We start from the raw sequence: 54,294 nt of genomic DNA, 5'->3' as shown, positions 1-54,294 counted from the left end.
AACGTAACAACAAACAATGGAGTCAAACAAGCTGAAATTTTGGGTCGGATATAGCATATTGTTAATATTTTAATCAATGGCATTTCCATGGGATGCTCATTAGTCTTTCAGTTGTTAATCTTTTGTTTTTTATCCTCTTATGTTGTGTACTAAATATATCTGTTTATTTTCATAGTTTTTTTCCTGTGAAACCATTGTGTTGCATCCATGTCTGAAATGTGCTGCATAAATAAAGCTTCATTTGAATATATTGCAAAACAAATGAACCCAATGTCTGACCAATCAGACTCTTGCAAAACCAATTAACAGAATAAAAAAAAGCAACACATATCTTGGTCCATCTTAGTATGAAAAACAGTATGTATTCAGTATATCTTCCGCAATGTCAAAATAGTGCTGGTATGTACGTTTAGTATCATTTTTCACCCAACCCAGCTAATTTGTTGAAATCAACAATACGTCAAAGGATTCAACTACTGAAAACTGAAACAAACAATTGGATTAAACAGATCAATCCCACTTTTCCAGCCTGCTGAAGGTGTGGTGGAGTGGTAAACACCACCCCCGGCTCTACCAGGGGATTGAGGTGGTCTCCCACAGCTCTGCTGGTGGAGTGGTAAACACCACCCCCGGCTCTACCAGGGGCTTGAGGTGGTCTCCCACAGCTCTGCTGGTGGAGTGGTAAACACCACCCCCGGGTCTACCGGGGGCTTGAGGTGGTCTCCCACAGCTCTGCTGGTGGAGTGGTAATCACCACCCCCGGCTCTACCAGGGGCTTGAGGTGGTCTCCCACAGCTCTGCTTATGTCATGTTCTGTGGCCTTGCTGTTCCATTTCTTGACTGCCCCTGCAACACAGAAAGAAACACATTTAGTCATATTATATAAAACACTCAAAGTAATGGATATGGAGCATCTATGGCCTCAGTTACACCTGGCACCTAAATGTGACTTCTGTCATCTGATCACTCCAAGCTGCATTAGGTTCAGATCTACCAGGATGGGCCTTTGACATAGTCTGGATGCAGTCAGGCCACTGAATATAAATAAGCAATGTAAAGAGATGGGGTGAATGAGTGGGGAAAAGTACATTTGATACAAATTACCTTCATAATATCAAAGAACAAATGTGTGTGCCTGAGGGGAAATTAACTTTCATACAGCCAAAATGGTTGAGAAATTACACCAATATCAGTGGACAATTTGCACTAATGTAAATAAACATAGATGATGGAACATATTCCCTTTTGCTGACGTGATGAACCACTAAGGGGACATAAATATTTACCATCTAAACCATGTGTGACCTCTCACCTCTCTGGCTGTAGAAGTGTTCTTCCTAACCAGTCCCTCAACAGCTCTCTGACTGAGCTTCACCCTCACTGGGTCTTCAGAGGAGAGGAAGGCTGAGGAGGAATGGAAGGATGAATGGATCAGTCAGTCAATAAAGTGTAGAGCTGCTGTCTGACAAAATCACTATTTTAGTAGTTCATTAAAGTAAATAAGGCTTTATGACTGCTGAGGTAGATTTTCAGGTAGAGATACATCCTTGGGACGTCCCTAGCCCGTTGAAGTTGACATTTAAAAGGGTTAAGGTAGGGGTTAAGGTTAGGGTTTAGGTAGGGATGTTCCAAGGATCCCGGATAGCATTGACCATTGTGCCTTCTTCTGTCTCTTTTACATAGCAGGTGATGGGTTCTGACTTCTGAACTTTTAAATATGAAAAATCCTTATTATGTGAAATTGAATGAAACAATAATGTATGTTGATGCTAATATGATGTACAATATTCCATGATGTTTCTATATGATAACAATAGAGTAATATATTTAATATGATGTACAATATTCCATGATGTTTCTATATGATAACAATAGCGTAATATATTTAATTTGCCATATACTATTTAACAGTTTCACTAATACATTTTTATTAACTTAATTATGATTCAACATCAGTTCACCGTCTCACCTCATACTGTATTGGAGCAGCAGCAGCTGACTGCCCTGTTCAACATCAGTTCACCGTCTCACCTCATACTGTATTGGAGCAGCAGCAGCTGACTGCCCGGTTCAACATCAGTTCACCGTCTCACCTCATACTGTATTGGAGCAGCAGCAGCTGACTGCCCGGTTCAACATCAGTTCACCATCTCACCTCATACTGTATTGGAGCAGCAGCAGCTGACTTGATCGTTGATGCTAATCATCATGTACTAGGACTGGAGACCACAGCAGCGATTCTGTTCTACCTCTTCAATGAGGCAGGGGTGAGGACATCATCCTGCTATTTTGACAGTCCCTGAAGGACAATACAGAAGAGGTATTTTCTCTTATTCCTTCCCTTTCTCTAATGTATTTTGTAATAAAATGATCAAGTGTAGTAAGATCATTGCTTTACTTTACTAGGACTGGAGACCACAGCCGTGATTCTGCTCTTGCCCTACCTCTTCAATGAGGACCCGAGTGGCCTTTATGTTCGTGACAAGGTATGCCTATGCACCAATCACCCGTTTCTTCATGAACAAGAAAGAAGCACTATACAAAGTAAATGGATTATTTATTATTGGCTGACATGTCTGCAGAAATGTTGCAATTTTGTAATGTGTTTTTTTTTGTGTAAATTGTTTTGTAAATATTAGTTCACATTTGTGGTGTCACTAAATAAACAATTAATTATTTAAATCAATATTGGTATTATTATTCCCCAAAAAATAGAATGGAGGACAGAAAAAAACTTGTTATTAAAATATGTTTTTGTAATGCAGGGAGGGTGGACAGGGAGTTCAAAAATGAACCCCAAAAGATTCTTTGAGGAACCATTATAAGGGGTTCTTCAAATAACTTATAGGGGTTTCCCACAAAAGGTTCTTCAAATAACTTTTAGGGGTTCCCCCACAGCTTCAATTTGAAGAACCCCTACTTTTTATAGTGTATATTGATAAAACTCACCTTGTCCGAGAGACATTTACATAGTTACACACTGCCCAATTTGGGATGACTATTTTAGGGCAAAATAGCGGCCACAACAGACAGACCTGATATGGCCCATAATTCAACGTCCTTGGACGTCACGTGCTGACTGGGTATGACCAAAGTTATTCTATTTAGCTACACTTTGTAGTTCATTTTAACACTATAATAAATGTTTCTGACTCCACACCGCCTGTTTTCAAAAAGAGTCGTTGGTTTTTAGATGCAGTCGCTTTTTAGCTTTTTGTCTGAAAGTATTTTCTCAACTGCGATACCAACTCCAGTCAGCAGGTGGCGATGTGTGTCTTTCAGGTGATTCTGCCACTGTGACGTATAATCTTACACAATCACAACTCTCATATTGCAGTCACACAATGCTCTTCCCAAACATAGCTAATCAATTAGTTGTTTTTCAACAATATTTTAACCTACAGGAATATTTTCTCATTTCTGTCTCATGGTTAGTTCCTAGGATAATTTAACTGTAACTAACTTTTTAAATGTAACTAATACATTTACATTTTTCAATACTTCTAAAATGGGGTCCAGGTTTAAAATAATTACAGGTGCACCTTACTAGCTTATACTATATCATACATGGTCTTACTAAACACAGATTCTAGTTTTCATCCAGTTCACACAGATAGCTGACTCGGCCCTGTTTACACCTCCACACAGGAATACACACTCAGAGCCTCCTGACTGGGCCCTGTTTACACCTCCACACAGGAATACACACTCAGAGCCTCCTGACTGGGCCCTGTTTACACCTCCACACAGGAATACACACTCAGAGCCTCCTGACTGGGCCCTGTTTACACCTCCACACAGGAATACACACTCAGAGCCTCCTGACTCGGCCCTGTTTACACCTCCAAGGAGCCCCCCTCACACAGGAATACACACTCAGAGCCTACGAAGCTTTTCTAAAAACTCCACTTGTTTTGCTCACCTCGTTCTTTTTTTAAACTAGGTTCGAGATGTATCCACTCGGCTCGCTGCCTCTCAGATCAAAGGTGGGTCCATCTGCTCCGTTCCCGAAGTGTGGTTTCCCTGAGATCCCAAGTGCACGATTTACCCAGGTCGTCAGAAGCGGTCACCAAGTGAAGATTCACATCCCCATCGCCAAATGTGGTTGTTAATTTCTTTAATATCAAATGAGGAGAGAAACTTATCACACAAGTCAGAATTATTCTTAAACTAAACCTTTATTCACTTATTAATAAGGGAGCAGGTCAATACAATGCACACATATAAAGTGAATCAATTGAGTGCTCTACGATAATGATGGCTGGTCGACAAATCACCCCCAGATGATTCATTGAGAGCCACGAGACAAAAGTACAAAGGTCTTTTATAGCCAAGATACACCCCTATCAACCTACATGACGAACAACAGATGTATAGAACGGGTCACAAGGTTAAGATTTGTGTGAAAGATACTTATAATTCTCAGCAGACAGTATCTGCTGTAAAAACAGTACTCTTTGTGTAGAGACCAGGGTCTGGCCCTGGGGTCATCTCTCCCTGGTACCATATAGAACAGAAACATTAACTCATGCTCTGGAATGCGGTCTCTTAAAGTTTTATCACCCAAAAGACATTGTAAATCTCCTGTCAGTGTTTCCTCCCGGAGGCCCATCCTCAGTAGAACACACAGACACAATAGTTCTAAGAACCCTCTATTCTGTTGCATAAAACAACCATTTGATCCAATAAAAGTATTATAACATAATGTTGCAGTTTTGCTCACAGTGTCCACTGAAAGTTGACTAGTAACAACAACTGGGACATAAGACACCCACCATGAGACCCACTAAATCTAACCAAGAAAAGGCAAACAAAAGAAAAACCCACAACAAACTTAAAGACAGGAAGAACCAGTCGCCAATGTCATGCTCTAGTATACTGACTAACGAGGTGACACCAATCAGTGTGTCCTACGTGCTAATGAGCTATACGTTCTAAAGTCCATCCTCAAAACATAAATGGAAAAACCAAAGACTAACTAACACCTTAAGAGAATGCTCACCAACAACAGAAAACAACTTCCATTTCACATTATAATCAACTACAATGCTTCACCGTCACCAATATAAACACGGTGTCTGTCTACTGGCAACAACAATTAAAAACAATATTTTTTAATTTTTATTATTCCCACAAAGACTTTTCTTTCTATAGCTTCCCACTAGCTTCTAGAACTCTCGTCATCCTAAAACCCACTAGCGTCTAGAACTCTCCTCTTCCTAAAACTGACTAGCTTCTAGAACTCTCGTCCCCTTGGAACGAGCCCAAACAAAACTCATCTCCAATACGGAAAAACGTGCAGTAAAAATAAACTGTGATCCATGGCAATGCACTGGCTAAACGCAAAACATTTTGACTGCCAGCTACATTTTGACAATCAGCAACCAGGTTGTTCTCACCACGGACATGTCTGATTTCAAGAGGAAACTCCTGCAATATCCGTAGTAACTTTCCACCTCACTGCGGAGCTTCTCTCTCTTTTCAGGGTTCACTTAATAGGCATGTTGTTGGATCGGGGCCCAGTCCCCAATGTCATGCTCTAGTACATTTGGTTTGGCACATGAGAGAATTAACCCTGATATTCTAAAAACAGGGCAACAATGTCAATATAATTGTACCCAAAAAACTGTCAGTTGGTTGCATGAATAATTTTCATTAAATGTTACATGAAATGTAAATATGAAATATTTGGTTGCATAGTTGCTAGGTGGGATAGCCCCAATGTCAAAACACAGTTTTAACATGTCCAAATCAATAACCAATATGCAGAAACAGTTTGGGATCAATTGAAAACCTAACATGTGGTATATACACAAACATCTGCCACAATAATTGTATTTTTTAAAACAAGCTCCTTATAAACTGCACAAGCACCAGAAACGCTGTTGTTTTGACAAGTAGCAATAAATCACTGATATCGATTAGGGGGGAAATCAGGTTGTACGTGCTGTTGAAACTAACACAACTAAAAAAACACATGGAAATGGGAGATATCGTTCACCTCACTGGTTAGAGGACATCCTGCAGAAAACAGTCAGCTACATTTTGGAGTGATGCATTTAAATGTAGGGGTCGCTAAACAAACGAACACAACCCTTATTTGTCATCACTCATCGATATCATGTCAAAATTAATTGTGTGACAGAAGGGAGATGAGGTTACGCGTCCTGTTAAAACTAACAGCTCAAAAACCACACAGAATATGGGAATAATGTGTACATCCCTGATTAGAGGACAACTTGTAGAAAACAGCTAGCTACATTTTGAAGTGTTGCATTTTGATTCCAGTGGGTCACCAACGTGGTAAGTGTAACACAGCTCTATTTGTGTTAGTAACTTTTTGTTAAATCACATAAATAATACTCTTCCAATTCAGAGCCTGGATTTTCCCCCTGGGGCTAATATCCATATCATGTTGAAATCAATAGAACAGGGGACAAACATTTAGGCTTCTACATTGTGACATCATTTAAATACTCCTACTACAATGTTAAAACATTCTACATTGTGACATCATTAAAATACTCCTACTACAATGTTAAAACATTCTACATTATGACATCATTAAAATACTCCTACTACAATGTTAAAACATTCTACATTGTGACATTATTTCAATGATATCATGAAACAACTCCTTCATGTATTTTATGTTTAATCAGAGATCTGAGACACAGGGGAAGGGAAGTATCCCTTCCCCTGTGTGAGTCCGCTTGTGTATATTCAGGCTGTTTGGCTGAGTAAAACTCTTCCCACATCGATCACAGCTATAAGATTTCTCTCCTGTGTGTGTTCTAAGGTGTATAGTTAGATAGCCAGAAGTAGTAAAACTCTTCCCACATTGATCACATAACGGATTCTCTCCTGTGTGTGTTCTCTGGTGTACTGTCAGATAGTTAGAAGTACTAAAACTCCTCCCACATTGATCACAGCTATATGGTTTCTCTCCTGTGTGTGTTCTTTGGTGCACTGTCAGTTGGCCAGATTGACAATAACTCTTCCCACATTGATCACAGCTATAAGGTTTCTCTCCTGTGTGTGCTCTTTGGTGTGCAGTCAGATTGCAAGAATTAACAAAACTCTTCCCACATTGATCACAGCTATATGGTTTCTCTCCTGTGTGTATTCTATGGTGTGCAGTCAGATGGCTAGATGTAAAATAACTCTTCCCACATTGAGCACAGCCATATTGTTTCTCTCCTGTGTGTGTTCTTTGGTGTGCAGTCAGATTGCAAGAATTAACAAAACTCTTCCCACATTGAGCACAGCCATATGGTTTCTCTCTTGTGTGAATTCTCTGATGAATTTTAATGCATGATGAGGAGGTAAATCTCTTCCCACATTGACCACAGCAATAAGGTTTCTCTCCTGTGTGGAATCTCTGATGAATTTTAATGCCTGATGAGGAGGTGAATCTCTTCCCACAGTCAGAGCAGCGGTGAGGTTTCTTTCCTGTCGATCTCTGCTGGTGTTTCTTGAGGAGTTCTGACGTGGAGAGACTCTTCTCTGCCCTGTCAGCATCATGGGGCTGTTGAGGCTCCCCAGAGGATCCACGATAGTCCCGTCTCTCTCCTGTGTGAACAACAAAGTCAGACGGTTAAAGGGCCACAACAGCAGAAATCCACTGTTTATTTGAGGTAAAAGGTGAAGCCCAGAGGTCTGTTAAATTATTTTACAATTGTCTTAAGACAGTCAAACTCTAAGCAGTGTACCAGACGACCTTTGATCTCCAAAAAGGTCCCTTTCTGTGTTTGCTAAAGTTGCAGCACGAGGGCGATGCACACACAATTTGATTGCAGAAACACTTCCCTGCTAATGAGGAAACCACTAGTTATGGATGTAGTATATCTGGTAATGAGGAAACCGATAGTTATGGATGTAGTATATCTGCTAATGAGGAAACCACTAGATATGGATGTAGTATATCTGGTAATGAGGAAACCACTAGATATGGATGTAGTATATCTGGTAATGAGGAAACCGATAGTTATGGATGTAGTATATCTGGTAATGACGAAACCACTAGTTATGGATGTAGTATATCTGCTAATGAGGAAACCACTAGTTATGGATGTAGTATATCTGCTAATGAGGAGACTACTAGTTATGGATGTAGTATATCTGGTAATGAGGAAACCACTAGTTATGGATGTAGTATATCTGCTAATGAGGAAACCACTAGTTATGGATGTAGTATATCTGGTAATGAGGAAACCACTAGTTATCTGGTAATGAGGAAACCGCTAGTTATGGATGTAGTATATCTGCCTGGAACAAAAATGGTGAGCAAAGATTTTAGTTTTCCACAATGTATTCTGAATATTACAGCGCAAGATCAGGAGTGCTACTGAAGGAAACTCACATTAAGCTCTGTGTCGCTAGTTACTAATTCACCACCATGGGGGAAAACTCAGGGGAGTTCTCATAGGCTGACAGCAAAAATAGCCTCCATTTCCAGGTTGCTTATGAGTGCATTTCACATTACTTTGGATTATAACTGTAACGCTCGTTTGAATCTCCTGCTTAATATGTTTGTGTTATTGTCGCAAACTCAACTGCTTTATACTTTTAAAACACTTCAACCAGTAAAATGCTCTTTAGCTAGCTTTGCCATCAGCCTGAATCTGAGGGTTTGTACATTAAGTGTTTAACAAATTGGCCCATAACTTAACTTAATTGGCCCACCTAACAACAACATAGACCTACTGTAGGACCCATAACTTCACCTAACAACAACAGATCTACTGTAGGACCCATAACTCCACCTAACAACAACACAGACCTACTGTAGGACCCATAACTTCACCTAACAACAACATAGACCTACTGTAGGACCCATAACTCCACCTAACAACAACACAGACCTACTGTAGGACCCATAATTTCACCTAACAACAACATTGACCTACTGTAGGACCCATAACTTCACCTAACAACAACATAGACCTAGGACTATAAATCATTTAATATTTCAGGTGAAACATGGAATCTAAAAGGTCTGTCATGACATTTCATAACCTGATCACTAGATAATTTTGTGAAAAATTCCACTAGGCTACTCTGTAATGTGTTGTCATTCTAAATGTCCTGAATAAAGGAAAATAGCTCTGTGTGTTGTACAATAGCCTATCCATCAAGGAACAGTTCTCTACACATTATGAGCTAAGTATCTCTGTGTGCAAACAGACTAACGAGACCCAACTGTAAATCAAGCAGACAATAACACATTATAAACATCAATTTGTTAGGGATGTTAGATCCAACGTGGAGCACGGCATAACTGTCTTTACCAGAGTAATGAATGAAGAAGGACTTTAGTTGTTTTTTGCATGTCGTGATGTTTGTCATTTGACTGTCATTCAGAAAATGATTTCCTGGATCAGCTGATGATAGTTCAACATGTGACTAACTAAACAGCTACAGTATTAAGAATGATGTGTAATTATTGAAAAACCACATTAATGACAGTATCCATTTGGGTGTTGTCAATAAAGTTAAGGGGACTTTCGGTTAGAACCATTGGATTTAGCAAACTCTGAAAAGATTGAAAACTGTTTTCCCAGCATAACATAAGGAGACACTAAATGTGACATAGTTAGAGAGCATTTCAGAGATCTGAATACAAAAAACTGTCCCACTGCAAGATCCAGTATTTAAGTTGAAGTTCATCATATGACAAGCGTAACGTTATGACTATAACCAATGTTCCCTGGAGGAGGGAAACTAGGTACAACATACTATCAAATCCACGCCTTCCTGGAATCCCTGTCTTCCACAGGTGATGAGCGTGAGGCTTGGATTTATTCCTTCAATTTAATACCGCTCTTCACCGACCCAGGAAACACTCATCCACCCATTCCTCTGGGTAACCCCGCTGTCTGTAACACTCATCCAGCCATTCCTCTGGGTAACCCCACTGTCTGAAACACTCATCCAGACATTCCTCTGGGTAACCCCGCTGTCTGAAACACTCATCCAGCCATTCCTCTGGGTAACCCCACTGTCTGAAACACTCATCCAGCCATTCCTCTGGGTAACCCCGCTGTCTGAAACACTCATCCAGCCATTCCTCTGGGTAACCCCGCTGTCTGAAACACTCATCCAGCCATTCCTCTGGGTAACCCCGCTGTCTGAAACACTCATCCAGACATTCCTCTGGGTAACCCCGCTGTCTGAAACTCTCATCCAGCCATTCCTCTGGGTAACCCCGCTGTCTGAAACACTCATCCAGACATTCCTCTGGGTAACCCCGCTGTCTGTAACACTCATCCAGCCATTCCTCTGGGTAACCCCGCTGTCTGAAACACTCATCCAGACATTCCTCTGGGTAACCCCGCTGTCTGTAACACTCATCCAGCCATTCCTCTGGGTAACCCCGCTGTCTGAAACACTCATCCAGACATTCCTCTGGGTAACCCCGCTGTCTGTAACTGTCATCCAGACATTCCTCTGGGTAACCCCGCTGTCTGAAACACTCCTCCAGACATTCCTCTGGGTAACCCCGCTGTCTGTAACACTCATCCAGCCATTCCTCTGGGTAACCCCGCTGTCTGAAACACTCATCCAGACATTCCTCTGGGTAACCCCGCTGTCTGAAACTCTCATCCAGCCATTCCTCTGGGTAACCCCGCTGTCTGTAACACTCATCCAGCCATTCCTCTGGGTAACCCCGCTGTCTGAAACACTCATCCATTCCTCTGGGTAACCCCGCTGTCTGTAACACTCATCCAGCCATTCCTCTGGGTAACCCCGCTGTCTGAAACACTCATCCAGTCATTCCTCTGGGTAACCCCGCTGTCTGAAACGCTCATCCAGCCATTCCTCTGGGTAACCCCGCTGTCTGAAACACTCATCCATTCCTCTGGGTAACCCCGCTGTCTGTAACACTCATCCAGCCATTCCTCTGGGTAACCCCGCTGTCTGAAACACTCATCCAGACATTCCTCTGGGTAACCCCGCTGTCTGTAACACTCATCCAGCCATTCCTCTGGGTAACCCCGCTGTCTGAAACACTCATCCAGACATTCCTCTGGGTAACCCCGCTGTCTGAAACACTCATCCATTCCTCTGGGTAACCCCGCTGTCTGAAACACTCATCCAACCATTCCTCTGGGTAACCCCGCTGTCTGAAACTCTCATCCAGACATTCCCCTGGGTAACCCCGCTGTCTGAAACACTCATCCAGACATTCCTCTGGGTAACCCCGCTGTCTGAAACACTCCTCCAGCCATTCCTCTGGGTAACCCTGCTGTCTGAAACACTCATCCAGACATTCCTCTGGGTAACCCCGCTGTCTGAAACTCTCATCCAGACATTCCTCTGTAATACTCATCCAGCCATTCCTCTGGGTAACCCCGCTGTCTGAAACACTCATCCAGACATTCCTCTGGGTAACCCCACTGTCTGAAACACTCATCCAGCCATTCCTCTGGGTAACCCCGCTGTCTGAAACACTCATCCAGACATTCCTCTGGGTAACCCCGCTGTCTGAAACACTCATCCAGCCATTCCTCTGGGTAACCCCGCTGTCTGAAACTCTCATCCAGACATTCCTCTGGGTAACCCCGCTGTCTGTAACACTCATCCAGACAGTCGGCTTGTTTGTCATAGTCACTCTGTGTACTACAAATCCTGTGTATGCAACTTTATTGGCTGATGGGGAGGATATTTTTTAGGGGTGTAGGGTGGAAGCTGTCTCTGCGTAACAGGGAATTCCTGTCCGTCGGCTTCCTGTACAGGTCTGTGCTAAATCCACACCCCTCCCTCTTAGTCAAAATGTCCAGATAACTTGTTTCATGCGCATCAAAGGTGAGGGTGAATTTCAGATGTTCACTGCTTGTATTGATGAAGGAGTGGAATCGATGAAGTTCCTCTGCTGTCCCCTGGAATAGAAGGAACACGTCATCAATGAAGACTTTTTCAGAGCCTGATGAGGTGCTAGAATGGATTGTTAGGGCTGACGATCACGTTCTTCTCTAACAACCCCACATACAGATTGGCATAATTAGATGCTATTTTTTTTAAACTACAATGACCATAATGACCTGAGCGCCTACTTGTCTTTGTGTTTCTTTTACACCTGCTACGTAAAAGAGACCGAAGAATGTGTAACAGTATAGATTCCGTCCCTCTCCTCGCCCCTACCTGGGCTCGAACCAGGGACTCTGCACACATCAACAACTGCCTCCCACGAAACATCGTTACCATCGCTATTAGTGCGCACCCCGCTAACTAGCTAGCCATTTCACATCGGTTACAATAGCACAATGGTCAATGCTATCTGGGATTCTTGGGACATCCCTACCCTGAACCCTAACCTTAACCCCTAACTTAACCATTTTAAATGCCAACTTCAATGGGCTAGGGACGTCCCAAGGATGTATCTCTACCTGAAAATACATGATCTAAGTGATTGATAGTTGGTATTCAGCAGTCATAAAGCCTTATTTACTTTAATGAACTACTAAAATAGTGATTTTGTCCGACAGCAGCTCTACACTTTATTGACAGACTGATCCATTCATCCTTCCATCCATCCTCAGCCTTCCTCTCCTCTGAAGACCCAGTGAGGGTGGAGCTCAGTCAGAGAGCTGTTGAGGGACTGGTTAGGAAGAACACTTCTACAGCCAGAGAGGTGAGAGGTCACACATGGTTTAGATGGAAAATATTTATGTTCCCTTAGCGGTTCATCACGTCAGCAAAAGGGAATATGTTCCATCATCTATGTTTATTTACATTAGTGCAAATTGTCCACTGATATTGATGAAATTTCTCAGGCACACACATTTGTTCTTTGATATTATGAAGGTCATTTGTGTAAAATGTACCTTTCCCCACTCATTCACCCCATCTCTGTATATTGCTTATGCATATTCAGTGACCTGACTGCATCCAGACTGTCAAAGGCCCATCCTGGTAGATCTGAACCTAATGCAGCTTGGAGTGATCAGATAACAGAAGTCACATTTAGGTGCCAGGTGTAACTGAGGCCATAGATGCTCCATATCCATTACTTTGAATGTTTTATATAAAATGACAAAATTTGTTTCTTTCTGTGTTGCAGGGGCAGTCAAGAAATGGAACAGCAAGGCCACAGAAAATGACATAAGCAGACCTGTGGGAGACCACCTCAAGCCCCTGGTAGAGCCGGGGGTGGTGTTTACCACTCCACCAGCAGAGCTGTGGGAGACCACCTCAAGCCCCCGGTAGAGCCGGGGGTGGTGTTTACCACTCCACCACGCCTTCAGCAGGCTGGAAAAGTGGGATTGATACTGCTTTTCATACTAAGATGGACCAAGAGTCTGTTGATTGGTCAGTCATTGGGTTCATTTGTTGAAATCAAATCAAGCTTTATTTATACAGCACATTTCAGACATGGATGCAACACAATGGCTTTACAGGAGAAAACAATGAAAATAAACAGAAATACTTAGTACACAAACATAACAGGATAAAAAAACAGAAGATTAACAACTGAAAGACTAATGAACATTCTAAGGAAATGCCATTGATTAAAATATTAATTGGATGCAACATCCAACCCAAAATATCAGCTTGTTTTTTTAGGAGGGGCTCTGAAAGACACTATGGTGGTGTCCACTGAAAATTGACTAGTAACAACAACTGGGACCTAAAAGACAACCACCATGAGACCCACTAAATCTGCCCAAGAAGAAGCAAACAAAATAAAAAAAATTCACACCAAACTTAAAGACAGGAAGCAAACCAAAAAGGTGGATCAACTAAGGGTGTTGACTCTCCACATCTATCAACACAACTGGAGCACTGGGCCAGACACTCTTAAATAGAACCTGGACCAGCTCAGGTGAAACTCCTTCCCACTAACGAGATGGACAAGCCAGCACAGGTGTAACACATACTGACTAACGAGGTGACACCAATCAGTGGGTCCTACGTGCTAACGAGCTATACGTGCTAAAGTCCAACCTAAAAACATAAATGGAAAAACCAAAAGCTTAAGAGACTGCTCACCACCAACAGAAAACAACTTCCATGTCACATTAGAATCAACTACAATGCTTCACCATCACCAATATAAACATGGTGTCTGTCTAACAACAACTAAAAACAATATTTATTTTCCCCACAGAGAAACCTAAAACTCTCGTCCCCTTGAAACGAGCCCAAACAAAACTAATCTCCAATACGGAAAAACAGTCAAAATAAATTGTGATCCATGGCAACACACTGGCTAAACGCAAAACATTTTGACTGCCCCCCTTGAGACAATCAGCAACCAGGTTGTTCTCACCACAGACATGTCTGATTTCAAGAGGAAACTCCAGCAATATTCGTAGTAACTTTCCACCTCACTGTGGAGCTTCTCTCTCTTTTCAGGGTTCACTCAATAGGCATGTTGTTGGATCAGGGCCCAGTCCCCAATGTCATGCTCTAGTACATTTGGGTTGGCACATCTGAGAATTAAACCTGCTATTCTAAAAGCACAATGTCAATATAATTGTCAGTTGGTTGCATAAATAATTACCATTACCAAATGCTACATGAAATGTAAATATGAAATATTTGGTTGCATAGTTTCTAGGTGGGATAGCCCCAATGTCAAAACACAGTTTTAACGTGTCCAAATCAATAACCAATATGCAGAAACAGTTTGGGATAAATTGAAAACCTAACATGTGGTATATACACAAACATCTGCCACAATAATATTTTTTAAAACAAGCTCCTTATAAACTGCACAAGCACCAGAAACACTGTTGTTTTGACAAGTAGCAATAAATCACTGATATCGATTAGGGGGGAAATCAGGTTGTACCTGCTGTTGAAACTAACACAACTAAAAAAAACACATGGAAATGGGAGATATATTTTACCTCACTGGTTAGAGGACAACCTGCAGAAAACAGTCAGCTACATTTTGGAGTGATGCATTTAAATTTAGGGGTCGCTAAACAAAGGAACACAACACTTATTTGTCATCACTCATCGATATCATGTCAAAATTAATTGTGTGACAGAAGGGAGATGAGGTTGCACGTCCTGTTAAAACGAACAGCTCAAAAACCACACAGAATCTGGGAGTATGTGTACATCCTTGATTAGAGGACAATTTGTAGAAAATAGATCGCTACATTTTGAAGTGTTGCATTTTGATTCAAGTGGGTCATCAACATGGTAAGTGTAACACAGCTCTTTTTGTGTTAGTCACTTTTTGTTAAATCACATAAATACTACTCTTCCAATTCAGAGCCTGGATTTTTCCTGAGGCTAATATCCGTATCATGCTGAAATCAATAGAACAGGGGACAAATATTTAGGCTTCTACATTGTGACATGATTAAAATACTCCTACTACAATGTTAAAACATTCCACATTGTGACATTAATTCATTGATATCATGAAACAACTCCATGTATTTTCTGATGTTTTATCAGAGATCTTTTATCAGTGTACCTCTTCCCACATTGATCACAGCTATGAGGTTTCTCTCCTGTATGTGTTCTCTGGTGTACAGTCAGAGAGCCAGATGTATTAAAACTCTTCCCACATTGACCACAGCTATAAGGTTTCTCCCCTGTGTGTGTTCTCTGGTGTACAGTCAGAATGCTAGATGTAGTAAAACTCTTCCCACATTGACCACAGGTATAAGATTTCTCTCCTGTGTGTATTCTCTCGTGTGATGTCAGATGGTCAGATCGACCAAAACTCTTTCCACATTGACCACAGCTATAAGATTTCTCTCCTGTGTGTATTCTCTGGTGTGATGTCAGCTGGCCAGATCGACCAAAACTCTTTCCACATTGATCACAGCTATAAGATTTCTCTCCTGTGTGTATTCTCTGGTGAAGAGTCAGTTGGGCAGATGTAGTAAAACTCTTCCCACATTGATCACAACTATAAGGTTTCTCTCCTGTGTGTGTTCTCTGGTGTATCTTCAGATGGCCAGATGTAACAAAACTCTTCCCACATTGATCACAGCTATACGGTTTCTCCCCTGTGTGTGTTCTCTGGTGTATCTTCAGATGGCCAGATGTAACAAAACTCTTCCCACATTGATCACAGCTATACGGTTTCTCTCCTGTGTGTGTTCTCTGGTGTGATATCAGGCTGGTTGAATGAGTAAAACTCTTCCCACATTGAACACAGCTATAAGATTTCTCTCCTGTGTGTATTCTCTGGTGTAGAGTCAGAGTGCTAGATGCAGCAAAACTCTTCCCACATTGATCACAGCTATAAGGCTTCTCTCCTGTGTGTATTCTCTGGTGTGATATCAGGTTGTTTAGCTGAGTAAAACTCTTCCCACATTGATCACAGCTATAAGGTTTCTCTCCTGTGTGTGTTCTCTGGTGTAGAGTCAGTTGGGCAGATGTAGTAAAACTCTTCCCACATTGATCACAGCTATACGGTTTCTCCCCCGTGTGTGTTCTCTGGTGTATCTTCAGATGGCCAGATGTAACAAAACTCTTCCCACATTGATCACAGCTATACGGTTTCTCTCCTGTGTGTGTTCTCTGGTGTGATATCAGGCTGGTTGAATGAGTAAAACTCTTCCCACATTGACAGCTATAAGGTTTCTCTACTGTGTGGATTTTCTGATGAATTTTAATGCCTGCTAAGGAGGTGAATCTCTTCCCACAGTCAGAGCAGCAGTGAGGTTTCTTCCCTGTGGATCTCTGCTGGTGTTTCTTGAGGTGTTCTGATGTGGAGAAACTCTTCTCTGCCTTGTCAGCATCATGAGGTTGTTGAGGCTCCCCAGAGGACCCACGGTAGTCCCGTCTCTCTCCTGTGTGAACAACAAAGTCAGACAGATGGTTAAAGGCCCACAACAGGGGAAATCCACTGTAAAAAGTGATGCCAACAGCGTAGCCATGATGTTGTACAACAATTGACGTCTGTAATGAATGTAATGATTATTTGAAATTTGTCTTAAAATGAGCAAGAACAGTCATATATTGTCTTGTTTTCACATTAGTAGTAACATCCATGATTGTAGACTAGAAATAAGTTATTCATGTAGTTGAAACTCCAAGCAGTGTGCCAGACGACTTTGGTCTCCAATATAGGCCCCTTTCTGTGTTTAATAAAATTGTATGTAGTATATCTGCCTGGAGCGAAAATGGTGAGCAAAGATTTTAGTTTTTCACAAAGTATTCTGAATGTGAATATGGGAAAACTCAGGGGAGTAACCTCCATTTCCACGTTGCTTAAGAGTGCTTTCACACTACTTTGGATTATAATTGTAAGGCTCGTTTGAATGTCCTGCTTAATATAATGTTTGTGTCATCATCGCAAATCAACCGCTTTGTATTTAAAAAACACTTCAACCAGTAAAATGCTCTTTGGCTTTTCCATCAGCCTGACAATGTGGGTTTGTACACTGTTTGCCAAATTGGCCCATAACTTCACCTAACAACAAATATACCTGTAATGAACGAAGAAGCACTTTCGTTGTTGTTGCATGACATACATAGTGTACTGTAGGACCCATAACAACAACATAGACCTACTGTAGGACCCATAACATTACCTAACAATAACATAGACCTACTGTAGGACCCATAACTATAACAGACCTACTGTAGGACCCATAACTTCACCTAACAACAACATAGACCTATTGTAGGACCCATAACTTCACCTAACAACAACATAGACCTACTGTAGGACCCATAACAACAACATAGACCAACTGTAGGACCCATAACAACAACATAGTCCTACTGTAGGACCCAAAACTTCACCAAACTACAAATATAGGAAAATAGCTCTGTGTGTTGTACAATAACCTATCCATCAAGGAACAGTTCTCTACACATTATGAGCTAAGTATCTCTGTGTCCAAACAGACTAACGAGACCCGACAGTAAATCAAGCAGACAATAACATTATAAACATCAATTTGTTAGGGATGTTGGATCCAACGTGGAGCACGGCATAATTGTCTTTACCAGAGTAATGAATGAAGAAGCTGGTTGTTGTTGCATGTCGTGATGTTTGTCATGTGACTGTCATTCAGAAAATGATTTCCTGGATCAGCTGATGATATTTGAACATGTGACTAACTAAACAGCTACAGTATTAAGAATGATGTGTAATTATTGAAGAACTGCGTTAATGACAGTATCCATTTGGGTGTTGTCAATAAAGTTAAGGTGGCTCTCGGTTAGAACCCTTGAATTTAGCAAACTCAAATGATTTGATTTGGAATTTCTGTGCCCATGAAAACTGTTTTCCCAGCGTAATATAAGGAAACTAAATGTTACGTAGGTAGAGTGTATTTCAGAGATCTGAATACAAAAAACTGTACTAACAGGACAATAACCTAAACCACAAGGCCAAATCTACACTGGAGGAGCTTACCAAGATGACATTGAATGTTCCTGAGTGGCCTAGTTACAGTTTGGACTTAAATCATCTGGAAAATCTATGGAAAGACTTGAAAATGGCTTTCTAGCAATGATCAACAACCAACTTGACAGAACAGGAAGGATTTAAAAAAGAATAATGAATATTCACATGAAGATCAGTCTCCTATTGGATGACATCACGACTTCCCATCAAGCCAACTCCTTGAAGGCCTTACTATGACATCACTCACTCCTTCTAGTTTGCAGTTCTCTAAAAAAACACTATTTTGCTCAAAACATTTATTTGTTTCCCTTTAGTGTGTTATACTTTACTGTATTTATATATCACTTTTCAACAGGAAAAGTTAAAATCACTGGAGGAAGTCATGAACAATTCACAGTACAAAAACATATTCAAGTGTAGAATGCCCTTTTAAAAATCACACATTAGTTCAACAACTGCAGAGTTTGTGCCCCTGTTTTATGAGATAGTACTCACTGTATTTACCGGTGTTAATCAGATCAACATCCCTGTTTAATAAGATAGTACTCAATTCATAAAAAAAAAATATTCACCTTTATTTAACCAGGTGGCCAGTTGAGAACAAGTTTTCATTTACAACTGCAACCTGGCCAAGATAAAGCAAAACAGTGCGACAAAAACAACAACACAGAGTTACACATGGGATAAACAAAAGTACAGTCAATAACTCAATAGAAACATCTATATACAATGTTTGCAAATGGAGAACGGAGGTAAGGCAATAAATAGGCCATAGTAGCGAAGAAATTACAATTTAGCAAATTAACCTTTCACGGGTCTCTACCCCGGGTCCGGGAGCACCCCCCACCCCCCCCCCCCACACTGAGTAGCATCGCTAGCATAGCGTCACAATTAAATAGTAGCATCTAAATATCATTAAATCACAAGTCCAAGACACCTAATGAAAGATACAGATGTTGTGAATAAAGCCACCATTTCAGATTTTTTAAATGTTTTACAGGGAAGACAAAATATGTAAATCTATTAGCTAACCACGTTAGCAAAAGACACCATTTTTCTTTGTCCACCATTTTCTCTCAACACCAGTAGCTATCACCAATTCGGCCAAATAAAGATATTGATAGCCACTAACCAAGAAAAAACCTCATCAGATGACAGTCTGATAACATATTTATGGTATAGGATAGGTTTTGTTAGAAAAATGTGCATATTTCAGGTATAAATCATAGTTTACAATTGCACCCACCATCACAACTCGACTAGAAAAAATACAGAGCAACGTGTATTACCTAATTACTAATCATAAAACATTTCTTAAAAATACACAACTCACACAATGGAAATACACAGATCTTGTGAATTCAGACAACATTTCAGATTTTCTAAGTGTCTTACAGCTAAAACACAATAAATCGTTATATTAGCATACCACATGTGCAAACGTTACCAGAGCATTGATTCTAGCCAAAGAGAGCGATAACGTAATCATCGCCAAAATGTATTAATTTTTTCACTAACCTTCTCAGAATTCTTCAGATGACACACCTGTAACATCATATTACAACATACATATAGAAGAGTTTGTTCGAAAATGTGCATATTTAGCCACCAAAATCATGGTTAGACAATGACAAAAGTAGCCCAGCTGGTCAGAAAATGTCGTGCGCCATATTAGACAGTGATCTAGTCTTATACATAAATACTCATAAACTTGACTAAAAAATACAGGGTGGACAGCGATTGATAGACAATTTAATTCTTAATACAATCGCTGAATTACATTTTTTAAATTATCCTTACTTTTCAATACAGGTTGCGCCAAGTGAAGCTACTCCTAACAAAATGGCGGCATAAGCGTTTCACATTGACAGAAACGCGATTTATCATAATAAATTGTTCTTACTTTGAGCTGTTCTTCCATCAGAATCTTGGGCAATGAATCCTTTCATGGTTCTAATCGTCTTTTGGTCGAAAGCTGTCCTCTTGCCATGTGGAAATGCCCACTAACGTTTGACATGAACTGGAAACGTGCCCAGCGGTTCAAAGTGTCTCAGAAAGAAATGCCTCAAAATCGCACTAAACGGATATAAATTGCTATAAAACGGTTCAAATTAACTACCTTATGATGTTGTTAACACCTATAACGAGTAAAAACATGACCGGAGAAATATTACTGGCTAAACAAAAGGTTGGAAGGAGGCGAGTTAGAACCGTCCAGAGTAGTGATGCTAGGCGGGCGGGTGCGGGCAGCGATCGGTGAAGAGCATACATTTAGTTTTACTAGCGTTTAAGAGCAGTTGGAGGCCACAGAAGGAGTGTTGTATGGCATTGAAGCTCAATTGGAGGTTTGTTAACACAGTGTCCAAAGAAGGGCCAGATGTATACAGAATGGTGTCGTCTGCGTAGAAGTGGATCAAGGAATCACCCGCAGCAAGAGCAACATTGTTGGTATATACAGAGAAAAGAGTCGGTCCGAGAATTGAACCCTTGGTTCCCCCATAGAGACTGCCAGAGGTCCGGACAACAGGCCCTCCGATTTGACGCACTGAACTCTGTCTCAGAAGTAGTTGGTGAACCAGGCGAGGCAGTCATTTGAGAAACAAAGGCTGTTGAGTCTGCCGATAAGAATACGGTGATTTACAGAGTCGAAAGCCTTGGCCAGGTCGATGAAGACGGCTGCACAGTACTGTCTTTTATCAATGGTGGTTATGATATCGTTCAGTACCTTGAGTGTGGCTGAGGTGTACCTATGACCAGATCGGAAACTGGATTGCACAGCGGACAAGGTACGGTGGGATTCAAAATGGTCAGTGATCTTTTGGTTGTTAACTTGGCTTTCGAAGAATTTAGAAAGGCAGAGCAGGATGGATATAGGTCTGTAACAGTTTGGGTCTAGAGTGTCACCCCCTTTGAAGAGGGGTATGACCGCAGAAGCGTTCCAATCTTTCGGAATCTCTGACGATACGAAAGAGAGGTTGAACAGACTAGTAATAGGGGTTCCACAATGGCGGAGGATAATTTTAGAAAGAGAGGGTCCAGATTGTCTAGCCCAGCTGATTTGTACGGGTCCAGGTTTTGCAACTCTTTCAGAACATCAGCTATCTGGATTTGGGTGAAGGAGAAGCTGGGGAGGCTTGGGCAAGTATCTCCTGGGGGTGGGGAGCTGTTGAACTGAACTGCCTCTTACTCTGTCCCAGATGCTAATATATGCACATTATTATTAGTATTGGATATAAAACACTCTGAAGTTTCTAAAACTGTTTGAATGATGTCTGTGAGTATAACAGAACTCATATGGAAAGGCAAAAACATGAGAAAAAATCCAAACAGGAAGTGAGAATTCTGAGACTCGTCAATGTTCAACTCATTGGTGATTCAATTCCCTGTAAGATATGGATCTGTTTGCACTTCCTACGCCTTCCACTAGATGTCAACAGTCTGTAGAACGTGGAACGAAGCTTATGCTGTGTTGTGGAACCGGATGGGAGGGGAATGAGTCAGTGGTCTGGCAGATTGCCAGTTCCTGGTCACGCGCTTTCCTCATGATATCGCCTTGCGTTCCATAACTTCTACAGACATGAAGGAATGCTCCGGTTGGAACGTTATTGGATAGTTATGATAACATCATCCTGAAGATTGATTTTCTACTTAGTTTGACCAGTTTATTCTACCTGTTTTATATCTTTTTGAAGTTTTTGTCCGAGTTCACCTGCATCTGCGCGAGCATTTGGACATGTGCACTAAATATACTAGCAAAAGTAGCTACTTAGACATAAGTCATGGACATTATCGAACAAAACAACGATTTATTGTGGAACTAATTAACTCAGATTATTGCATGGTGTGCTTTTTACGTAAAGTTTTTTTGAAATCTGACACAGCGGTTGCATTAAGAACAAGTGTATCTTTAATTCTATGTAAAATATGTGTCTTTCATCAAAGCTTATGAGTATTTCTGTTATTTGACGTGGCTCTCTGCAATTTCTCCGGATATATTGGAGGCATTTCTGAACATGGCGCCAATCTAAACCGAGATTTGTGGATATAAATATGCACATTATCAAACAAAATGTATTGTGTAACGATGTCCTATGAGTGTCATCTGATGAAGATCATCAAAGGTTAGTGATTCATTTGATCTCTATTTCTGCTTTTTGTGACTACTATCTTTTGCTGGGAAAATGGCTGTGTTTTTCTGTGGCTATGTACTGAGCTAACATAATTGTTTGGTGTGCTTTCGACGTAAATCCTTTTTGAAATCAGACATGTTGGCTGGATTCACAACATGTGTAGCTTTAATTTGGTGTCTTTCATGTGTGATTTCATGAAAGACAGATTTTTATAGTAATATATTTGAATTTGGCGCGCTACATTTTTTCTGGCTTTTGGCCAAGTGGGACGCTACCGTCCCACATATCCCAGAGAAGTTAAGTTGGTGAGGAAATTACTGTAAAAGAACGACCAGGCATCTTCGACTGACGGGAAGAGGTCAATATCCTTCCAAGATACCCGGGCCAGGTCGATTAGAAAGGCCTGCATGCAGAAGTGTTTTAGGGAGCATTTGACAGTGATGAGGGTCGTTTGACCGCGGACCCATAACGGATGCAGGCAATTAGGCAGTGATTGCTGAGATCCTGATTGAAAACAGTAGAGGTGTATTAGAAGGGCAAGTTGGTCAGGATAATATCTATGAGGGTGCCCATGTTAACGGATTTAGGGTTGTACCTGGTGGGTTCCTCAATAATTTGTGTGAGATTGAGGGCATCTAGCTTGGATTGTAGGATGGCCGGGGTGTTAAGCATTTCCCAGTTTAGGTCACCTAACAGAACAAACTCTGAAGATAGATGAGGGCAATCAATTCGCATATGGTGTCCAGGGCACAGCTGGGAGTCTGTAACAGGCGGAAACAGTGAGAGACTTATTTCTGGACAGATTCATTTTTTAAATTAGAAACTTGAACTGTTTGGGCGTAGACCTGGAAAGTATGACAGAACTACACAGGCCATCTCTGCAGTAGATTGCAACTTCTCCCCCTTTGGCAGTTCTATCTTGACGGAAAATGTTGTAGTTGGGGATGGACATTTCAGAATTTTTGGTGGCCTTCTAGAGCCAGGACTCAGACACGGCAAGGACATCAAGAGGAGTAGGATGAGGGTACGGCTAAAAGCTATCAGAATTAGTTGTCTAGTGCGATGGGTACAGAGAAGATAAGGAGCAGATTTCTGGGCGTGGTAGGATAGACTCAAGGCATAATGTACAGACAGGGGTATGGTAGGGTGCGGGTACAGTGGAGGTAAACCTAGACATTGAGTGACGATAGGAGAGGTTGCATCTCTGGATGCTCTAGTTATGCTAGGTGAGGTCACCGCATGTGTGGGAGTCAGGACAAACGAGCTCTCTGAGGCATGTTGAGTGGGACTAGGGGCTCTGCAGTAAAATAAAACAATGATAACTACCCTAAACAACAGTATACAAGGCATATTGACATTAGAGAGACATAAAGCAATCACAGGTGTTGATTGGGAGAGCTAGCTAAGACAACAACGGGTACGACAACAACAGTTAATCAGCTAAGACAACAACAGGTAAAATGGCAATGAATGGGCAGAGAGGGTCAGTTAACTACACACAGGTTCTGAGTTCGAGGCTGGGGCCGACAGATAAACAAAATGGAGACCCGTGATTAATGAACAATCCAGCAGGCATCAGCTATGTAGCCAAGTGATCATAGGGTCCAGTGAACAGCAATATATGAACTAGGGAAGCCATTAGGTAGTCATTACTATGCTAGCCGGGAGATGCGCCTGGCTCGAGGCTAACTGGTGCTAGCTTCGGGACAAGGGCGTTAGCCACTATAGCCAATCCGGTGCAAAGGTTCCTGCTTACAGCAGGAATCCGGTGATGTAGTGGCTTCTAGTCGTCTTAGTGAAGAGTCTGGGAGACATCAGCTGTGTAGCTGAGTGATCATAGGGTCCACTGAGAAGGCCGGGAGATGGGCCTGGCTCAAGGCTAGCGTCGGGTCTGGGCCACTCGTTGGCAGCTAGCTAGCTGCGATTATCCGGTGTAATGGTCCAGAGGTTACGGCAGGAATACGGTGATGTAGTGGAGAAAAAAAGTCCGATATGCTCAGGGTTGATATCGCGCTGTGCAGACTGGCAGGTGTTATCCAGGCTAAAAGCGTCTGGTGTCTGAGCTACTAAAAGGGAAAGGCCACTAGCAGTGGCTAACAATGACTAAATAGCTAGTAGCTAATTAGCTTCTGATGGAGGTTCTAGCTATAAGGTCTAAAAAAAATAGCAGATCCGTATTACATTGGGTGAGGCGGGTTGTCGGAAGGTATATGTAATTAAAAAAATGGAAAAAGAGATTGAAATATATTGCAATATATACAAAAAAAGATAACATTTACAATAACAAACACGTCTTACTGCTACACGCCATCTTGGATTATAAAATGACTCAGTTAAAAACCATTGGATTTATCAAACTCTGAAATTATTTAGGATTTCTGTGCCCATGAAAACTGTTTTCACAGCGTAACATAAGGAGCCACTAAATGATACGTAGTTCGAGTGCATTTCAGAATACAAAAAAATTGTCCGACAGCAATATCCCGTATTTAAGTTGAAGTTCATCATATGACAAGCGTAACGTTATGACTATAACTACTGTTCCCTGAAGGAGGGAAACTAGGTACAACATACGATCAAATCCACGCCTTGCCGGAAGCCCCACCACCCACAGGTGATGAGAGGCTTGGATTTATTCTGCTCTTTAATACCGCTCTTCACCGACACAGGAAAGGGCGGGGACAAACAGGTGTTGTACCTCATTTCCCTCCTTCAGGGAAGTGCAATTATAATCAAAGTTACACTCCCTTTCAGTCATTCAACTTCGGTACAACATACTATGGGGAAATACAATCATTCCCGATGCCGATCCAAACGGATACTAAATGAAACAGCCCCCTGCAGACCACCCAGACGTGATCCTACAAGATGCGTCAGTTGTCAATTTATTCATTGTCTTTTGTTTGAAATAGTCTATCTATCTGTAGACTATTAGTCTACTACTGAAAACTTAAGTAGCAGAACGACAGAATTTAAGAAGTCCAGCAGCGGAGGGGCGAATCCCTCTGGTCGGGTTGCGTTGACGACCGGCTCCCTCTGGTCGGGTTGCGTTGACGACCGGCTCCCTCTGGTCGGGTTGCGCTGACGACCGGCTCCCTCTGGTCGGGTTGCGCTGACGACCGGCTCCCTCTGGTCGGGTTGCGCTGACGACCGGCTCCCTCTGGTCGGGTTGCGCTGACGACCGGCTCCCTCTGGTCGGGTTGCGCTGACGACCGGCTCCCTCTGGTCGGGTTGCGCTGACGACCGGCTCCCTCTGGTCGGGTTGCGCTGACGACCGGCTCCCTCTGGTCGGGTTGCGCTGACGACCGGCTCCCTCTGGTCGGGTTGCGCTGACGACCGGCTCCCTCTGGTCGGGTTGCGCTGACGACCGGCTCCCTCTGGTCGGGTTGCGCTGACGACCGGCTCCCTCTGGTCGGGTTGCGCTGACGACCGGCTCCCTCTGGTCGGGTTGCGCTGACGACCGGCTCCCTCTGGTCGGGTTGCGCTGACGACCGGCTCCCTCTGGTCGGGTTGCGCTGACGACCGGCTCCCTCTGGTCGGGTTGCGCTGACGACCGGCTCCCTCTGGTCGGGTTGCGCTGACGACCGGCTCCCTCTGGTCGGGTTGCGCTGACGACCGGCTCCCTCTGGTCGGGTTGCGCTGACGACCGGCTCCCTCTGGTCGGGTTGCGCTGACGACCGGCTCCCTCTGGTCGGGTTGCGCTGACGACCGGCTCCCTCTGGTCGGGTTGCGCTGACGACCGGCTCCCTCTGGTCGGGTTGCGCTGACGACCGGCTCCCTCTGGTCGGGTTGCGCTGACGACCGGCTCCCTCTGGTCGGGTTGCGCTGACGACCGGCTCCCTCTGGTCGGGTTGCGCTGACGACCGGCTCCCTCTGGTCGGGTTGCGCTGACGACCGGCCCCCTCTGGTCGGGTTGCGCTGACGACCGGCCCCCTCTGGTCGGGTTGCGCTGACGACCGGCCCCCTCTGGTCGGGTTACGCATGACGACCGGCCCCCTCTGGTCGGGTTACGCATGACGACCGGCCCCCTCTGGTCGGGTTACGCATGACGACCGGCCCCCTCTGGTCGGGTTACGCTGACGACCGGCCCCCTCTGGTCGGGTTACGCTGTCGACCGGCCCCCTCTGGTCGGGTTACGCTGACGACCGGCCCCCTCTGGTCGGGTTACGTTGACGACCGGCCCCCTCTGGTCGGGTTACGTTGACGACCGGCCCCCTCTGGTCGGGTTACGCTGACGACCGGCCCCCTCTGGTCGGGTTACGCTGACGACCGGCCCCCTCTGGTCGGGTTACGCTGACGACCGGCCCCCTCTGGTCGGGTTACGTTGACGACCGGCCCCCTCTGGTCGGGTTACGTTGACGACCGGCCCCCTCTGGTCGGGTTACGTTGACGACCGGCCCCCTCTGGTCGGGTTACGTTGACGACCGGCCCCCTCTGGTCGGGTTACGTTGACGACCGGCCCCCTCTGGTCGGGTTACGTTGACGACCGGCCCCCTCTGGTCGGGTTACGTTGACGACCGGCCCCCTCTGGTCGGGTTACGTTGACGACCGGCTCCCTCTGGTCGGGTTACGTTGACGACCGGCTCCCTCTGGTCGGGTTACGTTGACGACCGGCTCCCTCTGGTCGGGTTACGTTGACGACCGGCTCCCTCTGGTCGGGTTACGTTGACGACCGGCTCCCTCTGGTCGGGTTACGTTGACGACCGGCTCCCTCTGGTCGGGTTACGTTGACGACCGGCTCCCTCTGGTCGGGTTACGTTGACGACCGGCTCCCTCTGGTCGGGTTACGTTGACGACCGGCTCCCTCTGGTCGGGTTACGTTGACGACCGGCTCCCTCTGGTCGGGTTACGTTGACGACCGGCCCCCTCTGGTCGGGTTACGTTCACGACCGGCTCCCTCTGGTCGGGTTACGTTGACGACCGGCTCCCTCTGGTCGGGTTACGTTGACGACCGGCTCCCTCTGGTCGGGTTACGTTGACGACCGGCTCCCTCTGGTCGGGTTACGTTGACGACCGGCTCCCTCTGGTCGGGTTACGTTGACGACCGGCTCCCTCTGGTCGGGTTACGTTGACGACCGGCTCCCTCTGGTCGGGTTACGTTGACGACCGGCTCCCTCTGGTCGGGTTACGTTGACGACCGGCTCCCTCTGGTCGGGTTACGTTGACGACCGGCTCCCTCTGGTCGGGTTACGTTGACGACCGGCTCCCTCTGGTCGGGTTACGTTGACGACCGGCTCCCTCTGGTCGGGTTACGTTGACGACCGGCTCCCTCTGGTCGGGTTACGTTGACGACCGGCTCCCTCTGGTCGGGTTACGTTGACGACCGGCTCCCTCTGGTCGGGTTACGTTGACGACCGGCTCCCTCTGGTCGGGTTACGTTGACGACCGGCTCCCTCTGGTCGGGTTACGTTGACGAGCGGCTCCCTCTAGTCAGGTTGCGTTGACGAGCGGCTCCCTCTGGTCGGGTTATGTTGACGAGCGGCTCCCTCTGGTCGGGTTACGTTGACGACCGGCTCCCTCTGGTCGGGTTATGTTGACGAGCGGCTCCCTCTGGTCGGGTTGTGTTGACGAGCGGCTCCCTCTGGTTATGACTTTGAGTCATTTGTGTGTCTTAATTATTTGATCCAACAGAATGCTTAAAGCATCAGACAAGTTCAGTACGTATATTTGATTTTATAAAAACACATGGGGCGATTGGTAGAAAGAACAAATGACTCTTGGTTGACCAAGATGTATTTTAGTTGGGGACAGCACTAGAACATGATTTTGGGGCTCCCGAGTGGCGCAGCGGACACTGCATCTCAGTGCTTGAGGCGCCACTACAGACACCCTGGATCAAATCCAGACTGTATCACAACCGGCCGTGATTGGGAGTCCCATAGGGCGGCGCACAATTGGCCCAGCATCGTCCGGTGTAGGCAGTCATTGTAAATAAGAATTTGTTCTTAACTGACTTGCCTAGTTAAATAAAGGTTACATTTAAATAAATTTAAAAAACAGTGTTTCATGATAAACCATTTTTTACAAATCCGTCAAGGCACCAACTTTGAGAAGGGTTTAAAACAAAGGTTTCAAACCAATTCATGAATGTAATTGCATCTAGGTATGTCTTGCCTTTAATGTAAAGACATGACAAAAAATTGGCTGAATATTATACAATGACTTATGAACAGCTCTAATAACTTGCCTTCACAGGAAATCTTCACTGGCAATTCTAGAATATACTATATATCCTAGAAACCTGGTTAAACTATCATTATGACATCATGGATGAATTCTAGAATATAATATATAGCCTAGAAATCTGGTTAAACTGTCATTATGACATCATGCATGGCCAGTCCTTGTATTCATAGTGTAGTGAATTCAGGGGGTTGCCCTGAGCTGTACTCAAACCTGGGTCTAGTGACTGTCAAGCCAACACCTTATACTGTTACACCAAGATGTCTGAACTTCTTGACGAGATCTCTAGGTGTTAGGTTACGGTTGATACAATAGCTTTCTCTATGAATTTGAGAGTGGTTACATTTCTCCAGTCCCATCCCTCAGCTGTTTACCAAACCAAGTCTCTTGGCAGCCATTTTGTTCCTGTTTAAATACTAGGTTGTCCCTTTAAAAAGCCACACATCAATCAACCAACCTGCAGTTGAAACAATAACAAAGCTCTCATTCCACCACTGTTTTGGTAATAAGATGATGATGGGCCTGGAGAAATGTAACTACTCTCAAATTCATAGACAGACCTATGGATGAAAGGACTGACCATCCATGATATCAACATTATAGTTAACCATGTTGAGGCTATACAGTGTTGATTTACATTGTTTCTAAACATTGGAGTAAAAAAAACTTATTTTGGGTTCTGATGGGGTACAACAGTTGAACTAAGCTCATGAGGCATGTGTTATATTCTTCAATAATCAATGGCTATAAATAAATCATTTAAAAGTCAAAATATGGATGTAGCAATTGCCGATTTCCCCTTTAACACCAAACATCAGTTCAACAACTGCAGAGTTTGTACCTCTGTTTTTAAGACAGTACTTACCAGTGGTAATCACGGCCCGGTTTCTCAAAACCATCTTATGGCTAAGTTCATCTTTAGAACCACTGGATGCCTTAAATTGCGTTTGGGAAATCGGGCCCAGATATCCAGTTTCCTCCTCCTCTTCTTCCGATGAGACCGTATTCTCCCCCTCCTCCGCTTTCACTTCAAAAAGTGAATCCTCCTCATCTTTTACTGTAACATCCTCCTCCTCTTTCACTCTGAACGCGTCTTCCTCTTCTTCTTTCCATGTAACAGCCTCACCCTCTACTTGTTTTTGTATTGTAACATCCTTCTCTTCCTCCTCCTCTTTGATGAGAGCTTCTTTCTCCGTCCAGCAGACCGTCTCTTCTTCAGCAGGAAGAGAGTAATTTAGTGAACTCATGGTCGGAGATGCTAGGTAACTAGGCTAATGCTAACTTAACCAGCCCGCCAGCTGAATAATAACAACAACACCGTAAATATGAAATGAAATAGGATAACTAACTAACTAGACGACAGAAGAGGGTTTAAAACACAGTGGCTTATATACACTAAAGCGTCTAAAGAGTTTTATGGGTTCGGCTATTTTGTTTAGCAAGCTACCGAGGTGGCTGACTAACTGTTGCTGCTGCTGAAAGAAGCGTTCCGTCCACTAGATTATACGTCACACTAACAGCATTGCGTTCCGTCCACTAGATTATACGACACACTAACAGCATTGCCTTAAAATCGCACACCGCCATCGGCTAACTGGAGTGTAAGTAACGCTCAGTCTGAACCTGGAGATGTGCGACTTTAAGACAATGACAATTTACTCACCAGTGTAACAATACAGTGTGGTTAAAGACTTAGTAACTTAGTTGTGTTCACGATCTGGTTCCCTATAAACACAACCAGTTATGTTTTTGAATTATCACATATGTATTAATTTATTTCGGGATTCCGGGTAATCCACAGCAGATTTATGGAGAATTGCTGTGGGTGAGTTCAAAATTGAATAGTCCCGGGATTGAAATAGATAAAGTTGACATTACATCATAAAATCCACCTTTTAAATCATACATTAGCAATTTATGTTTTAGTAACTATTGTTGTTGGTTTGGCGTTAAATAAGCCTCTCTTTATATGTTATTTGCCAAATCTCAGTTTCCATGTGGGTTTTATGCTAAAGTTCCCTCTTTCAAGTTGGTATCTAACTGGAAAATGCATCTTCTTTAGGAGTGCTATTTTTACCCTGTCGACTACTGATCATTCATCCACACTGTGTGTCTCATCAATGCAGGTAATTTATGACATATGTATAAAGTACATGTTTTATAAACTCATGAACACCAGCCAGTTTATTAGCCCGGTTTTGTTAGTTTAGGTGTATTATACTTCTTCAGCACCAGAGGGAGACATTTAGTCATTTTCCAGGTTAATTTAATATATTTTGATAGTAAAATAGATGACAGTTTATTCTGATGGAGTGAATATGAGACACATGTAAACATTTGATTAATTTATTATAGTAAATTAGGAATTATTAGGAATGGTTAAATCCACTATACGATCACAATAACTTTGATAGACATTTCAATTGTTTTTTTGTTAGTATATTATAGGGCAGATTAATGTAGAATTGCTGTGGGAGTGCTATTTATATCCCGTCACTACTGATCATTCATCCATACTGTGTGTGTCCCATCATTGCAGCTTTGGAAATAAATGAACTATCCATCCATTGCTCCTTCCTGTGTTGACTCACTGACTTGAGAGACCAGGAAGGTCACACTAGCTCGATAGGTTGATATCTAGCTCAAGCTTCACCTCATGCTTTTCATTAACTGTGTGGTTGTGTTGTCTAGTGGGAACCCGTTAGCACGGTGGGCTCTGGTGACTTCTTGCCGTGGGCTCAAAATGACAGAGGAAATCAACCTGCTTGCTCCTTTTTGTTTTGTCAACTTTTCAATATGGATGTTATGTTTGATACCGGAGGTAACATTGAATTGAATTGAATCATTGCATTGAAAGCAGTAAACTTTTTTTGTGTTGATGCCTGTATCACTTTATCAGCAGCACGTCATCAATGACGTCTGGAGATTCATTTCATCAAACAACCACCTGATTGGTTTGGTATTGGGCTGGTTCGACACTGCAGGCGACTGACTGATCTACAAATCACCTTACATCATAAATAACTACTCATTATTATTTATAAATCAGTCAGCCAGTCACCATTTACCCACAATGCAGCATGGATTTGATGCTCTCAAACACGGCCAGTGGTTTAGTAAATGACATAAAGGCTACGCCGCTACGTGCTACGGTGTGGGACGTCATCTATAATAATGACATAAAGGCTATGCTGCTACGATGTGGGACGTCATCTATAATAATGACATAAAGGCTATGCTGCTACGTGCTACGGTGTGGGATGTCATCTATAATAATGACATAAAGGCTATGCTGCTACGGTGTGGGATGTCATCTATAATAATGACATAAAGGCTATGCTGCTACGGTGTGGGATGTCGTCTATAATAATGACATAAAGGCTATGCTGCTACGTGCTACGGTGTGGGATGTCATCTATAATAATGACATAAAGGCTATGCTGCTACGGTGTGGGACGTCATCTATAATAATGACATAAAGGCTATGCTGCTACGGTGTGGGACGTCATCTATAATAATGACATAAAGGCTATGCTGCTACGGTGTGGGATGTCATCTATAATAATGACATAAAGGCTATGCTGCTACGTGCTACGGTGTGGGACGTCATCTATAATAATGACATAAAGGCTATGCTGCTACGGTGTGGGACGTCATCTATAATAATGACATAAAGGCTATGCTGCTACGGTGTGGGATGTCATCTATAATAATGAGATAAAGGCTATGCTGCTACGGTGTGGGACGTCATCTATAATAATGACATAAAGGCTATGCTGCTACGGTGTGGGATGTCATCTATAATAATGACATAAAGGCTATGCAGCTGCGGTGTGGGACGTCATCTATAATAATGACATAAAGGCTATGCTGCTACGGTGTGGGATGTCATCTATAATAATGACATTAAGGCTATGCTGCTACGTGCTACGGTGTGGGATGTCATCTATAATAATGACATAAAGGCTATGCTGCTACGGTGTGGGATGTCATCTATAATAATGACATAAAGGCTATGCTGCTACGGTGTGGGACGTCATCTATAATAATGACATAAAGGCTATGCTGCTACGTGCTACGGTGTGGGATGTCATCTATAATAATGTAATAAAGACTATGCTGCTACGGTGTGGGACGTCATCTATAATAATGACATAAAGGCTATGCTGCTACGGTGTGGGACGTCATCTATAATAATGACATAAAGGCTATGCTGCTACGGTGTGGGATGTCATCTATAATAATGACATAAAGGCTATGCTGCTACGGTGTGGGATGTCATCTATAATAATGACATAAAGGCTATGCTGCTACGGTGTGGGACGTCATCTATAATAATGACATAAAGGCTATGCTGCTACGGTGTGGGACGTCATCTATAATAATGACATAAAGGCTATGCTGCTACGGTGTGGGACGTCATCTATAATAATTTGGCTGTTCTAAATTCTGTTTTGCTCAAAGCCTTGAGTAATGAACCTATTTTTGAGACTATTGGCTGTAATGCGTCAATACTTCAGGAAGCTTTATTTCACCATCATGGAATCTATCTATTTTGGATGTTGGGGATTTTCCCTGCCATCATTCTGTGTGTCTCTGCTCTTCTGATCTGCAGTCATATTTTAGTTATTTTAGATGCAGTTAAGTGTGTATGCAGTCTGGTGATATACCAGGGACTGGTGATACAGTTAGGTTTGTACAATCTGGTGATATACCAGGGACTATGCATGCAGTTAGGTTTGTATTGCAGTCTGGTGATATACCAGGGACTGGGGATGCAGTTAGGTTTGTATGCAGTCTGGTGATATACCAGGGACTATTCATGCAGTTAGGTTTGTATGCAGTCTGGTGATATACCAGGGACTATGCATGTAGTTAGGTTTGTATGCAGTCTGGTGATATACCAGGGACTATGGATGCAGTTAGGTTTGTATGCAGTCTGGTGATATACCAGGGACTATGGATGTAGTTAGGTTTGTATGCAGTCTGGTGATATACCAGGGACTATGGATGCAGTTAGGTTTGTATGTAGTCTGCTGATATACCAGGGACTATGGATGTAGTTAGGTTTGTACAGTCTGGTGATATACCAGGGACTGGGGATGTAGTTAGGTTTGTACAGTCTGGTGATATACCAGGGACTGGGGATGCAGTTAGGTTTGTATGCAGTCTGGTGATATACCAGGGCCTGGTGATGTAGTTAGGTTTGTATGCAGTCTGCTGATATACCAGGGTCTGCATGCAGAAATCAACCTGCTTGCTCCTTTATGTTTTTTTTGTTACGTTTTCATGCGTCCAAATCACTAAACAATAATTGAAAGCAGTGTGTTGATTGGTTTGGTTTGACACTGCAAATCACTATACATCATAAATAACTACTCATTATTATTTATAAATCAGTCAGCCAGTCAATTTACCCACAATGCAGAATGGATTTGATGCTCTCGATCAAGGCCAGTGGTTTAGAAGAAGACATAAAGGTTTAATATATGACATAATGGCTACGCTGCTACGGACGTCATCTATAAAATGTGTCTGTTCTAAATTCTGTGTCGCTCAAAGCCTTGAGTAATGAACCTATTTTTGATACAATTGGCTGGAAAGCATCAATGCTTCAGGAAGTTTTTTTAGAACACGCCTCCATTAACTACATCACACCTGCCCAGACCCACTAGAACACACCTTCATCTCCATTAACTACATCACACCTGCCCAGACCCACTAGAACACACCTCCATCTCCATTAACTACATCACACCTGCCCAGACCCACTAGAACACACCTCCATCCCCATTAACTACATCACACCTGACCCACTAGAACACACCTCCATCTCCATTAACTACATCACACCTGCCCAGACCCACTAGAACACACCTTCATCTCCATTAACTACATCACACCTGCCCAGACCCACTAGAACACACCTCCATCTCCATTAACTACATCACACCTGCCCAGACCCACTAGAACACACCTCCATCCCCATTAACTACATCACACCTGACCCACTAGAACACACCTCCATCTCCATTAACTACATCACACCTGTCCAGACCCACTAGAACACACCTCCATCTCCATTAACTACATCACACCTGCCCAGACCCACTAGAACACACCTCCATCTCCATTAACTACATCACACCTGCCCAGACCCACTAGAACACACCTCCATCTCCATTAACTACATCACACCTGTCCAGACCCACTAGAACAGACCTCCATCTCCATTAACTACATCACACCTCCATCTCCATTAACTACATAACACCTGCCCAGACCCACTAGAACACAGCCAGCGCATTCATCAGCGCCATTTTTTTTCTCTCCGTCACTTTCAACTTTTAGATAAAAAAAGCATTTGACCTTTCTATTGAATTAACAACAGAGGATTGGTTGATTTCCAGGTTTTAATTAGGTATAATATTTAAGACAATTGATGAGAAAAGTATCGTCCAACTGTGGGGTATCTCACTGCACCCTCAAATGCCATGTTTTGAAATATACAGACAGACAGATTAAAAGTAATTTTACATTGTATAACTGTACTTCTGACAGCCAACGTTGTAACTCCGCCCATAACTTTATGACATCATAACATTCCCAGAAGGATTATTGAGTCATTGTTAGTTTTACACTGAAGACATGACTCAGCCTTGTGCTGTGGAATTTGTGAATTTTGTCTCTTGTATAATAAGGGACTCATCATTTGTCCCAACATCACAGGCCACAGACTTTGATGCAGTTAAAGACTTCCAAAAGTGTTTCCGCAGTTTAAGATCAACTGAGTTTTTTAATGGGGTGTCTCCCTGTGCACCTGCCAATGTAAATCCTTTGAACGAGACAAGTTACCAGACAGGACATATTGCTAATGTTCTTCCCATTGATAACCTGAATGACAATTAACTTGTGGGCGGTGGTGGTGATGACGTCCTATTCGATGACGTCGTCCATCGGGGTTCCCCAAAAAAGAAGACGCTCTGGATTGATCACTGGAGTCAGATGTGAAGGAGGAGGTTGATCATCAGGAGTCAGATGTGAAGGAGGAGGTTGATCATCAGGAGTCAGATGTGAAGGAGGAGGTTGATCATCAGGAGTCAGATGTGAAGGAGGAGGTTGATCATCAGTGAACCTCTAGGATTGTGGCTGGGCTGGCGTTTCCACTTCCAGCTTGGTCATATATTTTGATACATTGAATGTTGATATTGTGAATCTATGTTATATATTTGTACCACCTGTTTCATGAAGTGATGTCACTAAGTACTGCCCCTATATATACAATGCATTCGGAAAGCATTCAGACCTTACCGTTATATAAACACACTTAACACTCCCAACACTCCCAACTATAATTCTCTTTGGCACCGTAGACATCTAGTGACCACTTGATTCCATGTGACATTATTACCGTTATATCAACACACTCAACACCCCCAACTATAAATCTCTTTGGCGCCGTAGACATCTAGTGACCACTTGATTCCAAGTGACATTATTACCGTTATATCAACACACTGGACACTCCCAACACTCCCAACTATAATTCTCTTTGGCACCGTAGACATCTAGTGACCACTTGACTCCATGTGACCAAAACATTTCTGAGGCTGAGTCTCAAATAGTCGCCTGTTCCTTTTAATAGCCGGGCAATAGCACACATAGCAAATACATTTTGGGTCTAAATTAAAGGAGCTACAATTATAGTTTAATTACATGTTTTAAATAAAATGTCCATAATATCTGCATTAATACGAACAAACTACAAAAATCTCTGAAACGGGAAACACTTATCTCCCCCACTAGCTTTCAGCACCAGCTGTCAGAGCAGCTCACATATTACTGCACCTGTACATAGCCCAACTATAATTTAGCCCAAACAACTACCTCTTTCCCTACTGTATTTATTTATTTAGCTCCTTTGCACCCCATTATTTATATCTCTACTTTGCACATTCTTCCACTGCAAATCTACCATTCCAGTGTTTTACTTGCTATATTGTATTTACTTTGCCACCATGGCCTTTGTTTTGCCTTTACCTCCCTTATCTCACCTCATTTGCTCACATTGTATATAGACTTATTTTTCTACTGTATTATTGACTGTATGTTTGTTTTACTCCTTGTGTAACTCTGTGTTGTTGTGTGTGTCAAACTGCTTTGTTTTATCTTGGCCAGGTTGCAGTTGTAAAATGAGAACTTGTTCTCAACTGGCCGACCTGGTTAAATAAACAAGAAATAAATAACACATAATAATACAAAAATGTAGCAGCAGTATAGACCTAGTCTGTTCATTATATACATCTACATGATGTATTGTTACACCATGTAGGAGCAGTATAGACCTAGTCTGTTCATTATATACATCTACATGATGTATTGTTACACCATGTAGGAGCAGTATAGACCTAGTCTGTTCATTATATACATCTACATGATGTATTGTTACACCATGTAGGAGCAGTATAGACCTAGTCTGTTCATTATATACATCTACATGATGTATTGTTACACCATGTAGGAGCAGTATAGACATAGTCTGTTCATTATATACAACAACATGATGTATTGTTACACCATGTAGGAGCAGTATAGACCTAGTCTGTTCATTATATACATCTACATGATGTATTGTTACACCATGTAGGAGCAGTATGGACCTAGTCTGTTCATTATATACATCTACATGATGTATTGTTACACCATGTAGGAGCAGTATGGACCTAGTCTGTTCATTATATACATCTACATGATGTATTGTTACACCATGTAGGAGCAGTATAGACCAAGTCTGTACATTATATACATCTACATGATGTATTGTTACACCATGTAGCAGCAGTATAGACCTAGTCTGTTCATTATATACATCTACATGATGTATTGTTACACCATGTAGGAGCAGTATAGACCTAGTCTGTTCATTATATACATCTACATGATGTATTGTTACACCATGTAGGAGCAGTATAGACCTAGTCTGTTCATTATATACATCTACATGATGTATTGTTACACCATGTAGGAGCAGTATAGACCTAGTCTGTTCATTATAGTAGCTAGCTGCTAATTAGTAGCTAGCTGCTAATTTAGATGTAATATAACTTAATGAAACTGCCTTTAATATGCTGTGGTAAACATTTTTTATTCGCACTAATCAATCAACACATTCCTGTCTTTGTATGTCTCAATATAATGGTATTATTTATTTAAATCCATTTACAATAATCTTTGTCTAAGAATAAAATATGATCCTCAACTGCGTTTCCCCTCCAGTCAGCAGACGGCGATGTGCGTCTTTCAGGCGACGCTGCCAGCGTGATGTATAATCTAGTGGACGGTTCTTCATAAACAGCTCGTCAACCACCTCGGTCACTTGCTAGCCAACATAGCCGTAAGATTCAAGCTATTTATACGCTTTCGGTGTATATTAGCTGCTGTGTTTTCGACACACTTAGGTCGTATCAACTTGTTAACCTATTTAATATTACGTTATTTTGTATTAGTCAGCTATAGTAGCTGGCTGGTTAAGTTAGCACTGGGCTAGTCGCTAATGATAGCTAGCTAGCTAACATCTCCGAACATGAGCTCCATAAACTTCTCCCCTCCTGTTAAAGAAGAGGATAAGGTCTGCTGGACGGAGAAAGGAGGTCTGTGGCTGAACATTAACGTGAAAGAGGAGGAGGAAGAAGAGGATGTCACAGTAAATCAAGAAGTAGAGGGTGAGGCTGTTACAGTGAAAGAAGAAGAGAAAGACGTTTCAGTGAAAGAAGAGGAAGACGCGTTCAGAGTTAAAGAGGAGGAAGATGAGAAAGAGGAGGATGTAGTTTTTGGTGTGAAAGAGGAGGGGGAGATTACTGTCACATTGGAGGAAGAAGAGGAGGTTGGAGATCCGTTTAACACAAGTAAGTACCGTCTCTGCAGTCGTTGAACCAATATGCAGTAAAGGGGTTCTACACTGTAATGTTGTTCTGTAGAAATGGCTGAAGCTACACTGTAAAGTGTAGAACATCAAGAGTGGACCATCAACAAAACGTTAACAAGTGATCAAACGCATCTAATGACAATGCCTGAAATACTGTAGTCCTCAATATCTCCTATTAGATTAGCCCAATATGTAGTCTTAAAGGGGCAATCAGTAGTTGTTACATCCATTTTGGGACTTATACTTTTTTTTACTCCAATGTTTGTAAGTAAATATAAACAAACACTGTATATCCTCTAAACATGGTTAAAACTATAATGTTGATATCATGGATGGTTTCGTTTCTCCAGCCCCATCCCTCAGCTTTTTACCGAAACGGGCAGGGAGTACGCTCATATCAATTGAGAATAATTTCACACAATACTTTCATATCACATCAAAATAAGTAACCAGTCGCAATACCCCAAACGGTAAACCAAATTAGTTTCTCATAATTTCACCTTCTTTTAGGCTTATTTTTCTTCTTTGGACTTTATATGGCGGTTGGAAACCAACTTTAAGGTGCATTACCACCATCAACTGGACTGGAGTGTGGACCTCAGTTCATCTTTCAATCACCCACGTGGGTATATACGAAGATAGTCATGAAGAGGGCACAACAAAACCTTTTCCCCCTCAGGAGACTGAAAAGATTTGGCATGGGTCCCCAGATCCTCACCTGGTGTGGCAACTGCTCGCCATCTGACCCTAAGGCGCTACAGAGGGTAGTGCGAACGGCCCAGTACATCACTGTGGCCAAGCTTCCTGCCATCCAGGACCTATATAATAGGCGGTGTCAGAAGAAAGCCCACAAAATTGTCAGAGACTCCAGTCACCCAATCATAGACTGTTTTCTCTGCTACCGCAGCGCCAAGTCTAGGAAATCTGTAAAATCACCACCGGACAATTTACATTGACCCCCCCCCCCACCTCCCTCCCTTTTGTGCACTGCTGCTACTCGCTGGTTGTTTGTTACCTATGCATAGTCACTACACTCCCCTACCTTCATGTACAGATTACCGCAACTAGCCTGTAACCCCGCACACTGACTCGCTACCGGTGCCCCCTGTATATAGCCTCCACACTGACTCTGTACCGGTACCCCCTGTATATAGTCTCCACACTGACTCGGTACCGGTGCCCCCTGTATATAGCCTCCACACTGACTCAGTACCGGTGCCCCCTGTATATACCCTCCACATTGACTCAGTACCGGTGCCCCCTGTATATAGCCTCCACACTGACTCGCTACCGGTGCCCCCTGTATATAGCCTCCACACTGACTCGGTACCGGTGCCCCCTGTATATAGCCTCCACACTGACTCGCTACCGGTGCCCCCTGTATATAGCCTCCACACTGACTCGGTACTGGTGCCCCCTGTATATAGCCTCCACACTGACTCAGTACCGGTGCCCCCTGTATATAGCCTCCACACTGACTCGGTACCGGTGCCCCCTGTATATAGCCTCGTTATTCTCATTGTGTTACTTTTTATTATTACTTTTTATTTTAGTCTACTTGGTAAACGTTTTCTTCTTCTTGAACTGCACTGTTGGTTAAGGGCTTGTAAGTAAAGCATTTCACAGTAAAGTCTAAGTTGGTGTCTTGACGGATTTGTTAAAAAAACGGTTTGTCATAAAACACTATATATATATATTTAAATGATGCTGACATCCCTCCCCAGAGGTGTCTCATTATTGGGATTCATTGCTGATTCCTACCTGTAGCTCACTATGAGGTGTCTAGTGATACAGGTTAAGGGCCCTGTTGGAGATTGGTGGTTGGTAGCGGAGTCGAGGGAACAAGCAGGGTTGGACAGGGCCATGTTATTATCCCACACACAGTCTCTGTGGTTCAAATGAACCCCATTCCTGGGAATTAGATTTGATTACAAATCGCCTCTGTCTGTTACCACAGAAGGGTTCCGTCTGTCCCATCTATCCTGCTTTGTCACCAGTACCTTGACTGGTTGATAGGGGGAACCTCCATGCTTAATATAGAAACAGTAATTAGGGGAAAACTGTTTAGTAAACTGAAATAAAATAACAAACCTGTTTGACTCCAAAACTAAAATAGCCTAAAATAATAACCAGCATAAATTGTGTTCCGTTTGAATAATTTATATCTTAACTTTGGACAAAAATAGAATTGGGTTTTAAATATATTTTACGTGGGTTTTAAATCTGAACCTGGTGGCTGGTAAATGCTGCCATGGGATGGCAATGTTTCAAATAGACCTAGCTTGTGTATCACTATCACCTGCTATCACCAGAAATACTTTAAGAAATTAGGATATCGGAAACTACTTTCAATTTGTATTAACAGCTTAAAGAAAAGTACATTGGCATTAATTAACCTCTGTGAACAAGAAGCACAACAATACAAATATTTTCAGAGATGTGAGATAATTAACTTGTTCTCTGTAATATCGTATAGCTTTGCAATCGTACCATTACGTATTTTCAAGGAAAATAGGCATGTTTCTCGACTTATACCCTGACTTTAAAAAGATTTTGAAGATAGATTAGATGTTAGATAGATTTTTTAGTTAGATTTTCGTGAGAATTAGGAACTGTGTCTCAGCATGACAATGTGAACGTGATTGGTCGACAGTCTCTTGGACGGGCGTTATATACGCTTTGACATTTTCTGGAATAGTTTTTATTTGAAAACGTTTTTGTTTACTTGTCTGCCTATTGAATTTGGAATGGACTCTACTGTTCATCTCTGAAACTCACTGAGATAATTCCTTTGATCCAGCAGTAGCAATACAGGGATATAACATCTACAGAAATGACAGGAATGCTTATGGGGGAGGTGTTGCTGTATACAGTGCATTCGGGAAAGTATTCAGACCCCTTGACTTTTTCCACTTTTTGTTACTTTAAAGCCTTATTCTAAAATTGATTAAAAAATTGTTTTCCCTCTTTCATTTAGCTAATTTATTTGGCACACCTGCATTTGGGGAGTTTTTCCCATCCTTCTCTGCAGATCCTCTCTAGCTCTGTCATTTTGGATGGGGAACATCACTGCACAGCTATTTTCAGGTCTCTCCAGAGATGTTAGATCGGGCTCAAGTCCGGGCTCTGGCTATGTCACTCAAGAACATTTAGAGACTTCTACAGAAGCCACTCCTGCGTTGTCTTGGCTGTGTGCTTAAGGTCGTTGTCCTATTGGATGGCGAACCTTTTCCCCAGTCTGAGGTCCTGAGCGCTCTGGAGCAGGTCTTTCATCAAGGATCTCTCTGCACTTTGCTCCGTTAATATTTCCCTCCATCCTGACTAGTCTCCCAGTCCATGCTGCTGAAAAACATCCCACAGCATGATTCTGCCACCACTATGCTTCACCGTAGGGATGGTGCCAGGTTTCCTCCAGACGTGACTCTTGGCATTCAGGCCAAAGAGTTCCATCTTGGTTTCATCAGACCAGAGAATCTTGTTTCTCATGGTCTGAGAGTCGTTAAGGTGCCTTTTGTCAAACTCCAAGTGGTCTGTCATGTGCCTTTTACTGAGGAGTGGTTTCCATCTGGCCACTCTCCCAGAAATGTCTGATTGGTGGAGTGCTGCAGAGATGGTTGTCCTTCTGGAAGGTTCTCACATCTCCACAGAGGAACTTTGCAGCTCTGTCAGAGTGACCATCAGGATTTTGGTCACCTCCCTGACCAAGGCCCTTCTCCCCCAATCGCTCAGTTTGGCCAGGTGACGAGCTCTAGGAAGAGTATTCCATTTATGAATGATGGAGGCCACTGTGTTCTTGGGAACCTTTCCCCAGATCTATGCCTCGACACACTCCTGTCTTGGAGCTCTACGGACAATTCCTTCGACCTCATTGCTTGTTTTTTTCTCTGACATGCTCTGTCAACTCTGGGACCTTATATATACAGGTGTGTGCCTTCCAAATCATATCCAATCAATTGAATTTACCACAGGTGGACTCTGAACAAGTTGTAGATACATCTCAAGGATGATTAATGGAAACAAGATGCACCTGAAAGCAATTTCTAGTCTCATAGCAAAGGGTCTGAATACTTACGTAAATAAGGTATTTCTGTTTATTATCTGTTATCATTATGGGCTATTGATGTCACCCCTCTGAAACAAGATAGCCTAACCATCAGAAAAAAACTAAGTATATATATTTTTTTACCTGTTTTCACATTTGTGTTAATTATTGAGGATTCTATTGTGTGTAGATTATTGAGGATTCTATTGTGTGTAGATGAATGAGGATTCTATTGTGTGTAGATGAGTGAGGATCATATTGTGAGTAGATTAATGAGGATTCTATTGTGTGTAGATTAATGGTTGGTTTCTCAAATGACTGCCTCACCTGGTTCACCAACTACTTCTCTGATAGAATTCAGTGTGTCAAATCGGAGGGCCTGTTGTCCGGACCTTTGGCAGTCTCTATGGGGGTGCCACAGGGTTCAATTCTCGGGCTATTTCGTATACATCTGACCCTTCTTTGGACACTGTGTTAACAAACCTCCAAACGAGCTTCAATGCCATATAACACTCCTTCTGTGGCCTCCAACTGCTCTTAAACGCTAGTAAAACTAAATGTATGCTCTTCACCGATCGCTGTAAAACTACCTTAGACTGCATCCAGTAAATCACAGTGCCATCCGTTTTGTCACCAAAGCCCCATATACCACCCACCACTGAGACCTGTATGCTCTAGTCGGCTGGCCCTCGCTACATATTCGTTGCCAAACCCACTGGCTGCAGGTCATCTATAAGTCTTTGCTAGGCCGCCTTCACTCAGCTCACTGGTCACCATAGCAACGCCCACCCATAGCACGCGCTCCAGGAGGTATATCTCACTGGTCATCCCCAAAGCCAACACCTCTTTGGCCACCTTTCCTTCCAGTTCTCTGCTGCCAATGACTGGAACAAAATGCAAAAATCGCTGAAGTTGGAGACTTATATCTCCCTCACTAACTTTAAGCATCAGCTATCTGAGCAGCTCACCAATCGCTGCAGCTGTACACAGCCCATCTGTAAATAGCTCATACAACTGCCTACCTCATCCCCATGTTTTTATTTACTTTTTTTGCTCTTTTGCTCCCCAGAATTTCTACTTGCACATCATCATCTACACATCTATCACTCCAGTGTTAATTTGTTAAATTGTAATTACTTCGCTACTATGGCCTATTTATTGCCTTACCTCCGTACTCCATTTGCACACACTGTATAAAGATTTTTCTATTGTGTTATTGACTATACGTTTGTTTATCCCACGTGTAACTCTGTGTTTTTGTCGCACTGCTTTGCTTTATCTTGGCCAGGTCACAGTTGTAAATGAGAACTTGTTCTCAACTGGCCTACCTGGTTAAATAAAGCTGAAATAAATTCAATAATAATAATCGTAACTTTATTGACAACACCCAAATGGATACTGTCATTAACGTGGTTCTACATCATTCTTAATACTGTAGCTGTTTAGTTACAGTCACATGTTCAACTATCATCAGCTGATCCAGGAAATCATTTTCTGAATTCCAGTCACATGACAAACATCACGACATGCAACAACAACCAAAGTGCTTCTTCATTCATTACTCTGGTAAAGACAGTTATGCCGTGCTCCACGTTGGATCCAAAATACCTAACAAATTGATGTTTATAATGTTATTGTCTGCTTGATTTACAGTAGGGTCTCGTTAGTCTGTTTGGACACAGAGATACTTAGCTCATAATGTGTAGAGAACTGTTCCTTGATGGATAGGCTATTGTACAATACACAGAGCTATTTTCCTTTATTTGTAGTTTGGTGAAATTATGGGTCCTACAGTAGGTCTATGTTGTTGTTAGGTGAAGTTATGGGTCCTACGGTAGGTCTATGCTATTGTTATGTGTCCTACAGTAGGTCTATGTTGTTATGGGTCCTAGAGTACACTGTGTATGTCATGCAATAACAACCAAAGTGCTTCTTTGTTCATTACAGGTATATTTGTTGTTAGGTGCAGTTACGGGCCAATTTGACAAACTGCGTACAAAATCTCATTGTCAGGTTGATGGAAAAGCTAGACAAAGAGCATTTTACTGTTTGAAGTGTTTTTTAAATACAAAGCGGTTGATTTGTGATGATGACACAAACATTATATTAAGCAGGACATTCAAACAAGCCTTACAATTATAATCCAAAGTAGTGTGAAATGTCCTCATAATCAACCCGGAAATGGAGGTTCCTCCCCTGAGTTTTACCCCATTAACATTCAGAATACATTGTGGAAAACTAAAATCTTTGCTCACCATTTTTGCTCCAGGCAGATATACTACGTCCATAACTAGTGGTTTCCTCATTACCAGATGTACTACATCTATAACTAGTGGTTTCCTCATTACCAGATATACTACATCCATAACTAGTGGTTTCCTCATTACCAGATATACTACATCCATAACTAGTGGTTTCCTCATTACCAGATATACTACATCCATAACATCCATCATTAGCAGGGAGGAGTTTCTACAATCAAATTGTATGTGCTTTGCCCTCGTGTCGCAATTTTATTAAACACAGAAAGGGGCCTATATTGGAGACCAAAAGTCATCTGTCACACTGCTTAGAGTTTCAACAACATGAATAACTTATTTCTAGCCTACAATCATCGATGTTACTACTAATGTGAAAACAAGAAAAAATATAACTTGTTGCTCATTTTAAGACCAAATAACTTTAAGAGTGTGCGGCTCTCCTTTATTTTTATTTTTTTAAGCATCACCTTTTACAATGGATTTCCGCTGTTGTGGGCCTTTAATCATCTGTCTGACTTTGTTGTTCACACAGGAGAGATACTTCACTATTGTGGATCATCTGGGGAGCCTCAACAATTTCAAGATGCTGAAGAGGCAGAGAAGAGTCTCTCCAGATCAGAACACCTCAATAAACACCAGCGGAGACCCACAGGGAGGAGAACTCACTGCCGCTCTGACTGTGGGAAGAGATTCACCTCATCAGGCATTAAAATTCATCAGAGAACACACACAGGAGAGAAACCTTATAGCTGTGATCAATGTGGGAAGAGTTTTGGTCGATCTAGCCATCTGACTCAACACCAGAGAATACACACAGGAGATAAATCTTATAGCTGTGGTCAATGTGGGAAGAGTTTTGGTCAATCTTGCCATCTGACTAGACACCAGAGAACACACACAGGAGAGAAACCTTATAGCTGTGATCAATGTGGGAAGAGTTTTCGTCAAGCTGGAGATCTGACAGTGCACCAGAGAACACACACAGGAGAGAAACCTTATAGCTGTGGTCAATGTGGGAAGAGTTTTGGTCATTCTGCCAATCTGGTATCACACCAGAGAACACACACAGGAGAGAAAGCTCATACCTGTGATCAATGTGACAAGAGATACTCTGTTAAAAGACATCTGATCAAACATCAGAAAATACATGAAGCAGTTGTTTCATGATATCAATGAATTAATGTCACAATGTAGAATGTTTTTAACAATGTAGAAGGAGTATTTTAAGGAATTACACAATATAGAACCCTAAACGTTTGCCCCATTCAATTGATTTCAGCCTTAGTAAAAATCCAGGCTCTTGAAAGAGTACTATTTATGTGATTTAACAAAAAAGTGACTAACACAAAAAGAGCTGTGTTACACTTACCATGTTGGTGAACCATTTGAATCAAAATGCAACACTTCAAAATGTGGCGAGCGATCTGTTTCCTACAAATTGTCCTCTATCCAGGGATGTACACATTACTCCCACATTCCGTGTGGTTTTTGAGCTGTTAGTTTTAACAGGATGTGCAACCTCATCTCCCTCCTGTCACACAATTGATTTCAACATGATATCGTTGAGTGATGACAAATAAGTGTTGCGTTCCTTTGTTTTGCAACCCCTAAATTTAAATGCATCACTCCAAAATGTAGCTGACTGTCTTCTGCAGGTTGTCCTCTAACCAGTGAGCTAAAAGATATCTCCCATTTCCATGTGTTTTTTGTTGTTGTTAGTTTCAACAGCACGAACAACCTGATTTCCCCCCTAATCGATATCAGTGATTTTTTGCTACTTGTCAAAACAACAGCGTTTCTGGTGCTTGTGCAGTTTATAAGGAGCTTGTTTATATAAATACAAGTAATATGATTATTGTGGCAGATGTTTGTGTATTTAGCACATTTTACGTTTAGGTTTTCAATTTATCACAAACTGTTTCTGCATTTGGACTATTGATTTGGACACGTTTAAACTGTGACATTGGGGATATCCCACCAAGCAAACTGTCGACATTGGGGATATCCCACCTAGCAAAATGTCATTGAAAATCAGACTATGCCCGACGTACAATATAAGTTTGGTTTTAGTTGAAAGTTGAAAATATATTTTTTTTTAAATTTCAACATACTTGCAGCCTATACACATGGACGCTGTATAATAAATAGGTCTATAATCAATTTTATTAACAATCCTAATAAATTGAGTCATAAATATAAAATATATTTGTTGTCTGTTGTGTTACAGACTTTGGTTTTTCCATTTATGTTTTGAGGTCGGACTTTAGAACGTCGGAATTTAGGATGTCTAGCTCATTATCTCGTAGGACGCACTGATTGGTGTCACCGCGTTAGTCACTATGTGTTACACTTGTGCTGGCTTGTCCATCTCGTTAGTGGGAAGGTGTTTCACCTGAGCTGGTCCAGGTTCTATTTAAGAGTGTCTGGCCCAGTGCTCCAGTGGTCTTGATAGATGTGGAGAGTCAACACCTTTAGTTGCTCCACCTTTTTGGTTTGCTTCCTGTCTGTGAGTTTTTCTTTTGTTTGCCTCTTCTTTGGCAAATTTAGTGGGTCTCATGGTGGGTGTCTTTTAGGTCCCAGTTGTTGTTACTAGTCAATTTTCATTGGACACCCCCCATAGTGTCTTTCAGAACCCCTCCTAAAAAACAAGCTAATATTTTTTGGTTGAATATTTTAACATTTTAATCAATGGCATTTCCTTAGGATGCTCATTAGTCTTTAAGTTGTATTTTTATCCTCTTATGTTTGTGTACTAAATATATCTGTTTATTTTCATAGGTTTTTCCTGTGAAGCCATTGTGTTGCATCCATGTCTGAAATGTGCTGTATAAATAAAGCTTGATTTGAACATATTGCAAAACAAATTAATCAAATGACTGACCAATCAACAGAGTCTTGGTCCGTCTTAGTATGAGAACAGTATCAATCCCACTTTTCCAGCCTGCTGAAGGTGTGGTGGAGTGGTAACCACCACCCCCGGCTCTACCAAGGGCTTGAGGTGGTCACCCACAGCTCTGCTTATGTTCTGTGGCCTTGCCGTTCCATTTCTTGACTGCCCCTGCAACACAGAAACACATTTAATCATATTATATACAACACTCAAAGTAATGGATATGGAGCATCTATGGCCTCAGTTACACCTGGCACCTAAATGTGACTTCTGTCATCTGATCACTCCAAGCTGCATTAGGTTCAGATCTACCAGGATGGGCCTTTGACATAGTCTGGATGCAGTCAGGCCACCAAATATGCATAAGCAATGTAAAGAGATGGGTTGAATGAGTGGGGAAAAGTACATTCTACACAAATGACCTTCATAATAGCAAAGAACAAATGTGTGTGCCTGAGGGGAAATTAACTTTCATACAGCCAAAAGGAGTGAGAAATTACACCAATATCAGCGGACAATTTGCACTAATGTAAATAAACATAGATGATGGAACATATTCCCTTTTGCTGACGTGATGAACCGCTAAGGGGACATAAATATTTACCATCTAAACCATGTGTGAACTCTCACCTCTCTGGCTGTAGAAGTGTTCTTCCTAACCAGTCCCTCAACAGCTCCCTGACTGAGCTCCACCCTCACTGGGTCTTCAGAGGAGAGGAAGGCTGAGGAGGGATGGAAGGATGAATGGATCAGTCAGTCAATAAAGTGTAGAGCTGCTGTCTATGCTGTTTGACAAAATCACTATTTTAGTAGTTCATTAAAGTAAATAAGGCTTTATGACTGATGAATACTAACTATCAATCACTTAGATCATGTATTTTCAGGTAGCGATACATCTTTGGGACGTCCGTAGCCCGTTGAAGTTGACATTTAAAATGGTTAAGTTAGGGGTTAAGGTTAGGGTTTAGTGTAGGGATGTCTCAAGAATCCCTAGAGAATACCCTAGAGTTAACTTGTTGTCTGAAAATAAAATGTACATTTTCCTCACCTGCGTCCAGTCAGCAAATGGACTAGATGCCGCTTAGGCCGCCCGTTGTGACTCCGTCAAGAATTCAGCAGAGCAAGTTTGTATGAAGGTCTGGTTATTAAATGGGTACATAATTCAATAGTAATATCCTCTAAAACGCTCTGGTGACAAACTTTGCTGCCCTGTTTCCAGTTGTCCACATGGCTGGAAGAACCTATTCAAGTAAGGAAATAGATTTTCAAAGTGTAAAAAAAACAACGATGTATAATTAGCTAACTAGCTACAGTGCAGGCTAACTCAAATGAGCTGTTAAATGAACTAGCTAGTTGGCTAGCTATCTAACCAACTTCAAATACTGTATAGATAGATAGCTAAGTGAATGAAATATCACCAGCTACCTAACTTCATATTAGCTATCTATTTATCACTGTAAAAAACAAACTCCAAATGCATTTGTAGGTAGCTAGCTAACAGCCTTGGAGGGTGAAAGGATAGCAGCCCCAACTGTCAGTGAGAGAGGAGGCTATTCTGGATAGGGCAGGTACTTTAGTGTTGTTCCTGTCCCTAGAAGTGAGGACGGAGATAATAGTAACATAATATTCAGTGTGGTGTAATTTGACTGTAATGAAGTGTGTTTCTTGTGAGGTTTTCTGTCCTCAGATAAAGAGCTCTATGAAAGCCAGTCTACATATGAAGAGGTCCCAATGAAGAGCAGTGGTTCTCAGTCCTGGGGACTCAAAGAGGTGCACATTGTTGTTTTTGCCTCAGTACTGCACAGCTGATTCAAATGGTCAACTCATCATCAAGCTTCAAGTGGTATTTATGTATTCATTTGTGATGCTATCCTTGATATGATCCTGTTAGTCACATGCTACACATGTACATATGTGTGCCCATGCATCTATCAATCCAATGTTATCATGATTTGTTATTAGGGATATTATACTTTAGTAATCCACAATGACCTGGTGATGTAACAGTCTAATAATTACATTGTCTTCCATATTCCTACAGATACCTTGTAACTGGAGATTCCTTCAAAACATTTGCCTACAGTTACCGTGTAGGGCACTGCAAGGTTGGGTGACCAAGGTCATCTGGGACTGCCTCCTGGAGGAGTTCAGGTGTGTGAAGGCTACCTGTGTCCTGCGTAACTTCATGAGGATGGACACGAGGACCAGGAGGGGTCACAATGAACTCAAACGTTTTACCATTAGAACACTTGATGGAATTAAATCAAACGTTTTACCATTGGAACGCTTGATGTAATTAAATCAAACGGTTTACCATTGGAACACTTGATGTAATTAAATTAAACGTTTTACCATTGGGACGCTTGATGTAATTAAATCAAACGTTTTACCATTGGAACACTTGATGTAATTAAATCAAACGTTTTACCATTGGGACACTTGATGTAATTAAATCAAACGTTTTACAATTGGAACACTTGATGTAATTAAATCAAACGTTTTACAATTGGAACACTTGATGTAATTAAATCAAACGTTTTGCCATTGGGACACTTGATGTAATTAAATCAAACGTTTTGCCATTGGGACACTTGATGTAATTAAATCAAACGTTTTGCCATTGGAACACTTGATGTAATTAAATCAAACGTTTTACCATTGGAACACTTGATGTAATTAAATCAAACGTTTTGCCATTGGGACACTTGATGTAAATAAATCAAACGTTTTACCATTGGAACACTTGATGTAATTAAATCAAACGTTTTGCCATTGGGACACTTGATGTAATTAAATCAAACGTTTTGCCATTGGGACACTTGATGTAATTAAATCAAACGTTTTGCCATTGGGACACTTGATGTAATTAAATCAAACGTTTTGCCATTGGGACACTTGATGTAATTAAATCAAACGTTTTACCATTGGAACACTTGATGTAATTAAATCAAACGTTTTACAATTGGAACACTTGATTCACATTCTCCATGGTTGTCTCCAGCATGCTAAAGCGTTCACAGCTGGCGATCCCTCATCGTGATTGGTTGTTCCCCACCATTTGCAACAACGTCACTGAGCACCATCACTATCTTTCCTTCATGGATCTCCTGCATGTTTACATATCTGGCATTACTCATCTCATATGTATATACTGTATTCTATCCTATTCTACTGTATCTGTCTATGTATTACTCATCTCATATGTATATACTGTATTCTATTCTACTGTATCTTAGTCTATGTATTACTCATCTCATATGTATATACTGTATTCTATTCATTAACAAATACTAAGAGGGACCAAGAGTCTGTTGATTGGTCAGTCATTGGGTTCATTTGTTTAAGTCAAATCAAGCTTTATTTATGCAGCACATTTCAGACATGGATGCAACACAATGGCTTCACAGGAAAAAACAATGAAAATAAACAGAAATATTGAGGATAAAAAAACAAACAACTGAAAGACTAATGAGCATTGCAAAGGAAATGCCATTGATTCAAATATTAACAATATGATGCTACATCCAACCCAAAACATAACTTGTTTTTTAGGAGGGGTTCTGAAAGACACTACGGGGGCATCGATTGAAAATTGACTGGTAACAACTGGGACCTAAAAGACACCCACTATGACACCCACTAAATCTGCCCAAGAAGAGGCAAACAAAAGAAAAACCCACAACAAACTTTAAGACAGGAAGCAAACCAAAAAGGTGGAGCAACTAAAGGTGTTGACTCTCCACATCTATCAAGACAACTGGCGCACTGGGCCAGACACTCTTAAATAGAACCTGGACCAGCTCAGGTGAAACACCTTCCCACAAACGAGATGGACAAGCCAGCACAGGTGTAACACATACTGACTAACGAGGTGACACCAATCAGTGCGTCCTACGTGCTAAAGAGCTATACGCGCTAAAGTCCAACCTCAAAACATAAATGGAAAAACCAAATACTGTAACACCTTAAGAGAATGCTCACCACCAACAGAAAACAACTTCCATTTCACAATATAATCAACTACAATTCTTCACCAATATAAACATGGTGTCTACTGGCTATCAACAATTAAAAACAAGAAAAAGTGTATTTTTCCCCCACTAGCTTCTAGGACTCTCCTCCCCTTGGAACGAGCCCAAACATAACTCATCTCTAATACGGAAATTCAAAATAATTTGTGATCCATGGAACGCACTGGCTAAACACAAAACACAAATATTTTTGACTGCCCAACCTTGAGACAATCAGAAACCAAGTTGTCGTCACCATGGACACAAGCACCAAAAACCCTGTTGTTTTGACAAGTAGCAATAAATCACTGATATCGATTAGGGGGGAGATCAGGTTGTTCGTGCTGTTGAAACTAACATCTAAAAAACACATGGAAATGGGAGATATCTTTTACCTCACTGGTTAGAGGACAACCTGCAGAAGACAGTCAGCTACATTTTGGAGTGATGCATTTAAATTTAGGGGTCACTAAACAAAGGAACGCAACACTTATTTGTCATCACTCATCGATATGTTGAAATCAATTGTGCGAGAGGAGGGAGATGAGGTTGCACGTCCTGTTAAAACTAACAGCTCAAAAAACACAAGGAATCTGGGAATAATGTGTACATCACTGGTGAGAGGACAATTTGTAGAAAACAGATCGCTACATTCTGAAGTGCTGCATTTTGATTCAAGTGGGTCACCAATGTGGTAAGTGTAACACAACTCTTTTGTGTTAGTCACTTTTTGTTAAATCACATAAATAGTACTCTTTCAATTCAGAGCCTGTATTTTTCCCAAGTATAATATCCATATCACGCTGAAATCAATTGAATGGGGCAAAGGTTTAGGGTTCAACATTGTGAAATTCCTTAAAATACTCCTACTACAATGTTAAAACATTCTACATTGTGACATTAATTCATTGATATCACGAAATAACTCCTTCATGTATGTATTGTCTGATGTTTGATCAGAGATCTTTTATCAGAGTATCTCTTGTCACACTGATCACAGCTATAAGGTTTCTCTCCTGTGTGCGTTCTCTTATGTAGAGACAGAGAACCAGATGTAGTAAAACTCATCCCACATTGATCACAGCTATAAGGTTTCTCTCCTGTATGTATTCTCTGGTGTTGAGTCAGCTGTCCAGATTGACTAAAACTCTTCCCACATTGAACACAGCTATAAGGTTTCTCTCCTGTGTGTGTTCTCTGGTGTAAAGACAGATGGCCAGATGTAGTAAAACTCTTCCCACATTGACCACAGATATAAGGTTTCTCTCCTGTGTGTGTTCTCTGGTGCACTGTTAGTTCTCCAGATCGACCAAAACCCTTGCCACATTGATCACAGCTATAAGATTTCTCTCCTGAGTGTATTCTCTGGTGTAGAGTCAGATGGCCAGATCGACCAAAACTCTTCCCACATTGACCACAGCTATAAGGTTTCTCTCCTGTGTGTATTCTCTGGTGTAGAGTCAGATGGCCAGATGTAGTAAAACTCTTCCCACATTGACCACAGCTATAAGGTTTCTCTCCTGTGTGTATTCTCTGGTGTTTTGTCAGATGGCCAGATGTAGTAAAACTCTTCCCACATCGACCACAGCTGTAAGGTTTCTCTCCTGTGTGTGTTCTCTGGTGCACTGTCAGCGCTCCAGATTGACCAAAACTCTTCCCACATTGATCACAGCTATAAGGTTTCTCTCCTGTGTGTATTCTCTGGTGCAGAGTCAGATGGCCAGACTTAGTAAAACTCTTCCCACATTGACCACAGCTAAAAGATTTCTCTCCTGTGTGTCTTCTCTGGTGCACTGTCAGCTCTCCAGATTGACCAAAACTCTTCCCACATTGATCACAGTTATAAGGTTTCTCTCCTGTGTGTGTTCTCTGGTGTTTAGTCAGATTGCTAGATGCAGTAAAACTCTTCCCACATTGATCACAGCTAAAAGGTTTCTCTCCTGTGTGTGTTCTCTGATGAATTTTAATGCCTGCTAAGGAGGTGAATCTCTTCCCACAGTCAGAGCAGCAGTGAGTTCTCTTCCCTGTGGATCTCTGCAGGTGTTTATTGATGTGTTCTGATCTGGAGAGACTCTTCTCTGCCTCGTCAGCATCATGAGGTTGTTGAGGCTCCCCAGAGGACCCACGGTAGTCCCGTCTCTCTCCTGTGTGAACAACAAAGTCAGATGATTAAAGGCCAACAACAGTGGAAATCCACTGTAAAAGGTGATGCCAACAGTGTAGCCATGATGTTGTACAACAATTGACGTCTGTAATGAATGTTAAAATTATTTGACAATTGTCTTAAATTGAGCAAGAATAGTCATATAATGTCTTGTTTTCACATTAGTAGTAACATCGATGATTGTAGGCTAGAAATAAGTTATTCATGTTGTTGAAACTCTAAGCAGTGTGCCTGACAACTTTTGGTCTCCAATATAGGGCCCTTTCTGTGTTTCCTAAAACTGAGGAACGAGGGCGATGAACATACAATTTGATTGTAGAAACTCCTCCCCGCTAATGAGGAAACCGATAGTTAT

The 54,294-nt window shown here is 42.1% G+C and overlaps 3 protein-coding genes across 5 annotated transcripts; 1 reads left to right on the top strand and 2 right to left on the bottom strand.

The window, feature by feature from the left end:
• Nucleotides 1-13,330: 13,330 nt before the first annotated feature.
• LOC129846555 (zinc finger protein 883-like) lies at nt 13,331-30,166 on the bottom strand. Its single transcript, XM_055914500.1, has 2 exons — nt 29,513-30,166; nt 13,331-16,766 (listed from the first exon to the last, which is right to left on the bottom strand). The coding sequence occupies exons 1-2, from the start codon at nt 29,892-29,894 to the stop codon at nt 15,379-15,381; spliced, it is 1,770 nt and encodes a 589-aa protein (XP_055770475.1). The 5' UTR covers nt 29,895-30,166; the 3' UTR covers nt 13,331-15,378.
• A 7,840-nt stretch (nt 30,167-38,006) lies between these two features.
• LOC129846557 (zinc finger protein 436-like) lies at nt 38,007-50,139 on the top strand. 3 transcript variants are annotated; one of them, XM_055914504.1, is made up of 3 exons: nt 38,007-38,552; nt 49,453-49,535; nt 49,807-50,139. In XM_055914504.1, the coding sequence occupies exons 1-3, from the start codon at nt 38,231-38,233 to the stop codon at nt 50,059-50,061; spliced, it is 660 nt and encodes a 219-aa protein (XP_055770479.1). In that variant the 5' UTR covers nt 38,007-38,230; the 3' UTR covers nt 50,062-50,139. The 3 variants fall into 3 exon arrangements, with proteins under 3 accessions (XP_055770479.1, XP_055770478.1, XP_055770477.1); XM_055914503.1 differs by having other exon boundaries at nt 49,438-49,535; nt 49,807-50,137; XM_055914502.1 differs by lacking the exons at nt 49,453-49,535; nt 49,807-50,139 and adding an exon at nt 45,408-47,727.
• A 967-nt stretch (nt 50,140-51,106) lies between these two features.
• LOC129846559 (zinc finger protein 135-like) lies at nt 51,107-53,933 on the bottom strand (the record flags this gene model as incomplete). Its single annotated transcript, XM_055914505.1, has 1 exon — nt 51,107-53,933. A coding segment is annotated over one exon (1,228 nt), but the record flags the coding sequence as incomplete, so codon positions are not given.
• Nucleotides 53,934-54,294: the final 361 nt, after the last annotated feature.

The sequence above is a fragment of the Salvelinus fontinalis genome, unplaced genomic scaffold (assembly GCF_029448725.1).
Source record: "Salvelinus fontinalis isolate EN_2023a unplaced genomic scaffold, ASM2944872v1 scaffold_0586, whole genome shotgun sequence".
Classification (NCBI taxonomy): Eukaryota; Metazoa; Chordata; class Actinopteri; order Salmoniformes; family Salmonidae; genus Salvelinus; species Salvelinus fontinalis.
This window is presented reverse-complemented; position numbering and strand designations above follow the sequence as displayed.

What these genes read in the sequence shown, in the direction of transcription:
- LOC129846555 (XM_055914500.1), bottom strand. Translation starts at nt 29,894, where the DNA reads ATGAGTTCACTAAATTACTCTCTTCCTGCTGAAGAAGAGACGGTCTGC. An exon ending in CCGGGCCGTGATTACCACTG is followed by an intron (nt 16,767 to 29,512) that starts GTAAGTACTGTC and finishes TTGTTCACACAG; the next exon opens with GAGAGAGACGGGACTACCGT.
- LOC129846557 (XM_055914502.1), top strand. Translation starts at nt 38,231, where the DNA reads ATGAGCTCCATAAACTTCTCCCCTCCTGTTAAAGAAGAGGATAAGGTC. An exon ending in TGGAGATCCGTTTAACACAA is followed by an intron (nt 38,553 to 45,407) that starts GTAAGTACCGTC and finishes TTGTTCACACAG; the next exon opens with GAGAGATACTTCACTATTGT.